The sequence below is a fragment of the Callospermophilus lateralis genome, chromosome 3, assembly GCF_048772815.1.
Source record: "Callospermophilus lateralis isolate mCalLat2 chromosome 3, mCalLat2.hap1, whole genome shotgun sequence".
In the NCBI taxonomy this organism is placed as follows: domain Eukaryota; kingdom Metazoa; phylum Chordata; class Mammalia; order Rodentia; family Sciuridae; genus Callospermophilus; species Callospermophilus lateralis.
Window position 1 is genome coordinate 157,025,746 of NC_135307.1, and position 72,089 is coordinate 157,097,834.

General features: G+C 39.4%; 1 protein-coding gene, 1 long non-coding RNA gene and 1 pseudogene across 5 annotated transcripts; 1 reads left to right on the forward strand and 2 right to left on the reverse strand.

Moving 5' to 3' along the window:
- Positions 1–2,968: 2,968 nt before the first annotated feature.
- Positions 2,969–27,689, reverse strand: Znf133 (zinc finger protein 133). 3 transcript variants are annotated; one of them, XM_076848928.2, is made up of 5 exons: positions 27,618–27,689; positions 26,338–26,519; positions 14,821–14,947; positions 12,947–13,042; positions 2,969–4,837 (listed from the first exon to the last, which is right to left on the reverse strand). In XM_076848928.2, the coding sequence occupies exons 3-5, from the start codon at positions 14,939–14,941 to the stop codon at positions 3,099–3,101; spliced, it is 1,956 nt and encodes a 651-aa protein (XP_076705043.1). In that variant the 5' UTR covers positions 14,942–14,947; positions 26,338–26,519; positions 27,618–27,689; the 3' UTR covers positions 2,969–3,098. The 3 variants fall into 3 exon arrangements, with proteins under 3 accessions (XP_076705043.1, XP_076705044.1, XP_076705041.1); XM_076848929.2 differs by having other exon boundaries at positions 26,338–26,516; positions 27,618–27,672; XM_076848926.2 differs by lacking the exons at positions 26,338–26,519; positions 27,618–27,689 and adding an exon at positions 19,767–19,829.
- Positions 27,690–27,991: 302 nt separating this feature from the next.
- On the forward strand, positions 27,992–47,247 carry LOC143394315 (uncharacterized). 2 transcript variants are annotated; one of them, XR_013090686.2, is made up of 3 exons: positions 27,992–28,151; positions 35,310–35,369; positions 46,778–47,247. It is a non-coding gene; the product is annotated as an uncharacterized LOC143394315 (long non-coding RNA). The 2 variants fall into 2 exon arrangements; XR_013090685.2 differs by lacking the exon at positions 46,778–47,247 and adding an exon at positions 41,065–41,218.
- Positions 47,248–65,580: 18,333 nt separating this feature from the next.
- On the reverse strand, positions 65,581–66,923 carry LOC143394852 (tubulin alpha-1B chain-like; annotated as a pseudogene).
- Between the last annotated feature and the right edge of the window lie 5,166 nt (positions 66,924–72,089).

Sequence of the window (72,089 nt, forward strand, 5' to 3'; positions counted from 1 at the left end):
ATGGAAAAGAGGAATGTTGACATTAGGCTACAGTGATGAAGGAAAGGAAAGGAAGGAAGGAGGTTGGTTATCATCACTCTGATAAGTCTTTTCTTAGAAAACTATTCTAGTGAGATACCAAAGATGGCACTGGATATTGGATAGAAAACAGTGTTTAAGGGGCTGGGGTTGTGGCTCAGTGGTAGAGCACTTGCCTCTCACATGCAAGGCCCTGGGTTCGATCCTTAGCACCACATAAAAATAAATAAATAAGTAAAATAAAATAAAGTTAAAAGAAAACAGTGTTTAAAGACTGAGATCCTTTATGCCATTTGTAACTAATACATTTTACTTTACTCCCTGTGGTTGGTTTCCAAAACAGCCACATGTTCCTTCTTAACCCTTAAAGTCTCCTGTGCTTGAGTATCGTGCAATCAGCCATCTTATGTGGGAATATTCCTAGAGGTCCCTGCCTTCCAAGTTCCATGTGAATACCAGGAGCACAAGCACTCCAGCATGAAATGGATTTCTCTTGGGGAAGTGAGCATCCTCTGTGATCTAGTAACAGTGGTGGCCCTAACTGGTGGCCAGGCCTCAGCATCAGGAGTCCTGGCTCTGGTGCCTTGAAGGTTAGTCTCTTTCTTGCTGGGGTGTATTCCACATAATTTTTCACTTGTCAACCACTTTCTTTTACAGAAAGTTCCATCAACTCACCTCAGTTGCTCTTTTCCCTTGTGTGTTCTTAAGTGCCTCTGATTCAGGTTTCTGCTTGTCCCTGGCCTACTATAAAGTTGAAAAGTCTCTTGGTTTCTCCTTAGCACCCCAGTCCCTCCAAAACATTCATAATAATTTCTCAAAGGTTTCTTTCACATGGGAAACATGGACAAAAATGACCTTTTCTTTGCTCATTCCTCCTGTGTCATTTGATCCTAAGATGATACACAAAAGCCTACAGATACTTTCAGGCTTTATGTGTACAAAGAATGAGTGATCTTCTACCTTCCCAGTGAAGAATCCAGCTCCAGAAACTGCAGGTTGTTTGTGTACATGTGTGTGTGTGTGTGTGTGTGTGTGTGTGTGTGTATCCCCATTTCTTAGCATGGGTGATTATCCACAGCTTTTACGTCTGTACTCTTTGAGTTATTCTTCCTTTTCCATGCAAGATAGACTATGTTTGCCTATCTCCCTGCCCATAGGAAGGTAGGGGCTTTTCTGTCCTTTTCAGACAAAGCTGGTGTCTCTATTGCAAATGTCTTGGGTTCTATGTTTCTTATTGAATTTCATTCTATTAGACAAAACCACATCCACAAAGATCTTCAAGAAAAGCCTCTCTCTGGTTTAGTTGAGTGTCAGGGTGCTCTGGGATAGTACCCTTAACGCTCACAGAAACCATTTTTGTAGAGTCTCAGAGCCATACAGTTAAATCTTTCTGAAATCTTAAAACCACACACACAAAAAGATGGTCTTACAGCTTCACCCTTGAGATGATCTTTACTTTAAAGACCATTTTGAGGGTTGGGGATGTGGCTCAGGCGGTGGCGCGCTCTCCTGGCATGCATGTGGCCCGGGTTCGATCCTCAGCACCACATACAAACAAAGATGTTGTGTCCGCCGATAACTGAAAAATAAATATTAAAAATTCTCTCTCACCTCTCTCTTTAAAAAAGAAAAAAAAAAGACCATTTTGAGCAAAACCACTTTGGTCTGTGACACAGTTGAGAAGGTGTGATTAACATTCTTTAAATGTAGTTAAATTTCTTTAGCCCAGCAATTGGAGAACTACCAAAGGTATTGTGGACAAGGGGCCTTAGGCCAATTAACTTGGTGGTTGGCACAGGCTCTAGGTCCTGGGATGGAATGCTGAGGAGCATGATTAAAAGTCCTATACTCTGGTATTACAGGATGATAACCCTTATTATTGGAAGCTGAGAAAGACACATGATTAAAGTATTGGAGTGCCAATGAGGTAGTACAACTGAGGTGCTTGGGCACTATCCATGTTCTTGGTGGTCTCATATAGGTGTATCTAAGACCCAAAGCTCTAAGACTACAGAACTAGCCCTGGGAATGGAGTGCTAAGGACAGTGTATTAGTAAGAAGGTCCTAAAGGACCAGGGACCAAACCTGAGGAAAGCAACAAAGGAACTTAGTAGATGATTCAGAAAAGGCAAAACATAGATGTTCAAGAGATAAGGCAAAAAGCAAGAAAGGGGCTGGGCATGGTGACACACACCTGTAATTCCAGCCACTCAGGAGGCTAAGGCAGGAGGTCCACAAATTTGAGGCCAGCCTTAGCAACTTAGCAAGACCCTAAAAAAAAAAAAAAAAAAAAAAAAAAAAAAACCTGGGAGGCCAGGTAACTCATGGTAAAGCATCCCTGGGTTCAATCCCTAATATAAATAATAAATAAAAGGAGCTGTCAAAAGCCAGGGGAAGAGGGTAGCTGCAGATAAAACTGGGAGATTCCCTCTTCTCACCTAAATTCCCTACGTACACTTCTTTTTATTTAAATTTATTTTTAGTTATACACAGACACAATATCTTTATTTTTTTAATGTGGTACTGAAGATCGAACCCAGTGCCTCACATGTGTAAGGCAAGCACTCTGACACTGATCCACAATCCCAGCCCCTATATACACTTCTTAAGATTCTCCTCACACAAAGTCACTGAGTGACTCAGTCCTTATGTCTGCTAAGGGGTTGAATTCTTACATAATTGTGGATTTAAGACTTCAAGGTATCTGTATCATCCTATATTTTTTAAAAAATATTTTTTAGTTGTAAATGGATTTTTTATTTTACTTCTTTATTTATATGCGGTATGAGGATCAAACCCGGGGCCTCATATATGCCAGGCAAATGCTCTACTATTGAGCCACACCTCCAGCCCTTCATTCCTTATTTCTTATAAGATGTGAGAATGAGGCACACAGCTAAAGTTCCAGATTTATAAAGAAGCAAAGTTTATTAGAACAAAAGGCCACAAAACATGGAGATTTACCGGGGAGAAAGTACACTAAATTAATGTCCTCTGGTCACTTATGGAATGCATTTTCCGACTCCATTACATGGAAGGGTAAAGATTTTGACCATTAGTCCTCTCCACCATCTTCACTTTCAAAGGGAATACAAGGGATCAGATTGCCCCAAGCAGGGCTCCGAGGTGGGCTGGAGTGTCGGTTTGTGGTGGATGCACTTCCTGTGTCTCTTGAGATGAGATTTCTGCCTAAAGCCTTGCCCGCAGGCCTTGCACATATAAGGTTTCTCCCCCTTGTGTGCCATCTGATGTGAGATGAGGTGTGACTTCAGGATAAAGCCTTGGCCGCACTCTCGGCACACAGAAGCCTTCTCTTCTGAGTGTACCTGCTTATGTGTGATTAAGGCCGACTTACTGCTGAAGCCTAGTCCACACTGCCTGCACATGTAAGGCTTCTCCCTCGAGTGCTTCCTCCTGTGCCTAATGAGCCCTGCCTGGTGACTGAAGCCTCGCCCGCACTCCCGGCACACATACGGCCTTTCCCCTGAGTGTGTCCTTTGGTGTGCAACAAGATTTGACTTCTGGCTGAAGCCTCGCCCACACTCCTCACATACCATGGGCTTTTCCCCTGAGTGTGTCCTCTGGTGTCTGATGAGATTTGATTGCTGGCTGAAACCTCGACCACAATCCTTGCACACGATTGGCTTCTCCCCTGAGTGAATGTTCTGGTGTCTGTTGAGGTGTGACTTCAGACTGAAGCCTCGCCCACACACCCCACACACATACGGCTTCTCCCCCGTGTGTGTCCTCCTGTGGGAGATGAGGGTTGAGTTCTGGCTAAAGCTGTGCCCACATACTCCACACACATAAGGCTTCTCCTTTGAGTGTGTCCTCTGGTGGTTGACAAGGGTGGTCCTCTGCCTGAAGCATCGCCCACACTCCTTACAGGCATAAGGCTTCTCCCCCGAGTGTGTCCGCTGGTGGGAGATGAGGTTTGACCTATCACTGAAGCCAAGGCCACAGTCACTGCACACGATAGTCTTCTCCTCTAAGTGTGTCCTCTGATGTCTCACGACAGCTGACTTTTGGCTAAAGCCTTTGCCACACTCCCGGCACACATAAGGCTTCTCCCCCGAGTGTGTCCTCTGGTGTATGATGAGGTTTGACTTCTGACTAAAGCCTCGCCCACACTCACTGCACATATATGGCTTCTCACCCGAGTGTGTCCTCTCATGAATGATGAGGGTTGACTTCCGGTTGAAACCGCGTCCACACTCCCTGCACACGATGGGTTTCTCTCCAGAGTGTGCCTTCTGGTGTCTGGCAAGGCTTTTCTTTAGACTGAAGCCTTTCTCACACACGCCACACACATAAGGCTTCTCCCCTGAGTGTATCCTCTGGTGACTAAGGAGGTTTGTCATCTTGCTGAAGCCCAGTCCGCACTCTCCACAGTTGATGGTTCCAAATCCGAGGACTTCTATCCTCTTCAGCAATTTGTCTGTTTCCTCAGGGTTCCCTGTCTGAGCTGGGCTGGCCTCCATTTCTACCCCTCTGATGCCATTCTGAGAGCTGACTGGCTGCCTTTGGGGTGGCTTGGAAAAAGCTCCCAAAGACCTTTTTTTTATCCTACCAAACAAAGGCTTGGTCCCCTCTCTCTCTTGGCCTTCTGCTTGATCACTCCAGGAGCTTCCATCAGAGGCTTGCTGCTGCTGCGTCTGGTCCTCCAGGCATGGATCCCCAGGCTCGACATGACTTTCTGCACACAAGCACGTGAAGATCCAGGGGGGATGATTACACAGCACCTGCTGCACAGGGAATTTCTGACTGGAGAAATCCAGAGGGCACAACGGACCAGGCTGGAGTTCTGGCTTTGCTTCTGCTGCAGAGAAAAAAACTGAGTCAGAATGGGGTCCTCAGAAGGACAGCCCAAACAATCTGCCTCATCTGATGGTGAGTCTTGATCCCATTCTTTAAAATGCTTAAACTGAAGTGCTACCCGACCAAGACTTCTTTAATACGACCTACTTTCCAGACCATACACCACACATCTTCTACTATAATCCAAAACCCACTACAGAAGGGAAGCTATAAAAGCATCACAGGCAGTTCGGGTATGTAAATAGAGCCAACAAGCCACAGTCTCCATATAATTACCTTTGAGCTCATAATCACACACTGATAGGAACCCTGTCTGTAAGTTTTTTTGTTTTTTGTTGTTTTTGACTGACAGCTATAACTGTAAGACCCAGGTCAAATGTCTTTCCCAATTTCCCTGGGATGACAAATGGACAAAAAGAACAGTCATTCAGACTGGCCAGAGGACCCTAGACTAGAAAGTAACATACATGAGTGGTTAAAGAGACAGTGTATGAAACACTCTGAGGCTCACCATCCAGGCAAATATGTATGAGAAGAGTACTTTGTATCAAAATTTCTACAAGGCAGTAGGCCTCAGCATTGGACAACACAATCCTAGTCAGACAACACAAACTAACTTAAAAGATGCTCCCTCCTGGTGCCCCTGACCAATCCCTAAGAACTGTTAATTTCCATAATTAATGTAAAATTCTCCCAGTAACCAGTGTAAAAGAAAATTTTTCAGGCTGGGGACATAGTTCATGGAAGAACACTCATCACCTAGTATAGCAAGAGGCCTTGGGTTCAACTCCCAGCACAAAGAAAAAAAAGAAAGAAAAAAATTCCTACATAGTACTTCTTGTGTAGGAAATGTTAACATTAAACATGTTGTTTCATTGCTATTGGTCCTAGTCAGCTAAAACAATCAATAACCAAGCAATCTGAGAGGTATAGATCTTAAGTCTACCTAAATATTCTTTTGTGAGCAATAATAAAACTTATTAGAAATGTGTACCCATCTAGATTCCAGAATGATTCTCTTATACAGAATGTTATTTTGACTCTGATTATTATAATTAGCATAATAATTAATTAATTATAATTAGTATAATTACCCTTTCCTAACACTTAAAAGTTTTGTCTCTTTCCACTCAGAAAAGCATGAAATGAATACCTTCCTATTGTGTTTCAGTGCCTGGCAAGTAAATAGCTCACCTTCTTTCCTTTCAGTAGCTCCAATGACCTTTACTTCACACTTGGATGACAGGATGAGAAACCACTGATCTAGCCTGATGCCCATCTCTCCCCAGTCCCACTGCTGCATGCACAGTAGCTAGAATTGGTTGTCCAGTGGTCCCTCAAGACTGTTCTCAGCAGTGACTGAACCTGACTGCTTTCATTGAGCTCTCACTGTTTATTTTACTTAATCTAGCTTGTCTGAAGTTCCACAGCTCATAACTGGTTTCATTATTTCTATTTCTGGCCAGTAACTCCTCAAGAGTAGGGTAACTCTGTTTGATTTGTTGGCTTTTTCCTCTTGAATATGACAGAAGGAAAGCCTGTTGCTGATATCTCCTTGGTCAATATTCATACACATTAGATCACAGGGACATGGTAAGCAGATCTTTCGGCAGTAGAAGGTACTCCTGTGTCTATTCTGGATAAGTTGGGTGACTGTGATTTTGATACAGGAAATACCCCTACTCATCCTTATGGGGACCAAAGTCTCTGATATGTATACTAACTTCTGTGGCTACACATAAAATGGCAGGCTTTTTATTATTATTATTTATTTTTTTGGGGGGGGGGAATTGAACTCAGGGGTACTTGACCACTGAGCCACATCCCTAGCCCTATTTTTTTTTTTTTAAAGAGAGAGTGAGAGAGACAGAGAGGGAGAGAGAGAGAGAATTTTAATATTTATTTATTTTTTTAGTTCTCGGCGGACACAACATCTTTGTTTGTATGTGGTGCTGAGGATCGAACCCGGGCCGCACGCATGCCAGGCGAGCACGCTACCGCTTGAGCCACATCCCCAGCACCCCCCTAGCCCTATTTTGTATTTTATTTACAGACAGGGTCTCACTGAGTTGCTTAGTGCTTCACAATTACTGAGGCTGGCTTTGAATTCACGATTCTCCTGTCTCAGCCTTCCAAGCCGCTGGGATTATAGGTGTGTGCCATTATGCCCAGCAAATGGCAGGCTTTTATTTCCACAAAACACAAGTTGGAATTATAGTGGGCTCTTAAGAAAAATTTTAACTTTTAACATGGCTTTAACATCTATATGGAATAACAGAAGGAGCACGAAAAATGAAACTTCAATTCTCCATTGGTCAACCTTTTCAGTTGGTTGTAAAATTGGCCATTATGTGTACACTTTAGGAATATTTAGTCTGAGAAAGACTGAACATAAATACTTTCAAATCAACTAATCCATTTATAAAATATTGTAAATCTAGAGGTGTTCCTGTACTGATAGGTTTATAGAGACTAGTGAGTACTGATACAATTGTAAATTTTTAAAACTCAGGAATATCCATATTAAAATAAAAAAGGAGGGCTGGGAATGTAGCTCAGTGTTAGAGGACATGCTTAGAATGCACAAGGTCCTGGGTTCAATCCACATTGCCAAAATAAATAAATGAACTCCTAATGATTTTGATGGTCTGGTTTCTGAAGGAAATTTTCTTGATGCAGCTGGACAGCTAGCTCTAAAGAAAAAAGTTGCTGGGCTCATTGGCACACACCTGTAATCCCAGCTGAGGCTGAGGCAAGACCCCAAGTTTGAGGCTGGCCTTGGCAATTTAGTAAGAATGCTGTCTCAAAATAAAAATAAATAAAATGTCTGCACATGTAGCTCAGTGGTAGAATGTCACTGGGTTTAATCCCCAGTACCTCAAAACAAAAAAATGAAAAAGAAAAATGTTTAATTTTAGTTAAGTTAGGAATCATGATTATCAGGATACACTGAAAAAATGAGAGACACTCAGGGCTTAAAAAGAACTTTAATAGCTGGCATATAACTATAAAAGGGGAATAATATTTCAAAAGTTCAGTAAAGTCTTGAAATTAGACAGGTGAAATGCCTATTTCCTGACTTCATTACAGTGTAAATACAGCATTAATATAACATTTTAGTGATTAAAAAAACTTGCTTCAATTTCTTAAAATTAGTTTAATTAAATTTCCAAGACTCTACTAATTGGAGAAATCATAAGCTAAAATTACACTCAGAAATGTTTAATGTTAGGAGAATGTAGACATACGGGTCCAAACAATGTAATTTGCAAGCAGTGCCAGAATTATTGGAAATTTATGGTTCCTCTACTCAATAAAAAATAAAATTTTTTCCAGGCAATTTTAACATCAACACTGATCGTGTTCCTTTTCAATTTTTAAAATCTTGTTAGATAATGAAAATTAATATTTTTGTTTAAAAACTAATAAAAATGAATATATTTATTATGGACATTTTTTAAAATGTGAATACATTGTAAAATGGATAACTCAAACTAATTAATATGTATTACCTCCTGTAACTATCATTTTGTGATAAGGACATCTCATATCTATTCAATACATTGTTAGTAACTATGATCACCATGTATACAATATATCCCTTGAATTTATTCCTATCTGAAATGTTTTAGCCTTTGACCAACATCTCCCAACTATTTCTCACTCACCCCCAACCCCTAATAACCACCATTCTACTCTGCTTCTGTAAATCTGACATTATTAGATCCACATATAAGTGTGATAGTATGGCATCTGTCTTTCTGTGTGTGGCCTAGTTACTTAACATAATATCCTCCAGTTCATCCAAGTTTTTGCAAATAAACCTGTTATGCTTATTTAACATTCTGATCAATGAAGTGGAGATGACTCTGCTTTCTGTGTACCTACCCACCTTGTTTTAAGAACTCTGATATTGCCTTTCCTCAAACCAAGTACTAAATATGTAATAATAAAACTGTTACAATGTATTTTACACCTAAAATAAGACAGTCTTTTCATCCATACACCTATATTTTGGGTTTCTAAGATAACTGCCTGGGCAATCACAAAGATTTGTTTCTTGGATTTGTACACCATTCTTATGACTTTAATCAGCTCAACACTATTGTAAGAGTTGCTATTTTTCTTTAAAAGATCTTTTAAAAAGATATCCGAAAGATAAGTTAAACTTTAAGCTAATTATAGGCAAAGTGCTAATTATTAATATAATTAATTATATGCTTTCAGGTTGAGAAAAAAAACGTATAAATGTACAAAGGTCAGGGTATATGGCATTCACTCATTCTAGAATGCACACTCAGAATAGATAAAGCCCCTACCTTCTCTTGCTTTCTGTCCCACATTCCTTCCATGTCCTTGGCTTTTTAGACCTACTACTTCTTCCCTCAAGCAGATTGACAATTTTTTTCAAGCATTAGAGTTGAGTCAATGTCCTTGTTTCAATGCGACTTCCACATCCTTGCCTACCATGCATCTTTTAGGACCATCCATACGCCTCTAGATTTCACACCTTTCCCTGCAGACTTGGTAACCTTCTCACATCTTCACATTCTAACTCCCAAAGTGACTGTATTTGGAGACTAGGCCTTGAAAGAAGTAATTAATGTTAAATGGGTTATAAAGGTGGATCCTAAACCAAAGGATTGGTGTGCTTATAGAAAAACAAAGAGACAACAAGAGTATATGAGCATAGAGAAGACACAGCAAGAAAATGGCCATCTGTAAGGCCTCCAAGTAACCAAACCAACTGACACTTTGATCTTACATTTCCAGCCTCCCAAACTATGAGAAAATTAATTTCTGGGCTAAACATAAATACCCTGATTTCCTCCTTTCCTCTCCATGTAGTAAAACACCTATTCATCTGCCTCACAGCCCCTAAGTGTCATGAAACTTACCCAGTTGTTGTAAGTATGAAAGGATTAAAGTCCCTATTAAAAGACAACACCACTTGGTTTGACATAAAATGCAATACTAGTGACATGCAGATGCTTACAAGCAAAACACCCAGATCACATTATTGTCATATAAAAATAAAAGGCTGAATAAAGAAATACCATACCAAAAATATACATAAGAAAGTAAGGTGCTAAGACAATAAGAAATAAAAAGGAAGTTATGAAATAAAGAAAACATTAATTTTACATACTTCATTAAAAAATGAGAGAAAATTGTCATGAGCCTTTACACATCTAATAAATATAAAGAAGTGAAATAAAGAGCAAAAACTGAGAAATAAGTGGAGAATTTGATATTAATTGCAATAACCATGATGAGCTTTATGACACCCACAAGCAGTTGAAAATCATAAACAAAACTTGAAAAATAGCAATAGTTTCTATTAAATATGTTATATTTCCTTGATTTTAAGACAGAATTAATTGTAAGGCTCTATATTAAATTTAATAAAACTGAGAGGAAAAAATTTCTTGCCCAAAAAAATATACCTTAAAAAAAAAATACACCTTTTGTTCCTTCCTCATTTTCTCCCCTTGTTATGTGTACTTATTTTATGAATGGGAAGCACAATATTATCAAAGGAATTTAAAAAAAAATAAAACACTTATACACACAATAAAGTTACCTATACCTTTATAATTTGAAATAATGCAAATAAGAAAAAAATTCTCAGCAACTTCTTGTCATACCCTCTAGGATTCTATCTCCAAACAGGCAACTACTAGTATGGTAAATAACAATAGATTTCTATGCTCACAAAAACATACACTTTTTCACAAACTTCATTTTTACTAACAAAAGACTGAAATGAATAAAATACCATTATGCAAATTTTTCATTTAATAATATATTCATTCAGTATCAACCATTTTTCAAAAGAGATAAAGAAAAACTTGCTTATAATTAATGAATAGAAAATGAAAAATCTCATCACAAAAATAGAAAATTATAAAACTAAATGAAAATTACAGAACTGAAAAACGTCTTAAAAATATTACTGATGAGAGTCAGTAGAGATGGCAGATGAGAGAGTAAACTTGGAGAGAGAGCAACAGAAATTATCCAATCTGCAGAAAGAACAAGAGTAAAAAAAAGTTCTAAAAATTTGTAATTTTTGATCCAAAAGGGAAGATAAGAATATGGCAGAGAAAAACATGTGAAGAAATAATATCCTAAAGGTAATCACATCATAGTCAAACTGTTGAATGTCAGAAATATAAAGAGAAATATGAAGAACACATTGAAAGTAGTCACAGGACACAAAGAAATTATATTCAGGGTAAATAATGATACAAATGACAGCAGACTTTTATCCTCATTATAATGGTGGGCATTATACTATTTGTATCTTTTGTACTTTTTTATTTATTTATTTTTTAGATGTTGGTGGACCTTAATTTTATTCATTTCTTTATATGTAGTGCTGAGAATTGAACCCAGTGCCTCACACATGCTAGGCGAGTGTTCTACCACTAAGCCACAAAGCCAGCCCTCAAATAGTATCTTTTAAGTGCTAAAAAATAACTAAATAACTGTTATGGTTTGGATGTGAGGTGTCTCCTAAAAGCTCATGTGTGAGATAATGCAAGAGAGTTTAGAGGAAAAATGATTGGGTTATGAGAGTCTTAACCCAATCAGTGAATTGATCCCCCAATGGCATTAATTGAGTGGAAACTGAAGGCAGGTACGATGTGGGTGGAGGAGATGGGTCATTGGAGGTGTGCCTTTGGAGGATATGTTTTGTATCTGGTGAATGGAGTCTCTTTCTTTCTCTCTGCTTTCTGATCATCAATATGAGCCACTTTCCTCAGCCACACTTTTCTGTCATGATATTCTGCCTCACCTCGAGCCCCAAGGAATGGAGCCAGTCTTCTATACATCAGACCTCTAAAACTGTGAGCCCCTAAATAAACTTTTCCTCCCCTAAAATTGTTGTCAGGTCTTTTAGTCACAGCAGTGAAAAAGCTGACTAAAACAATAACCAATCTAGAATTCTATATCCAGTAAAAACATCCTTCAATAGTGAAGATGAAATAAAGACACTTTTGGCAAAATCAAATATGAGAAAATATAATGCCACCTACATCATAAGAAATGCTAATGGACTGTTTAAGGCTGAAGAACAATATTAGGGGAAACTCAAATCTTAAAAAAAAAATAAAAATAAAAACAGAAGAGAACAGAAAATGTTAAGTTATACTGAATAAGTATAAAAGATGTTTTTCTCTTAGTTAAAAAATAAGTATATAAGTGCTTAAAATAAATATTTTAACATTATAATAGGGAGTATGTATTATGAATGGTAAGTTGGGAGGAGGGGTAACTATATCTGTGAATTGCATTGCTCTTAAATTTTATATGAAGTGTTAATTCAGATTAAGTAGAATATAAAAAGTTAAGATTATATATTACACTCCCTTAGAGCAGGAATCAGCCAGCTTTTTCTTAAAGAAAGTAAATAATAGGGCTGGGAATATGGCTCAATAGTAGAACACTTGCCTAGCATGCATGAGGCCCTGGGTTCAATCCCCAGTGTACCCCCCAAAATAAGAAACTAAGTAATAGTTTAGTTGGGCGTGTAGGCACATGCCTGTACCAGCACCTCAGAAGGCTAAGGCAGAATGGCAAATTCAAAGCCAGTCACAGTGACTTAACAAGACCCCATCTCAAAATAAAAAGGGCTAGTGATGTAGCTCAGTGTTAAAGTGCTTCTGGGTTAAATCCCAAATATGAAAATTAAAAAATATATATATTTTTAAACCATTCTTAGCTTTTTTTTTTTTTTTTTTTTTTTTTAAGAATTCCATTTCAATTTCTCAACTGGCTTTTTAGCTTTCCTTTCTTCTATTGGGCTTTGCCTTCTTTCCCTAGGTCTGTTTTTGCTACATTCTGGAGTTAGCCTGGGTCGAGAAGACAAACTCAGTGAAAGGACAAAAGGGTCCCAGGGAAAGAGTGAGAAAAGAGACACCAGAAAAGTCCCAATTAGAATGAAAATGGAGGTCTGAAGGGAGGCTGTATCTGGCAATCTGAAAGGCAGTCCAAGAAGTCAAGAGAACAAATTCCCTTCCCAACACTTTATCAATGCCTCCTCTCTCCCAACCCTGCCCTCTGACAGTTCTGTGTCCCATTTGCCCAGTGTTCTCCCACTTACCTGGACAGGTAGACAATAGACATTTTCTTTCTTCTCTCCATGTTTCTTTCCCTTGCTCAAGCTGGGTGATGAGTTTTGGTTTAGAAAATGGAATTCCTGCTCTCAGGAAAAGAAAAAACATGGCTGTTGGATGGAGTCAAGGGTCCACTCAAGAATTGAGTCAAATAGCAGTCATCAAGAATACAAACAATAATAAATGCTGGAAAGGATGCAGAGAAAAAGAAACACTTTTACACTATTTGTAGGACTGTAAATTAATAAACCACGATGGAAATTAGTATGAAGGTCCCTCAAAACACTAGGCATGGAATCACCATGACCCAGCTATACTACTCCTCAGTATTTATTCTAAAGAATTAAAGCATACTAAAATGATATATGCATGCTATATGGATGAATTGGATAAAGAAAATGTGGTATATGTGTGATGGATGACAAAAAGAGGGAGGCCTGGATGTAAAATAAATTATAAGAACACTAGCAATGGCTGTGTGGTGCATACCTATAATCCTAGGATCATGAGTTCAAAGCCAGCCTCAGCAACTTAAAGAGGCCCTAAGCAACTCACTCCCTGTCTCTAAATAAAATATTAAAATGGGCTGGGGATCTGGCTCAGTGGTAAAGGGACCTTGGGTTCAATCTGTGGTACAAAGAACAACACACACACACACACACACACACACACACACTCTCTAACAATAAACTAGTTCCTAGGAAAGGAAGAATTACCCTCCCCTTTTAGTCAGCTCTTCAGGAAACCTGAACCTAATTAACACCGTAGACCCCTACCTTTTAGATTATAAATAACCACCTCTAGGAATCTAAGTGTACCTCTGGAGATGTAAGAAAGGAAGACTCTGCTTCTGTAAACAAGATCCCCTGCTAGAAATCCAGCCCACTCTGTCTTCTATTGTATAGACTAGAAATTATTTTATGGCAACAGATAACCTATAAATGTTGTGAGAAATTGGAGATGGGGGCTCAGAATTTGGAGTCTGATCTCCTCTGGGCCCACTGGTGTAAAACAAAGTTTGAGTTCTCCCACCTTCCAAGTGCCATTGCAGCTTCTTGACTGGTCTGATTCCCACAACATATATACATAATGGAGTTTTATTCAGCCATAAAGAAAACTAAAATTATGTCATTTGCCTGAAAATAGAGACCATTATTTTAAGCGAAATAAGTCAAGTTCAGAAGGTCAGGGATCAAATGTTTTCTCTCATATGTGGAAGCTAGAAAGGAAAAAGGAAAAAAAAAAAAAAAGTGGGGCGGGGTGGGGGGATTTCATGAAAATCAAAGGGAGATCAGTAGAATCAGTAAAACGGACCAGGGGGGTAGGAGAAAAGAAGTTCTGGGGAGTGATCTTGGCCAAATTATATTGTTATATTGCTTGTATAATAAAAAATTCTACCATTATATACAACTATGCACCAACATAAAATGTGGGGGGGAAAAAAAAGAATTCATAGTCAAACTGGGTGAGGACCTTCAAAGTGTAGTACAAAAACCTGAAAATGGTGGGGAAGATTAACTCAGATGAGAGCACACTGATTCTATTCAATGCCAGATGGATAAATGCCTATTAAAAAAAATTTAGTTAACTTAAAAAAGAGAGCCCAGCCTAGAGGAAAAGGTCTAGAAATGCAGAGTATTACAACACACACACACACACACACACACACACACACACACACACACACTATTCATTTCCAATTCTACAAAATGAGACCTTTTCCTGAGGAAACAGGGAATAAAAGGCCTTTGCTTTCTAAGTCCTACCTCAGAGGCCAAGTCAGAAAGCAAGATGTCTACTTCAAGCTTAGCCCAAACTTCCCAGCAGTAAACATGTAAGTTCTAAGAGATACCACACTTACCCAGAGAGACCAAGTTGCTATAGTTCTCCAGCATCACCTCCTTGTACAGAGTCCTCTGAGCAGGGCTCAGCAGGCTCCACTCCTCCTGGGAGAAATCCACAGCCACATCCCTGAATGCCATGTGTGCCTGTAACACAAAATAGAGCCTGCTCTCCTGCTTGCTCATGGCTCAGGGAGACAGCTAGGGAAAAGGCTACTCTGGGGAGGCAATGAAATATACAGATCCTGCTTTTGACTGTTGCCATGTGTTCCAAGACATTTAAATCCCATGTCTATTCAGCCAGCAGCATTTGTGAGCCTACATACTCAAGGTCCTCAGTGGACTATCTGGGGTATACATGTGAAAATAAGAGTCCCTAAGTTTGGGAAACTTTAGATCTAGTCAAAAGAACAAATGACATATTAAATAACAATAAAGCACAACAGACTTTTCTTTTTTTTAGAGAGAGAGAGAGAGAGAGAGAGAGAGAGAGAGAGAGAATTTTTTAAATATTCATTTTAGCTTTTGGCGGACACAACATCTTTGTTGGTATGTGGTGCTGAGGATCGAACCCGGGCCGCACGCACGGGCCACATCCCCAGGCCCACAACAGACTTTTTGAGTTTTAAGAATTTAAAAGAGGGGCTGGGGATGTGGCTCAAGCAGTAAAGCGCTCCCCCTGGCGCGCTGGGTTCGATCCTCAGTTCCACATAAAATAAAAATAAAAGATGTTGTGTCCACTGAAAACTGAAAAATAAAATTAAAAAAAAAAAAAAAAGAATTTAAAAGATCAGGGCCTAGCTCAGTGGTAGAGTGCTCACCTAACATGAGCAAAGCCCTGGGTTTGATCTCCAGTACCACAAAAGAAAAGGAAAAAAAAAAAAGAATTTAGAAGATCAAATAGGTATCATAATAGCATTAAAATAGCTGAGTGATTAAAGTTCATACAGTTCCACATTGGCAAAGACTAATCTAAAATTCAGTTTTTTCCCCAAATCCCACAGATCTCAGCTTTTCTAGCCTGAAGCACAAGTGGGGAATGAAGTATTTGAACCATAGTGTTTGGGTTTGAGGCCCACCTCTGCCACTAATGTCTCAGATTTCTCAACTGTGAAACAAAAATAACAATACATTAAACTTCTCAGGCTGAGGATGTAGCTCAGTGACAGAGTACTTACCTAGCATGCGTGAGGTCCTGGATTCAATCCCCCCCACCACCAAAAAAAAAAAAAAAGAAAAGAAAAGAAAAAAAAGTTTCCTCCTCACACTAGATACTAACAGTGGAACTTCTTGACCATTCAACTAAAAAACTAATCTCCCCATCCTGTTCTAATCCCCCTGCTTAGTTTTATTCTTTTTATCTCCTTAGCACTATTTCAAAATGGAAGACACATTGGGATGAAGTTTCCTAATACTGGGCCTGGAACTGGTCTTTAAATGGATTCACAATATTGCATGACCATCATTGCTATCCATCTAGAGAACATTTTCAGCGCTTCCATAACTCAAACTCTTTAATCAATGAACAATAACTTCCCATTCTCTCCTCCCCTCAGATCCTGGTAGTGACCATTTTATTTTCTGTCTCTACATATTTGGTTATTCTCTGGACCTAAGATAAGGGGATCACACAAAGTTATGTCTTTTGGTGGAAGGTAGCCCAAAGCCTTCTGCTTTCTGAGATTTCTAAAAAAATTTCTGATAATCTCATCGAGGATCTCTTGTATGTAAGGCAGCTTTTTTTCCGCTGTTTTCAAAATTCTTTTGATGATTTTGGCTTTTGATGTTTTGATTATAACATGTCTTGATATAGGTCTCTTTGAATTTATCCAGGTACTGGGGATTGAACCCTGGGGCATTTTACCATTGAGCCATATCCTCAGCCATTTTAAATTTTTTATTTTGAGACAGGATCTCACTAAATTGCTTAGGGCCTCACTAAGTTGCTGAGGCTGGTCTCAAACTTGGTCCTCCTGCCTTAGCTTCCCAAGTTGCTGGGACTACAGGCCTGTATCACAATACCCAACAATGTTATATTTTCTTGTGTTTGGCGTATTTTACGTAGCATTCATCTTCAAGATTCATTTACATAGAAGCATGCACTCAGAATTTCATTCCTTCTTCACTGCATATACATACTATATTTTATTTATTTTATCAATGGGCATAGTTTCCAGCTACTGTGAATAATTCAGTCATACACACTGGTATATAAATATTTGTCTGAGTTATTACTCTCAATTGTTTTGTGTATACATCCAGAAGTAGAATTACTGAATCAAATGGTAAGTTTACAGTGAACATCTAAACCATGGCAGCCAGTACGCATATGCAAGGATACCATCACTAATCATTACAGAAATGCAAATGAAGACCACAAGGACATACCACTTTACACCTATAATAATGGCTAGTACCAAGAAAATAAAGTACAGAGAAATAAAAATTAGCAGATGTACCATTTTCCACAGCAGGTATACCATTTTATATTTTCACTAGCAATGTAGGAGGACTATATTTTATTCCATTGGTCTCTAAATCTATATTTATGCTAATATCCTCTCTGCATACAGAGGTTTTTAATTGTTTTTTTTTAAACCTTTATTTTATTTATTTATTTTTATGTGGTGCTGAGAATCGAACCTAGTGCCTCTCACGTGCTAGGCGAGCCCTCTACCACTAAGCCACAACCCCAGCCCAGGTTTTTAATTCTCAAAGAACCAATTTCAAGTGTCATTAATTTTCTCTATTATTTTTCTTTCCTTTTCTTAGATGTTACTTTACAAATTTTTATTTTTTATCTGTTCTAGTTAGTTATACATGACAGAATGCATTTTGACACATCATACATAAATGGAGGTCCTTCTCATTGTTCTGATTGTTTTTCTCTATTATTTTTCTGTTCTTTATATTAATTGACTCTGTTCCAATGTTTATTATTTTTCTTTGTACTAGTTTTAGATTTAATTTGCTCTTCCTTTTCTAATCCTCTATGTTTTAAAAAAGATTGCTGCCTGAAAATTTTACTTTTTAAGGCTAAACAAAACTTCACTATAATACACACATGTACATATATACATTTTTTCTATTCTTCTTTGAGCACTTTAAAAATATCAGCCCAATGCCTTCTGCTTTTTGAGATTTCTAAAAAATTTTTCTGATAATCTAATCAAGGATCTCTTGTATGTAAGGCAGCTTTTTTTCTGCTGTTTTCAAAATTCTCTTGATGTTTTTGGTTTTTGATGTTTTGATTATAACATGTCTTGATGTAGGTCTCTTTGAATTTATCCTACTTATACTTTGTTGAATTTCTTGAATGTTCATATTCATGTTGTTCATCAAATTTGGAAAGTTTCTTGTCATTATTTCTTCAAATAATTTCTCTCCTTTTTTTCTTTCTCCTTTCCTTTTGGTAATCTCACAATGTATATGTCAGTCCACTTCCACTTGATCATTTTCCACTTGCTCCATAGACTTTGTTGACTCTTCTTCTGAGTTCCTGACTTAATTTTTTTTTTTTTTTTTTTGGTACCAGGAATTGAACCCAGGGGCACTTAACCATTGAGTCATAGCCTCAGTCATTTTTATTTTTTATTTTTTATTTTGAGATAGGGTCTGCTAGGTTACTTACAGTCTTGCTAAGTTGCTGAGGCTGGCTTTGAATTCATGATCCTCCTGTCTCAGTCTCCCGAGTTCCTAGGATTACAGGTGGGTGCCACTATGTGGACATGATTTAATTTTAATTGTCCTATCTTCAGGTTTGCTTTCTTTTGTCTGCTCAAATCTGCTTCAAAATCCCTCTAATGAATTTTTCATTTCATTTATTACACTTTTCAGCTCCAAAATTTCTTTTTGGCTTAAAGTTTTACTTTATATTTCATTATTTACATTTATATCTTGTTCTTACATTATTTTCTTAACTTTGTCCACATCCTTTAGGTCTTTATGAATTTTTTCAAGCTATTTTAAAGTCATCTTCTGGTAAGTCTATATTTTCTATTGACCTATTTTTTTCCCCCTTGAATGGGCTATATCTTTTTAAACATCTTGTGGTTTTTCTTGAAAATGGAACATTTGAATCTTAAAATATGGCAACTATGAAAGACAGATTCTCCCCCTTATTCAAAGTTTGCTAGGTTTTTGTTGTTTTTAAATTGATATAGGATATCTCCATCCTAGGATTAGCATGAGGTATAATGTTATACCTTCCCATAGGTGTACATAGTGACTTTCTAAATTACCCTATAGATGCAGTTGCTTTTTGTCTTAGTCCTGAAATGCCTGACATTTAAAAAAGGAAAAGTAAAGGGTGAGGACAGGTGGTGACTCCTTAAATCTCCAGGAAGTCACTTTAGTTGGTGAGGGTTGGAACAACAGCAGACCATCTCTGTGATCAGGAAAGGCAATCAGAACACAGATCCTTGATACCTGGAATATAAAATCCTTATATTCCACCCTGATGCAAGCTGCTCTGGTTAACATGTGCATGGCTGCTGCCACAGGATCAAGAGGATGAGGACAGACGGTACTACTACACTAGAGCTGATATTAACTGTGATATACTATTCATGCCTTTCCCTGGAAGCTGAAAATTTCAGCTACACTCTTCCAAAACAGGTACATCTGAAAGATTCCACCAGCACAATTGTGATGTAGATGGGGAGACAGATTACGAGTTCTTCCTATTCTGTTATTGTGATGTCACTCTAAACCAATAGAAGTTGTGAAGCTGAATAAAGGAATGTGTATACTGTACTCTGTCTTATATTACAGATTGTGTGTTGCTCAGTGCTAATACTAGGTTAATCACCAAGTCATGGATTGAGCAGAGAGGAATGCTGAATAAGGATTTCAGTTAAGATGATTCATAGCCTGAAGTGGAGATGAGTATCAATAAGGCAGTCAGGACAGGAGAAGCGAATGTATCCATCCTTTGATAGCCAGTATGGAGACAGGAAACACTCACCATTCCCCTGGCTCTCCGGGACCCTGTGGCCACTTTTCCTGGACTCCCTAAAGAAGGATGATATTCAGAAGGTAGATCTGGGTAAGGAAAACAGAAATGAGAGGGTGTCAGGTAGAAACACTCTTTCCATGAGTGTGGCAGAGCCTGCTCTTTAACCCTATAAGTGGTAGAGCAGTGGCCAAAGGGAAGTGTGAAAAAGCAAGGAAAAGGTAGTCCTTGGATACAGCAAGTTAAAGGAAAAAACAAGCAAGGACGAAAATGTGAAGTCTTGCAAAACAAAATATTAAATAAAAAAAAAAAATCAAAGGACACACAAGCTTTCCTTCCCTTGTAACCAAGCAGAAAGTACTACTTTGTTATACTAATAAGAATTTTCCTGAACTAGAAAAATATCTCAAAAACACTACACTGCCAATCTGTTTTCAGAAATGCATACATGAAATCATCATCTATAAAGAGAAAGAAAATGCGAATCCAAACAATTCAGTTAAAGAAAATTTCACACATACAAAAAAATTATACTGAGACAGAAAAATCCATAATAAAACCACGACTTCAAGCTGAATAAAATAGTCTCAAACATTTCAGGATATAAAACAGCATTTTGAATCAAAAATCCAAAAATCAAGAAACTAAAATGCAGGCAAAAAGTGAAATCAAAATAAGATAAGACTGAACTTTAAAATAAACCCTACTTGTAGGATTACTACATGCAAACTGAAGTCTAAATTTCAAGATGTCCAAGGAAGAACAGATTTAAATAAAAACATGATGGGCACTTAAGAATAACCAGAAAAGAAGAATTAAAAAATGAAATAAAGAAGTAAAAAGGATCAGAGAGAAACAAGGTAGAATGAAAAACAAAGGAATAACAGTAATACATTCCTAAAAACAAAATAAACAAAAAACAATGGAACAAAACAATATTTAAAAGTATAATTAAAGAAACATTTCAAGAATAGATAACCTGATACAATGGAAAAGCTGACTTGTAACTCTAAGACACAGACTAGAAAAACTATCAGATTTTAAACAATAACAACAAAACCCCAAAAAGATTCTAAGCAAAAAATACCAACTACCATCACATTTTTCAAACTCATAATTCAACTATTGTACATTATAGGTGGAAATGTACACCTGCCTACAGGTTACAATGGGTACAGCCACAAAACAGTATGATCGTTCTTCAAAAAATTTAAAATAGAATTATTAAGTAACCTCCATGCCACTTCTAGTTATACACTAAAAATGAAAAGAGTAACTTGAATGAATTATTTGTATATTCATGTTTATAGCAGCATTATTCACACTGCCAAAAGACAGAAACAACCCAAGTAACAGTAAACAGATGAATAAACAAAAAATGGTATCTGCAGACAATGGAATTCATCATTCAGCCTGAAAAGAAAGGAAATTCTGAAACATGCTACATGGATGAACCATTAAGATATGCTAGGTGAAATAAACCCAAAATGTAAATATTCAAAGTAAGAAATGATAAGGGAAATAAATATTGAGCCACTAAAAAACTTTAGTTTTTAATGGTGCTGGGGATCAAACCAGAGGCTAACACTTGCTGAGCAAGTGTTCCACCATTGAGGTATATCCTTAGTCCACAAAAAAAAAAGAATTTTAAAGTCATATTAGATCATTTTACAGAGCTCTATACAAATAAGTCTGTATACACCGATGTAGTGAACAACTTATCAAAATTGACCCTAGATAGTCAAACTAAACCTTCAAACCAGATGGTCTCTATGCTCTAAAAACTGTCCCAGATAATTGAAAAATAAGAAAAATTTTCTCATTATTTCTATAAAGTAAGGAAAACACTGGGGCTGAAACTTGACAATAGTTCAAAAAAAGAAAATTATGGACTAATTATCACTTACAAATATTGAAAAAAAAAATCTAAGTAAAATATTAGGGCTGGGTGCAGTGGCATACACCTGTAATCCCAGGAGGCTGAGGCAGGAGGATCATGCATTCAAAGCCAGCCTCAGCAAAAAATTAAACTTTGCCACTTTTTCCAATAATGTTTACCAACTCAGTGAAACCCCTTCTCTAAATAAAATACAAAATCTGGCTGGGGATGTTGCTCAGTGGTCGAGTGGCTCTGCCTTCAATCCCCAGTACCACCCCCACAAAAAAAATATTAGAAAGGAGACTCCAAATCACAATAAGAAAATATTTCACCATGACAAAGTGAAATTTACCCAGATTGGTTCAATATTAGGAAATTTATTATTATAATACACCATATTTGCAGACCTATGGAGAAGTCATGATTATCTCCTTCTTGCCCAGATAGTCGAACAAAACTCAATACCCTAGGGAATAGGAAAGGGTAAGGGAAGGGAGGGTGGACATGATCAAAGCTTGATATAGGTATGTATGGAATGCCACAGTGAAGTCCATTAATTTGTACAATTAATGTGTTAATAATTATATTAAAAAACTAAATAACTACTAGTCACTTAAAAAAATCCCTCAAGAATATAAGATTGATGAACTTTTAAAACTCTTTATTTAGAACTAATTTTAGACTTACAGAGAAAATGAAAAAATATCAATTTCCATACACTCTTTACCCAGCTTTCTCTAATGTTAACATCTTAGAAAACCATAATACAATGATCAAAATGAGGCAATTAACATTGACACAATACTATTGACTTAATTAAACTTTGCCACTTTTTCCAATAATGTTCTTTTTCTGGTCTAGAATCCAACAGAGTTTCTCACATTTCATTTAGTTTCCATGTATTTAATTTCCTCTCATCAGCAACAGATCTGTGATGTTTTTGAAGAATACCCTCCATTTTGGTTTGTCTGGTGTTTTTTCATGATTAGAATGAGATTATTTCCCTTTAGGTTACAATACCTCAGAGGCTATGATGCTGTGTCCTTTTCACTGAATCACATCAATGAGTTCATACTGGTATGTTTCACAACTGATGATGTTGAACTTGATCTTGGCCACTTGGTTAGGGTTGTATCTACTGGTTTCTCCACTATAAAGTCTCTAAATTTCCATTTATAATGAATAAAGATACTTTGAGATTATGCAAATATCCCATTTCTCTTCAAACTTCCACCCACTGATTTTGGCATACTTCTATGAAACCTGTCTGTAACAGTTATTACTATATTTACCAAATGACAATGTTTTATTTTCCTCTTTCATTCTAAACTCATTAATTACAATTCCGTAAGCAAGAATCTCCCCCAATTATTTTTATTCAATTATTTATTTATATCAGTATGGGTTCATATTTTATCCTAGGGTTTACAATATTGTTATTATTTTGCTGTTCAAATTATTCCAGCTTTAAACACTGGGTGGATCCCTTCAGGTTGGCCTCATATCTGCCCTAGCCAGTAAATGTGACACAGGTGACAGTATGCCACTTGCAGGTTTCAGTCCTAGGGATTAAACCCAGGAACTCTTTGCCCCTAAGCTATATCCCCAGTCCTTTTTATTTCTTACTTTGAAACAAAGTCCTGCTAAGTTGCTAAGGTTGGCCTCAAACTTATAATCCTCCTTCCTTAGGCTCTATAAGTAGATGGTATTACAGATGTGTGCCACCATACCTGGCTTTACAGGTTTAAGTCATAAGAATGCTAGAAAGCTTTCACTCATGGGAGCCCTAAGAAGTTCAACTACCCTGTAGAAACATGCAGAGAGGCGGAGACTCAAGGACTACATGGAGGATAAGGCCCAGTACCCAGCTGATCCCAGCCTTCCAGCCAACCCACTAAGACACCAAATGTGTGAGGAAATAAATATTGAGTCCCCAAATGACTGCAGTCTAAGTGAGATCTGTAACTCAGAGCACAGGAACCACTTAGCTAATGCAGGTAACGCAAAGAATTGGGTGAGTTTAACATGGTTGCTCTTCTAAACCACCAGGTTTTAGGTTAGTTGTGCAGTAATCAGTAGTCAATAATCAGAACCCTTTCAAACATATAGTACCTTCTCTCTTCAGAGTTCTTAATGACAAAAGCACACTCCCCATCATCCATGTGCTTACCTGCCACATCAAACCAGTTACCAAGGTTGACTGATTCTTCCTCTGCCAACTCTCCCCTCACTCTTACCAGCTGAGACACTAGGACAATGGCAAAAGCCTCCTGACACTGTCTCTAAAGACCACTGCCCAATGTCCTACTCTGTTTCATCTATTACTCCCCAAATGAGCTCTATATACACAAGGTTGAGTCATTCTTTTGTTCAGTTATTATTTATTGAGCCTCTAAGATGTGATAGGCACTGTAGCAAATACTGGGCCTATGGAAGTGAACACAGACAAAAATTCCTTCCTCAATGAAATTAAAGTCTAAAGGGAAAAGATGGGCACATGAAATAAATCAATAAAACACAGTTTATCAGTAAGTGATGAGTGACTTGAAGAGAAGTAGAGCATAGAAGAAAAGCAGTAACAGATATAGGACCAAACGAATTAAAACAATTAAAAAAAATTTGTAAAACGTGGGGCCACTTTCAAATTTTGGAATTTTAAATAGGGTGATTAGGGAAGGAGTTTCTGAAATGACTGAGTAAATATCTGAAGAATGTAAGAGAGTAAACATATTAAACAAGTAAAAAGACCCTGATGAAAGAGCCAGGCTGGCAAGCGAAGGAACAGATAGATGGTTCACTATATTTGATGTGGTATGACTGAGATGGAGTGGTGGAGATGAAGTACAAAGTCCAAACTTGTAGGATACTTGTTTTTAACTTTGGTTGGAATAAAAAGCTACTGCAGAGTTTTGAGCAAATGCATGTCATGATTTGATTTATATTTGAAAGTTCCTTGTGGCTGCTGTACTAAAATCTTTGGGGGGTTGGTAGGGGGTAGTCAAGAGACCACTTGAAGGCAACGATCCAAGTGCACCCTTACAATGACTATGGTGGAAGCAGCAGGGGCTGGAGATTGTTAGAGCTCAGACTTGCTTATTATAGAGTTTGTAAGAGCAAGAAATACATTGAGGATGACTGCAAGGTTTTGAGCCTGAGCAATCTGCCAGATCTCAGACAATCTGTCAAGTTACCATGCAATCTACAAGGAGTTTCCAGGTCTCTGCTTCTTTTTAAAGAATTATCTGTACCTCACTAGGGTACAGCATGTTTGGGGTGGTGATTGGAATTTATTATTGGATACATTAAATTTGGGTTGTCCATGAGACATCCAAGTGCAATGTGAGGTAGACAATAGAAGACTAAGATGTGGTGTTGAAGGTAGAGATGTAGGCTGAACCTCAGAGAGATGACATCGAAAGCCTTGAGATTTGACAGTACCAGCAATAAGAGAACACAGTTGGAGAAGACAAGAACTGAACACAATAGAGGCTTAAAAGTAGAGAAGGAATCAGCAAAAGGGACAAAGGAAGAGTACTCTCTGGAAACCAAGAGCAACTGTGTGAAAGGATATTTTAGAGGAAGTAAGCAACTATGTAAAGTGTTGCTCAGAACTGACCATGGTATTTAGTCACAGGGAGAATAATGAAAACATTAACAAAGTTATTTTTGATAAGTAGGACCGAAAAAGCTTTATTGTAATGTTTGAGAGATGACAGAAGGATAGAAATGGAGACAGCAAAATAGAGATAATTTTTTTCAAGGAGTTCAACTTTAATGGAAGCAAATGCACAGGGCAAGAAAGTGGAGAATAGACAGAAGAATAAGGTGGTGTAGTATGGTGACATAGAAAAGGAAAAGGAATCAAGGAGTATGCATGGGTGGAACCAAAGGATGCAATTGCCATCAAATCAAAAGTAAGTTTGGAAAGAACAGGAAAACTGAGAGGCTCAGATTGTGTCATGAAGTAGAAATTATTGTAAGCGTAGAGACAGGAGAGTCAGGGTAAACCATCAAGAATTCCAGATGTTTCTCTCTCTCCTGCTTCTTACCAGGGATGTTTTAACTGGGGGAAAAAGACAACTGGGGAAAATTAAATATGGACTGGGTATTAAATATTAATAATCATTAATTTTATAAGGGTAACAATGAAATTATACATCTTAAAATTATAAACATCAAAATAAAATTATACATATGTATATACATCCTTATGTGTTAGAAATGTCTTCTCAAGTTATTTGCAGGTGAAATGATAAAACTGGAATTTGCTGTAAACTACTCTAGCATGGAAAAGAATAAGTAAGGGCACTGGAAGACACAAGAACTAAACGCTGACAATTCCTTTTTTTTTTTTTTTTTTTTGGTGGTGGTGGTGCTGAGGATTGAACGAACCCAGGGCCTTGTGCATGCAAGGCAAACACTCTACCAACTGAGCTATATCCCCAGCCCCAGAAACGCTGACAATTTCACAGCATCAGAGAAGCCGTGGAAATGAGAAGCCTGAAAAATGCTGAGAGGAGAAACGTAAGGAGTTATGAATGAGGACACTAGATTGGACTATCTGTGAAAACTGTCACCCTTACAACAGGCCTGTTTTCCTATAGGAACCAGCTGGGTCTCTGATCCTAGATGACAATAGATGTCAAAGTTGAACAAAAGAAACCTACTCACACACTGAGATGCAAAAGGTTAAGTGGCACTGACCTGAAGCTGAGCAGTCAGGAGCCCAGGAGTCCTTCCTTTCCCCACCAGGCAGTCTTCTCTAGGCAGTCAGGGGTCACATGAGGCAGAACAAGAATAAAAAGCATTCAGGAAATTTGGTGGAAATCCTTAAGCTGCAACAGGGTAGCACCACCTCTTCCTTAAAAGTATCAAGAATGAACCTGCTACAGAAGGAAAGAAGAATTATGAGCAGCTTCCCAAGAACTGAGCTGAGATGTTAGTCTAACAACCTACCCTGACAAAATGTTGACACCAAGCATGAACTGTTCCTTTCTACTACTATTAATGAAAGGTAAAACTTACAGAGCACTTAGTGTATACCAGAGTCTATTCCAGGTATTATATGAGTTTTATCTCATTCTATCCTCACAACATCCCAATGAAGTAGATGGTATTAACATTTTACAGATGAAAAAAAACTGAAGCCCAGTGAGATCAGTCTCTTGCCCAAGGTAACAAAAAAATAAAGTGACAGCCTGTAGAAATCAGACTGTGGAGACCAGGTTGTAAGAACTCTCAGTGTGTTCAACTTTGAGATGAATTACCTTTGGTCATGTAGAAGTTAAGTGCTAAATCTGGATGACAAGTCTGTGGAGTTCTGTTTCTGGCTATTCAAAATTTCTCCATAATAAATCTTTAAAATGCTGTGATTTTTATTGTCAGTGAAAAACTTGCCAAATGGGCCCCAGCTCAACCTCCTCCTCCAAGGCGAATTGGAAGCCTATGATCACGCCACTGTGGCCACTCCACAATCGGTCAAACCTGGACGTGTTTGGCAAAGCCGAGGGGTGGTTGGATCCGAAGGCCACCAGCCCCCAAACGACCCAAAGCCTGAGAACGCTGGGCCCTAGAGACAATTCCTACCCACCACTTAGGAAGTATCAGACCCTGAAAAGCCTACTTACTCAATCCCACCGAAACGATTATGGCATCAGCAATCTCTTCTTCCAATACCGGAATCCCATCCAAGGCCACCACCCACAAGAATCCCAGGACAGAAGGTCGGAGCCCTGCACCCAGCTACTACCCGGTTCGCGATTGAGGTTCACCTCACTCATTCGGAGATGCGCACCCACACCCCCAAAATAAGACATCCGGGAGAGGATGGCCTGAGCCACGCCAGCGCGTCCCCATCTCTCCCCGCTTCCCTGCGCCATCCGCACGGTCCCCAGGCTCATCCCATAGACTAGCCTTTCAGGACCTTCTTTTCCGGGCAGAAAAGAGCACCGCCACTGCAAGAGTCCCTCGGAAATCTCACTCACCAGCGCCACCAAAGAACAAGGGGTCTCTCCAGCCACCGGCTGGGGCTCTTCTTCATCAGGGCGTCGGGACTACACCATCCAGAATCCTCGGCGTGGCGGGGGCGGGGGGGGGGGAAAACACACCTCCCAGGATGCTCAGCGCAACCAGAAGCGCGCTGACGGCCGGCAACTCCCATCCCAGTGGCCTCCAACTGGTCCGTCTCCAAGCAACGTGCGGCGGTCTTCTGGAGGAAGACCACTGTCTCACCCCACGATTTTCTTAAAGGAATGATCACAGGTCATGCAAAAGCTCCTAAACGAGGCTTCTCCCCGTGCCGTAGCTCTCCGTGAACGCCTCTGCCTCAAAGACTACACTTCCCACTGACCCCTGCAGTGACTTCCGCGTCAGGCGTCAGCGGCCCTGCGACGAGCGGTAGTGACGTATCAGAGGAGCTCGATTTTTGCTTGTGGTCCTGGCTGACGGTTTCTGTACCAAACTTCTTTTTGGTTTATCCTTGCTGCAGCTGTGGGGTTGGAAACCTGCGCCCGTATTCCGTGAGTGCCAGGCAGGCGTAGTTTTATCTAATACATATACCTTTAGACGTCATTTAAGGCCGGGAAGAGGGGGAGCGGTCTCCCCAAGGTCTCACATCCAGAACGGGATGGATCTGAATTTGGAGCCCAGGCCCTCAAACCAAACATAGTCTCCGCAGGTGCCCTAATGCCTTTTTCATATTAATGGGATCCGCGAATTTACAAACTCTTCTGGAGGACAGGAGCCCCACTCTTAGGCCATACCTTAGGGCAGAGCGCGCTGCTGGCCTTATTCTCTGATCTTTTCAGAATCTTGGTTGAGAACAGGCCTATGCCCCAATTTGGGAGCAAAAGAGGAATCCTCGTCATTCATGAGAGGGCTTTAACGCCTGGGCATCCACTCACTTCTTGTCTTCTTAAAATATGCTTTTTGACACTTCGTCCTTCTCTAGGAAATGACCATGTGGTCCTAGAGCCAAGGAAAGGTGAGAATTTCTTCAAATTTCTTCTTACCTCTTGGAGAATGAATTTATTCCCATTTCTTTTTCTGAGGCTGCATTGTTTGTTGTGAATCCGTTCCATCTTAGCTCACAAGTGCCCGGTCTTACTGGGCCCATTCTTGGACATCCTCTGTCCCACCCATGACTCTTCATTCCCAACAAATTAGCTGGGGGTTCAAAGTAATATGCAAGAACACCTTTCTTTAAGTATCCAGTGATGCTTGCTGTACAGGAAAAGTATGAACGACTGAGATCTTATGGGCCTGGAGATGAGAGACTCGGGGAGACTTCCAGATGGCGACTGTCTGAGCTGCCTGGAAGAAGAGGTAGGCAAGAAGAGTTGAAGCATAATACATTAGTGAGAACAGTAGGCTATGATCTAATCTCATGGTCTGAGCTACCAACAAGACTGTAACCACAGTGAAAAAGGTTTTCATTCACAAATGATCTTGCATTAGGCTGATTTTCCATGCTTATGGGCAAGGATATTGTCTAGATATCCATTTGTAACATATAGGTGTTTTGCCATAATAATCAGGGTTTTCCATCCTGAAATCTGGATTCCCTCCTGTATAAAACACTCCTTTTTCTCATAATACATCCACTCCACTCTACCCCCCATCTCATCTACCTTACATGCTTTTTCTCCTCTAAATTCTGTCCATCCTTCAAGATGAAATCCTTTTCTTTTCATGAAGCTTTTCCAGATCACTCTATCTTGAAGGGACTTACTGAGCTTATTCTGACCCTGGCTGTACCTGGGAGCTTTCATTTATTTATTTTTGCAGTACTGGGGATTAAATCCAGGACCTTATGCATTATGGGCAAGCACTTTACCCCTGGATGTACCTCCAGCCCTTTTTATTTTATTTTATTTTTCTTAGAGAGAGAATTTTTTAATATTTATTTTTTAGTTTTCGGTGGACATAACATCTTTATTTGTATGTGGTGCTGAGGATTGAACCCAGCACCGCACGCATGCCAGGCAAGCATGCTATCGCTTGAGCCACATCCCCAGCCCCCTTTTATTTTATTTTGAGACAGGGTCTTGCTAAATTGCCCAGGGTGGCCTCAAACTTGCGATCCTTCTCCCTCATCCTCCCTAGTAACTGGGATGAGGTGTGTGCTGTTGTACCCAGCTATGCTTGGGGGCTTTTATAAAAGCAGTGCCTTGCCAAGTGTGGTAGTACACACCTGTATACCCAGCGACTTGGGAGGCTGAGACCGGAGGATCACGGGTTCAAACCCAGCCTCAGAAACTTAGTGAGGCCCTAAGCAACTCAGGGAGTCTCTGTCTCTAATAAAATACAAAAAAGGGCTGGCGATGTGGCTCAGTGGTTAAGTGCCCCTGGGTTCAATCACTGGAGATATATATGTGTGTGTGTGTGTGTGTGTATATTTATTCTCACATACACACACATATGTATATATGAATATATGAATGCATGCATTGCCTGAACATCACCCCCAAGTAATTATGAATTTGGAGCAGAGCCCTGACATCCATTATTCATAATAAAGTTGTTTTTATTCTTATCATGCAGTAATGAGGAAAGATCCCGTTTTAGAAATCTGAAGTTTAACTATTGGTTAGTTGTTGCTATAGCTGAACAGTTTATCTGAGTAGGTAATTTAATCTGGAGCTTCTCAAACATGCATATATATCAACTGGAATCTTGTAAAATACAAACTTATAAATCAACATGTCTGGCCAGGCACAGTGGCACACACCTGTAATACCAGTGGCCTGGGAGACTGAGGCAGGAGGAACTCGAGTTCAAGGCCAGCCTCTGCAATGGAGAGATGCTAAGCAACTCAGTGAGACCCTGTAAATAAAATACAAAATGGGACTGGGAGTGTGGCTCATTGGCCAAGTACTCCTGAGTTCAAACTCCTGTACCCTCCTCTTACAAAAAACAAATCAGCGTGTCTGAGTAGAGCCTAGGCATCATCATTTATGGAATGCTTCCTTGCTTGTCCTCAGACCAAAATAGGTAGCAAAAATTTAATTCAACCAGGGCTTCAGATCCTTTAATATAAATAGCTAGATTAATGAATCTTCAAATTCCTAAAATTCAGACTAGGATTTTGTATGTTTTATATTCATGTATCTTTTTCTTAAAATGCCTCAAGTTTAAGAATTCTGTATTTACCTGTAATCTAGATACTGGCCAGACTTGGATCTAGATGGTAGAAAAATGACAGGAGTTGGATAGAGACCAGAGCTAATGGTCTTGAAATATAAACACGAGGGTTAGAATCAAAAGAAAGATCCAAACTTTTTACTTAACATTCCCCAAGGCACCACTCTTAAACTGCCTCATTTTGAACCATGGGCAAGAGTGCAGCAGAGTGAATAGAGCTGTGTTCAGCATAACAGGTTTTCATTGTGTTGAGGGATGTGGCTATGGATCTCATGTGGGAAAAGTGGAGCCTGTAGAATCCTTAAAAGGACCTGAACATGCCAGGCGCTGTGGTGTACATCTGTAATCCCAGCAGCTTGGGAAGCTAAGGCAGGAGGATCTCGAGTTCAAAGCCAACCTCAGTAAAAGCAAGGTTCTAAGCAACTCAGTGAGACCTGTCTCTAAATAAAATACAAAATAGGGCTGGGGATGTGGCTCAGTGGTCAAGTGCCTCTGAGTTCAATCCCCAGTACCAAAAAAAAAAAGAAAAAAAAAAAAAAAAACCCAAACCTGTACAGGGAAGTGATGGAGAACCATAGCCACTGATCTTCCTGGGTGATGATGATGGCTTCTGTTAAAACTTAAAATCTGATCCACTGAACAACTTAAACCCCTTGTGCTGAAAAGGTAGCGCATAAAGCAGCTGCCAGACATAACTGACTTAGGATTCAACTTGAAAACAAAGACATGCTTTTCCACATTCTCCCAGGGAAGGTCTGGAATTTGTGTGTGTGTGTGTGTGTGTGTACAGTTGACAATAGGTACATAGATGCGTGTGTGTGTATGCATGCCTGCATATACTATTTTTCAGGCCTTTTCCCCCAGCTGGGTTTTCTTAGGTAACCTTGATTCAAGTGGAAAATTTTTGTTCACCCAGTAAGGAGTAGATTCAGTGTGTTCTCTTGCTAATCTGAGGCTCCCTTCCCTTTCCACTGCCAGAGCTCACCCTTCTGAGGTCTTTCTTGCTGCACTCTGGACACCTCTACCCTGAAATGGTACCATAAGTACATAACCTACCGTTGCCTCATTGTATTTCTCTATGAACAGAAATTTCACTTGTCCGAACCCAAACTTCTCACCCAGCTGGAGCTGTCCAGAAGTCACCTTAGGCCCCTATCTAGGTGAAGGGGAGCTCAATCCAGTTACACAACAGTCAGCAGGTAACACATTGAGGTATGGAGGAGAAAGCTGTTCTCTTGGCATCCTCTTGGCTATTCTCTTGGCTGCTATTTACACTGCTCAACCCTATAACTTGGTCTGCCATAACAAAATACCATAGATTGGGTGGCTTAAGTGATAGAAATTTATCTTCTCACAGCTCTGGAGGCTGGAAGTCTGAAATAAGGGTTTAAGTATGGTTGGGTTCTGGTGAGGGCCCTCTTCCTGGCATGCAGTTGGCCATCTTCTTGCTATACCCTCTTATGGTACAGAGAGAGGTTCTTCACTCTCTGGTGTCTTTTATAAGGGCACTAGTCCATCCCATCATGAAGGCCCATTCTCATGACCTAATCAAAATCTAATTATCTTCATAGGCTCCATTTTCAAAATTTTGTAGCATAGGAAGTTAAGCTTCTAAGTAGGACTTTTGGGTGATCATAATTCAATCCATAGCATCTTGCTTCCTTTCCAAGCTTTCATCTTTAACCAAGAGAAGGTTTTGTGGTCTACTGTGTCCCCTTCCTCCAATGGGAAACTGCCCTTTCTGTTACTACTTGACCTCTCTAGCTTGTACTCTATTTATATACTTCAGTCTCCCTGATCTTAAAGGTTCACAAACTTTGTGTGCCAAAGATTGCCCAAGAAATTGTATTGAGTATCTATCCCACCTGTGTTCTGATCCAAAAGTTTGGACTTGGGATATCTGGTCCCAATTATTTGTGATTATAGGTAAGTTATTAGCCTGCTCAAAGTTGGTCAAGATCATGGTTTTCAGTTATAAAAATAAAAGTGAAACTTTACTACTTATGACTTATGAAGAATTAATAATTTCTGGTTTCTTGAAATTCTTGGATCTTTAAATAATTTTATATTTAAAAAATTTTATTTTTCAGTATCAGGAATTGAATCCAGGGCACTTAACCACTGAGCCACATCCCCAGCCCTTTTATATTTTATTTTGAGGCAGGGTCTCACTAAGTTGCTTAGGGCCTCACTAAGTTGCTGAGGCTGGCTTTGAACTTGTGAAACTCTTGCCTATGCTTTCTGAGCAGATGGGATTACATGGGTGTGCCATCACACCTAGCAACAGCATTAGCTTTTAAGAGTCAGCTATACTACAAGGAAATTAAGAGAAGAAAAATAAATATTTTGCCTTTACCATTTCTAGGGCTTTTTGTTCCTTTCTGTCGATCTGCACTTCCATCTGGCATTAATTTCCTGTTGCTATAAGAACATATTTTTGCCTTTTTTTTTTTTTTTTTTTGGTGGTTTGTAATGTGGGTTTGATGGCAATAAATTCTACATTGATTTGTCTGGGAATCTTTATTTTGCCTTCATTTATGAAGATTATTTTTGTTGGATATTGAGTTTAAATGACAGATGTTCCTTTAGCGCTTTAAAAGATGTGTTCCCTTTTAATTTTAGCCTCCATTATTTCTCACTGGAAGTTAGCTGTATACTGCTTCCCTGTATATAATGATTCTTTGTCTCTGGCTGCTCTTCAAGTTTTTCTTTGTCTTCCAGCAATTTGATGTTGATATGTCTAAATTATTTATTGTTGTTAATATTTATCCAGTTTGAGGTTATTGAAATTCTCCAATCTGTAAACCAATGTTTTTCATTATATTTGGGAACTTTGGCTCTCATACCTATAAATAATTTTTCAGTCTCTTTCTCAATTTCTTCTTCTTTTGGATCTCCATTTATTGCATATGTTGGACCATCTGGTATTATCCCATAGTTCATGGGTCTCTGTCTAACTATCTTCAGGTTTTTAAATTTCTTCAGGAAGTTTAATTTCTGGATGATTATTTTGCATTTGTGTAGGCTTTATGTTTATTAGGGTGGATTTTGAAAGCTGCAGGTGTTTACCAACTCCTCTACTTTGGCAGGACTCAACTCCAAGTTCTTAGACCCATGCAGATATTTTTGACTCTAATAGAGTGTATCTAGACAAGACCTTACTCTAAGATATAGTCCATATTCCTATGGCCTCTCTGGTTTCTCAGCTGAATGATCAAGGTGTTAATGATGTCTGCGAGTTTGAAGTGAGCTAGAATTTCTACAGTTGCCATCACTGCCCAACCTCCAGTATTTCCATTCTTCATTTAACCCCATAACAGCTGTTTTCTGATAATCATTGCATAGTTTTCCCTATACAAGTAAAGCCCTCCATTAGTCAAGAAGGAGCTCTGGCCCCTCTGTACAATTGCTTCCTTTCTGAGATTTATCTTATAAATTCCATCTGTTTTACTGTTCCCAAAGTTGTCTGAGGATAAATTCCATCTGTTTTACTGTTCCCAAAGTTGTCTGTCTCCTCATAGCAGCAGGACCAAAATATTCTGGCCTCACCATTCTATATCATAACCAGTAAATTGATCCTAAGCAGTTAGCCAGCGAAAATATAAGACACACCTTGTGAGTTTCCTATCTCCTGAGGATCACAGTTTTGTGCCACCTGTGGTCCAAAGTACAAAAATAGTTGCTTTATGGTTTCTCTTGGATTATGGTTATTTACAATGGAAATAATAGTCTGGTACCAGTTACTCTATCTCAGCCAGTAGAACCAATTCATTTCGTAACTACTTTAAATCACAAAAATATATTTTTCTGACCATTCTAATTCTAGAGCTAATCCTTATTTAGGTAACTGCCATCATTTGTATTTGAAATGTCCCTCAAAGACTTATGTGTTGAAAGCTTAGTCCTGGATGTAGCAATGTTTAGATTTGGGGCTTTGGGGAGTGATTGGATCATAAGGACTCTTACTTCATCAGTGAACTAATCCACTGATGGGTTTATAATTGAAGGAACTATTGGGAGTTGCCAGAAACTGTAGGAGGCAGGGCCTACTTTAAGGAAATAGGTCCTTGGAGGCAAGCCCTGGAAGGGTATATCTTGTTCCCGATCCCTTGCTTTCTCTCCTTGCTTTCTAACTGTTATGAAGTGAGTAACTCTGCTCCACCATGTGCTCCCCACCATGATGTTCTGCCCCACAAAAGGCCCAAAGAGATGGGGTCAAGTGACCTTGTACTGAAACTTCTGAAACCATGAACCAAATAAATCTTTTTTTTTCAAGAAAGGGATGGAAATGCAGAATTAATTTTTTTTTTTTTTAAAGAGAGAGAGAGAATTTTAATATTTATTTTTTAGTTTTCGGCAGACACAACATCTTTGTTTGTATGTGGTGCTGAGGATCGAACCCGGGCCGCACACATGCCAGGCGAGCGCGCTACCGCTTGAGCCACATCCCCAGCCCCCCCAAATAAATCTTTTATTCTTCTTTTTTTTTTTTTTTGAGAGAGAATTTTTTTTAATATTTATTTTTTAATTTTCAGCGGACACCTCTTTGTTTGTATGTGGTGTTGAGAATCGAACCTGGGCCGCACGCATACCAGGTGAGTGCGCTACTGCTTGAGCCACATCCCCAGCCCAATCTTTTCTTCTTTAAATGATTTTCTCAGGTATTTTGTCACAGTGACAAAAATATGATTAACAACTAATTTGTTAGCATCAACAAGGCCACGGGTGCACAAGTAACTTTGAGTTGTTGAATTTGTATTCTTTGTCTAGAATACCAGCAAGGTAACTTTTATTAAAACATCCTACAAAAAAAAAAAAAAAAAAAAATAGGTACCATTATGACAAGGTTCATCCATAAAAAAAGAAAGATATATTTCTGTTTGATTTACAAAATATACCTCACTCACAATTGAATAGTCAGTATTCAATTTTGAGGTAAAGTAAAATTAGTTTAATAGGTTTAAAATTTTAAAAGTGTATGATATTAATGTTCTTGGAAATACAGATGCTATAGGGCTTGGCACACATAATTGTGCTGATGTTAAATTGTAGATGTAACTACACACTTTACATTCAACTAGTTATTCAGTGCCCTCATGCTGGTTAAATTAATTACACCTTTACACCACAATTATAGGCATATTTTCTTATTTTTGGCTCCCTGACATCTGTTTGTATCCCTCCCAGCTTAATGATTATTCATGCCAAGATATGAGTACTACACAGAGTCAGTCTTGGAGAAAGAAGGGAATCTGCCCCTGAGGAATGGATTTATGTCATTATTTGGTTTAATATGTGTACACCATTTAGTGAGTTTGCAGATGACTTAACCCTCTCTCAGCAGTGTGCCTGTTGAAGTGCAGAGTTGGAGACATTGGTTTCCATTGTTTTATGCCCTTAGTTTTGAGTGCATGAATTTAATGGGATACATTTCTTTTTCTAGTTTGTCTTTTGGTGCTGTAGGGATTGAACTCAGGTCCTTGTGCATGCTAAACACATATTCTATCAGTGAACTACCCACCATTCCAGGCCCAGTAGGCTGTTTGAAAGCTATCCCCTACCATGTCAAGCATGGCTCATATATTTTTGTGTCTACTATACAAACCCAACAAAACTTTAAATCATGTGCTGCAAAAGATGCTAGACAAAAGAATTGTTTTGGAATATTTATTGACCCATCACTTATTTGCTGGCTATCACTTCTGGTTGTATTTGAGTAAATGCTTCCGATTTTCTTTTACATGACTTAGTTCAGCCAAATGAGAAGCTGATCGAAGAATTCTATACAAATGTTAGTTATGTTATTTTTGTCCTTGCCCCTAATTGTTATTGCTGACAAATATGTCATTATAACAGGGTATTAATACTTTGGCAAAGATGCCAACCCATTAGTAGAAACCGCAGAGGATTCTGTAGCAAAAGGAAATTGAGGTGACTCTAATAAATTCCAATAAATTCTAGAGACTGATATTGAAAACAGTCTGGTGGTGGAGAACTAAGAACTGAGAATTTGGTTGTTACTTGTAGAAATATTTGTTTTCATTTTAGGAAAAGACCAAAAGATGAGACAATAAAAGGAAAATACTTCCTCTACAGCATCACTTGCTTAGAGGATAATAAAACAATGCTATCTCCCTTCATCTGTATCTGTTAAGAACCATGAGCTTTGGATAACACTAATAGGCAAAACTTTTGGGGTTCTAGCTGAAGAATTTTCCTGGCCTCTGATAAATGGAACATCTTACTCTTGTAGAAACAATTCTATGGATTCATTTGATCTACCCAGTGGGCTAGCTTTCAATCATTAATGAACACATAGCCATAATGAAATGTTCCACTTCTAGCATTTTAAAATACCCCAATGAACAGTTCAAGAAACCTTTTTGGTAATGTGTGTAATAAATTTAATCTATTCTATATAAACTGGAATTTGAATCAACAAATCCATTGTAATAAATGATTTTTATTATTGATAGAAAGAATTTTAAATGTAAAAATATGCAAAGTCATCAACCCAGGTTAGAAAAATAAAAAAATACAAAAGCATAAATGAACATACTAGAAAACGGTAAAATTATAATAATACTTGTGAAGCAGTTAGAGTACCTGACACAAGTGAGAACTCAGTACCTGTTAGGTAGGCTTCATTACTGTCACTTCTATCTTTTCCAACCACATTTCAGTCTCATCTTTCCAGTTAGTTTCTCACAAAGTATTGCACTTTTGTTACTGATAGTATGATTTACTTCTGCTTAAAGAAACAGGCCATGGAATAGGTTATTGCTACACTGATTTTCTTTTCATTTTTATTTCTATGCATAGTTTTTAAATGTATATTTTCATAAACTTTAGGCCTTTTATTTGGAAATAATTTCAAACTCAATGGAAAGTTGCAAAAATAGAACACAGAACACCAGAACTCACCTTCCTCATTTCACCTGTTGTTAAACTTTTTGCCCCAAGATTTTTTATTTGCCCAAGTAGGGAAACTTTCTTGCTCCTTCACTTTTGCTCTGTTACACACACACATATATATATATATTGTCATTTGAAAGTAAGTTGCATGCATCATGGGCCTTTTTTTATATGCCAAATATGTGTTTCTTCAGAATAAATATACTTGGTAGAGTACTTGCTTGGCAAGCATGAAGCCCTGGGTCCAATGCCAGCACCACAAACAAATGAAAAAAAAAAGACTTTCTCTTACTGAGCACAGTAGGGTAATCAGGTTCAATTAGTTGAACGTTGGTACACTGACATAATATTTTTACATACCTTATCATCCACATTCCAGTTTGACAATTGATCTGATCATGTGTTTTATAACATTTCCTCCTTTCTTACAGGTTCCAGCCTAGGATTAGGTCTAGTTTTCATGTTTCTGGTCTTGTAGAATTTTTCCGTTTTGTTTTGATTTTATCTTTTATGTCATGTTTGAGAAAAGGGTCCTTTTTGGTAGTTGAACATTTCTTTGGGGGGATTTATGTAAAGTTTCCACATGATTAGGTTCAGATTTTGCCTTGCTAGTCCTATTTACATAAATGACGTTTTATTCTTCTTAAGATGTCATATTGAGTCGTGCCCAGTATCTGCCTCATATAGTTACTGGTTTTCCTATGGTACCATTCTGGAGCGATGCTTTAAGTCATGCCTCAATTAGTGATTCCTGCCTAAACCAGTTTACTCCACTGGTCACAAAGCTGAGTTCCCATATCAGTATTCCCTTCATATTTTCCAGTTGGCAATAGGCATTTAAATAGGATTGTTTTTCTTTTTCTCTTTTTGAAATAGGATCTTGCTATAATGTCCTCCCTCATTTTCCTATATAGCTGGGACTTCATGCATGTACCACCATGCCCCAGCTCAGGAAGTTTTTTGGTTTTTGTTTTTAGTACCAGGGATTGAACACAGGGAAGCTTAACCACTGAGCCACATCCCCAGCCCTTTTTACATATCTTATTTAGAGACAGGGTATTGCTAAGTTGTTTAAAGTCTTGCTAAATTGTTGAGGCTGGCTTTGAATTTGTGATCCTCCTTCCTCAGCCTCCTGATCCACTGGGATTACAGGCATGCACTACTGTGCCTGGCTATTATTTAATGAATCTTGACAAATGTGGACACCCATGAACCCAAACCCTTCTCTAGATATAGAACATCCCTCTAGATGGTTTCCTCATGTCCCTTCCCAGTCAGTCCTCATCTTCACTGATTTAAAGGTGGATCATTAGTGATTATTGTTATACAACTTCACATAAATGGAATTTGATCCTTTTTTTGTGTGTGTGGCAGTGGGTGGGCTATGAACTTAGCAAAGAATTGCACATATTCATCATATCAGTACCAGATTTATATCCACGAGCTAGTCAGCTTTTCCTGTGACCAAAACACCTAACATGAACAATATAAAGGAAGAAAGATTTATTTGGGCTCACAGTTGGCCAGAAACAGAGCAAGAGGAAGGGACTGGGGAGAACAAACCCTTCCAGGACATGTCCCCAGTGGCCTGCTTCTTCCACTAGGCCCCACCTACCAGTAGTCCGTTCATCTGTCAATGGATTAATCCCCCAAATGGATTGTTCCACTAATGAAGTCAGACCTCCATTATCCAATCATTGTCTAAAAGCCCCATCTCTGAACCTAGCTGTAACTATATATAGTTGCACAAACAAACTGTAAGAATTATACCAAATGTTTGTTTTGGTTGAGTAACAAGAAGATTGGAGAGAATGCCCTTCATACCAAGGTCACATTCAGCACACTAGACTCAGGAGCATCTGGACTCCTTGCAAGAGCAGAGTGATCCCTCCCAGCTTGGCAGATTAATTGCTTATTGCCATCAGCCCAGCCTAGGGCTCTTAGTCCCCCAGGTGTCCCCAGAGTTATCTGGGAAATCTTATTAATTTTAGTTTTTCTCCAATTGGAAAGATACATTCATCTTATACAAGGATGTGCAGACTGACAAAAATACTCCCCCCACACACACCCAGCCCCAGTTTGGGCTATAATTATTTATTTACAATAGCTAACATTTTCAGCATCTTTATAATGTATCAATAAAATGTTTTAGATCCTCCACCCCAGTTCTGGGGATTGAACCCAGGGGCTTTCTATAACTGAGCAACATCCCCAGCCATTTTTAGTGTTTGAAACAGGTTCTCTTTAAGTTACCCAGGCTGGCCTTAAATTTGAGATGCTCCTTCCTCAGCCTCCCAAATTGCTGGGATTACAGGAGTGTACCACCCTGATCAATTTAAGTGTTTTAGATTTTTAATTTTACTTCAATGATTAGCAGCAGCATGACATCTCATAATGGTAGATGTGTCTATACTTTTTAAAATAAGGAGATGCATTTTTTACTCTGAAGTGTGTGAGCTTTGTTTGGTAGGTTCAGAATCTTCAAAGGGCTGGGAGGTGTAGCTTAGTGCATTAGACCCTGGATTTGATTCACAGCATTCAAAACAAAACAAAAAACACACACACTTAAATATGAGGAAAATAATGAAGGAATGGCTAGGCCAAACAGAAGTAGTGTTTTAGTTCTTAAGAAAATCCATGCCTGGGAAGACTTTGAGATCAAAAAATGATTTTAAAAAAATATATTGGATATATGACTGATTCACATTATAAGAAGCTGAAGATATAAATAATAAGAAATGAGCACATAGATTTATGATTGATCAATGTTAATTTTCACAAAGAAGAAACTGGAGCTGTGAATTGCTTCCCCTTGTTAATGGGAGGCACAGGTCAGGCAATCCAGCTTCTTTCAGGATTAAACTGGCTTTGTGACCATGTGAACAAGGCATTTGACCTGGTTGGGTCTCAGTTTCCCTATAAGTTTGAACTTGACTTCTCTAGGGTCCTTTCCAGTAACAAAAGTCTGTGATTCTCCAATCTTCCAAGGGAAAACCTTAACTGGGCTCTCCACGTGGCTTTTCTACCCTTTGAACAGAAGGGGGCGCCCTGAACACAGTGATCCCTTCCTTTCCCTGCCTGCCCTTCTGCAATCCTGGTAAAGAACCTCAGGAGGCCAACTGCTCAGCCATAAAGAATCAGCTTTCCAGAGGCCATCCTTTTCCCTGGACATTATGGGTAGATAAGGACTCAGAGGAATCTGTTGGCTTTGTATTTTTCCAAATATTTGTGAGATTGAAATTATGGATATCATCGAAGAAGACAAAAGAAAACACAGTTATTATCATTTCATTGTAATTCACTGCACTGAGATAAAAATCAGATATATATACACACACACACATACACACACTTTTTTTTCTTTTTTCTTTGCAGAAATAAGGTCACAATGGGCTGGGGATGTGGCTCAAGGTAGCGCACTGGCCTGGTGTGCGTGCGGCCCGGGATCGATCCTCAGCACCACATACAAACAAAGATGTTGTGTCCGCCGAGAAATAAAAAAATAAATATTAAAAAATTCTCTCTCTCTCTTCCACTCTCTCTTTAAAAAAAAAAAAAAAGAAAGAAAGAAGGTCACAAATTATCCTAGGATTTCCATGATGTGGATTAATCAGTATTTTTTGAGGGTGTACTGTATGCCAACTACTCTTTGTTTATTGTATTAACAAAATAAAGCCTTTGCCCTCACTGAACCTTATATCATTAGAACACTTTCAGAATGGTGCCCTGAAATAGTCTTAGGCTTTATAATGCAAAAATAGAGCCATACTTAGACTGACCAAGAATGTGGGCCACATAGTATGGAAAGAAAACTGCTCAGGGGAAGGACATCTGCTTATCTGTCAGGAATTTTTCTGCAAGCAAAATGGAGTAATTTCGAAAATGATTGGTGGATGAGTTATATGTATGGACACATCATTTTTGAAAGAAGGACAAGAAAGCTACCTTAGTCTATCTGTTTCAGGTAAGTGTAAGGATAGTAATGATCAACCTAATGATGCAATTGAAGAACCTATATGGTGGGGAACAACACAGATTCTACAAATAGGCTCCCCACATTTGAATGAGCTTCATCTGGGAAAATCTCTTAACCTATGTAAGGTTCCATGGGTCCATAAGTTTAAACTATCAGAATACCTAGTAATCACTCAATAAATAGTACCTAAGCTCATCAATATAATTATCATAGTCTTCAATTGGCCCCATTCCTTCCTGATTTTTTTAATTATTTATTTATTATTTTCATTTATTTAGCAGTACTGGGGATTGAAGCCAGGGCACACTATGAATGGACCAAATGCCAGGTCCTTTTTTTTTTTTTTTTTTTTTTTTTAAGACAGGATCTCATAGGCTGGGGTTGTGGATCAGTGGTAGAGTGCACGTGCAAGGCACTGGGTTCGATCCTCAGCACCACATGAAAATAAATAAGGTATTGTATCCAACTACAGCTAAAAAAAAATTATTATTATTATAAAATTAAAAAAAAAAAAAAAAAAGATAGGCTTTCACAAAGTTGCCCAAGCTGGTCTTGAATTTGCAATCCTCCTGCTTCAGTCTCCCAAGTTGCTGAGATTTTAATCTTAGGGTATTTTTTTTTTTTTTTTGCTTTGGTTTTTTTGGTACTGAGAATTGAATCCAGGGGCACTTTACCACTAAGCTACATCCCCAGTCCTTTTGATTTTTTGTTTTAATACAGGGTCTTGCTAAGTTGTTGAGGGTCTTTCTAAGTATATCTTAGTTTAAAAGGTTGGGGCTGGGGTTGTGGCTCAGTGGTAGAGCACTCACCTAGCATGCACAAGGCTTTGGGTTCGATCCTCAGCACCACATAAATGTAAAATGGAGATATTGTGACCACCTAAAACCAAAATATAAATATTAAAAAAAAAATAAAAGGTTGAAATTTTTGCTTAGTCAATCCAAAAAAAAGTATTTATTGAGCACCTACTATATGCTTTGCACTGTTCCAGGCAAGAATTTGCCAATAAATAAGACAGAGCTCCTACCTTCTCAGGAGCTTACAATTTCCAAGGAGATGCCAGGTAATAAATACACAAAAAAGTAAGCAAGTTTAGGTGTGATGAATGTAAGTAGCATTTCTTTCTTTGGAATTAATATTAGCGATGTTATAATATGATTTGTTCATGATGATACACATTCATGTAAGAGAACATCTTCCACTTAAGGAATTGACATATGAATTCTAGCAAAGAATTGGATAAGTGAAGGTATTGTCTGGCTTCCTTCTACACTTCCACAAGATATAAGCAGAAATTGAAGATGCTACACATTCTCTTTTGGTAAAGGAACATTGCATTTGACTACAATGGATTTTGAGCCTCCGTTATTTCTTGCATTGCATTTGTGCTGGCTAAAGACTGAATTCTAGGTTGCTGTTTAGAGTGTGGTTTCAGCAACTGGAGAATGGATTGTGTTTCCTTTCAGCCTTCTAATTTCTGAGTGGGATGAATATATGTTACTGGTCTTAGGTTTCATACCAGCCTACCATCTTTAGCCAGGAGGGAGAGCTTCTAGTAGTCCAGACAGCATCTTGGCCCAAATTAGAAAAAGTTGTCCCCTCCTTAAGGCATATGGCTGCTATCTGATAAGGTTTTTCATACTATTCTTTATTTCTATGAGGTCTAAAATGGGAATTGCTGCCCTTAATTATGTTCAGTGCAGACCCTGCCCAACCATATCACATTGCCCTCCTAATAGGTCTAACCAGGTACTTTGAGGACAGAAGCAGAAATACAACTTACTGCCCAGCACAGTGGCACATGCCTGTGATCCCAGCAACTTGGAAGGCTGAGGCAGGAGGATCATGAGTCTGAGGACAGCCTCAGAACTTCGTGAGAACCTAAGCAACTTAATGAGATCCTGTCTCAAAACAAAAAATTAAAAGGGCTGGGGATGTAGCTCAGTGGTAAAGTGCCTCTGGGTTTAATCCCCCAGGATAAAAAAAAAGTAAAAGAAGAAGTAGTATAACTTATTTCATAACTATTTCACAACTGCCTTCTTTTTGCTTTCCCCCCTTGTGATCCATGTGACAAAACACATTCTTCTCACCTACTGGCAGACATAAAGATGCATGCCAATGGGGAATAAGTTTATACCAGCTACCAGGGATTAAATACATACTTGGGAGGAGACAGCTAAGATTTAGATGACCTCAACAAATAAAATTTCAACACCCCTCCCCAACACCAAAAAAAAATCAGAAAACTCCTGGTCTAATCTGGCATCTGAACATCTTTTTCAGCTACCACATTAGCTTTCCTGCTGTAATTGCCTCTGTTGAATGAGTGTGTCCTCGCAGCGTTGGGATTACCTTGGCTTTGTAATCTCTTGAATCAAACCAAATCTGTCTTTCCGCCTGTGAGTGGGGATGCAAGGTCCATTCTATATCGATTTCCAGTGCTCCTGGTCCATTCTCCAACACCAGGCAGACATCTGCTTGAATGACTATCACACACCTAAGGGTGTTTCAAATACCCTTTCTGATCCTCTTTCTCATGTGGTCCCCTGGTCTCCATGGATTCCATGATCCTCAATCAGTTTCACAAATAATTGTCCTTTTTTCCTGCAGCTCTGTATCAGTTCCCAAGCACATATAGCTTGTTCTGCGTTCTTAAATATGCTTAAATCTCTGTACTCATTGCCTCGGCCTTGGATGTGACCAGGCACCCTTGTCCTTCCTCCCTGGGACTACAGCAACAGCGTCTTGGCTAGGGATTTAGACTTTCCTAAGTCTCCCCACCTCTTGAATTTTCTGCTTTTCTGTTATTTGAAGGAAACTGACTAATGAGTGAACTGCTTGTAAATCTCTAGCAGTTCCTTACCTGGACCCTGATCCTGTCTACCCCATATTGCCCCTATTCCTAACAAATATTCACTCTTCTCCTCTCTGCTCCCCCTCCCCCGCTCCCCCTCCCTTCCCTAAGGTTTTCCCTGTCTTCAAGCTTCTTGGAATTGTCCCAAAATGCTTTGCTCCCAGCCCCTCATCTTCCTGCATTCCAGGGATTGAATACCACCAGCTCCTTCTGGTGGACTCATTCATCCTTCAAAGTCTAGCTCAAGTGTTGCCTCTTCTCTGAAGTCTCCCCATCCCCACTCTCCTTCCTTTGACTTTCCTAATACTTTTTACAATTTTCTGCCTTAAAATTTTTTATCATAAGTTGCAGTGTGTTTCCCCTTGATTTTCCCTCCAAGGGAAGATGCCAGCTCTCACCTTTTCTCCTAAAACACTCTGTGATGACACTCAGGAAATACTCTGGTTGAAACCTTGAAATGGAAAGATAATGACACAGGCTTGTGATGCCGTGATCTGCTGAGCAATCTTGATTAGTTTCAAGGATGGATGGGAAGAGACTGCTGTTGCCTTGAGGGTCCACTTGTGGTTGAGACAGCTGGAAAACTCAGATTGTTAAATATCAGAATTTTCACCAGAATATTCTTCTCTTTTGTACATTTGATGCTCTGGGGTTCCATTGAATTGGGGCTTTATAAAATGAAACAAAAGGACCTATGCTATTAACTATAAGGAAAACATCTTTAAAAAGATAAACGTTAAGGAAAAAAACACCAATTCAATGATTCTATAATTTGGAACTAGAATGTCCCCTGAATGCCCATGTGTTGAAGGCCTGGTCCTCAGCTTGGTGCTTTTGGGAGGTAGTGGGACCTAGTGAAAGGAAATTAGGTCACTGGAGGCATGCCCTGGAAGCGGGTACTGGTAACTCAGCCCCCTTCTGTCTCTCTTTGCTTCCTGGATGCCATGAGCTGAACAGCTTCCTCCACAGCACACTCCCATATTGATGCTGCACTATAGGTTCAAAGGCAACAGGGCCAAGTAGCCATTGACTGAAAGCTCTGAAGCCATGAGGTAAAATAAACCTCTCTTCTATGTAGCTTGATTTATCTCAGGTGTTTTGTCACAGTGACAGAAAGTTGACTAATACAAGTGAGTTGAAATTTCAGAGTTTTAGAATTGATTTATGGGATTCAGCAAGGAGTCAGATATTAAATCATTATTTTAAAAAAAACCCTCCAATTTATTACTCAAAATTGTCTAAAAGTGAATTGGGTTGCTTAAGTATTTTGAGTTCCTTGGAGTTCACCACTACTGAAAATAAAGATGGAATGGGTCTCATTATCTTTCCTGCTTACATTTACTGATGGAAAAACCTTTTTTTTTTTTTTTTTTCTTTTTTGGCTGGGAAACAGATTGTTTTCAGAACTTTTTTTCCCTCATCTTTGATTGTGACTGTGTAAGTAGATTAATTTTAAAAACAAGACAAATTTCTCCCGCAAGTATATTCACTTACAGTGGTTTGGGTACATGCTCTAATGTATCATCAGCTACCAGCCATTTTGGGGTGCTCACTGTATTTGATCAGCTGGGCCCCTGACATGCAAAGGGAAAGGATCCTGCTTCTGTACCCAGGGTGCTCAGAGTCTCACTGGGGAGATGACAAAGTAAACATTCACAAGGCAATATAGGAAATGTAGAAAAATCTTCAACACTGTTGGCATGGGAAGCCAGCTGGATAATTTTCTTGATGACGGTGGGATATATATCACAGAGGGAAACAGACTGGGCCAAAGTGTGGCTGAAAAAGGTACACAGTGTCATTAAGCCAACTCAACTATAAGCTGGTGTAAGTTAAGGAAAGGATTCTGGAATTTTCTGGTTTAGCTTGATCCTTCATGATGAAGGTAGAGGTACTGTAGGGTTTTGTTTTGTTTTTTGGGATCACCTAGGCAGGTACACAGGGTGATTCCACAAAACAGATCTGGTATTCCATATTCCATCTCATCTCACAAGATGTCCCCAAGTCTTGAAGCATGTACTAGGAAAGCTTTACATCAGTTTGATCACATGAAAACCAAACTCTAAGGCATAATTTATTTTAAAAATTATTATAAATGCCAATTGATTTATAATAGTTTCTATTTGGACATCATTTTAATAATTATATTTATTTGTCATAAATATATTTATTTGCCCAATTGACTATGGTTGATGGTTTTAAGATACCAGAGGGAAATAAAAATGAAGATATTTACATAATAGACTACTTTCTTTTAGGTTCCTGATTTTGAAGGCTCCAACTGATTATATGGGATGAATAATGAAAAATTAAAGGAGCAAGCCTGTAATCCCAGCTTTTTGGGAGGCTGAAGCAAGAGGATTGCAAGTTCAAGGCCAGCCTGGGGGCAATTTAGCAAGACCCTATCTCAAAAATTATGAAGAACTGGGGATGCTGGATGCGGCGACACATTCCTGGAATCCCAACAACTCTGGAGGCTTAGGTAGAAGGATCTCAAGTTCAAAGCCAGCCTCAGCATTATAGCAAGACCTTAAGCAACTTAGTGAGATCCTGTCTCAAAATAAAAAAAAGGGTAGGGGATGTGGCTCAGTTTGAACACCCCTGGATTTAATCCCCAATACCAAAAGAGAAAAAGGAAAAGAATTGGGGATGTACCTCAGTGGTAAAGTGCTCTTGGGTTCAATTCCCAGTAACAGAAAATAATAACAATAATAAAGTCACTGCCTTAGAAATGCTTTCAGTATTTAATTTAATCTTAGTGTTAAGGATGAACCCAGCATCTCACACATGCTAAGTGAGTACTCTCACCATTCAGCTATACCTCAGATCCCCTTAGTTTTATTTTAAAATTGTTTCTGTTATAGTTGTAGTTAATTAACTTTTCTGACTTCAAAAATAAGTTTAGTGTTAACATCAGACTAAGATGTGCTCAGTTCAAGGCATTTGCAGGTAAATGGATGGAGTTGGAGAATAACATCTTCATCAACATTTATTGTTGTCTGTGTTCTTGGTAGCTGCCATTCTGACTGGTGTGAGATGAAATCTTAGAGTAGTTTTCTTTTTTAATATTTATTTTTTTTAGTTGTAGTTGGACATAATACCTTTATTCCATTCATTTATTTTTATGTGGTGCTGAGGATCAAACCCAGAGCTCCGCACATGCTAGGCGAGCGCTCTACTGCTGAGCCATAATCCCAGCCCTGAAATCTTAGAGTAGTTTTGATTTGCATTTCTCTAATTACTAGAGATATTGAATATTTTTCCCTATATTTGTTGCTGGAATGTATATCTTCTTCTGAGAAATGTCTGTTCAGCTCCTTAGCCTATTTATTGATTGGGTTGTTTGTTTGTTTTTTGGTGTTAAGTATTTTGAGTTCTTTATATATCCTGGAGATTATTGCTCTATCTGATGTGTATGTGGTAAAAATTTGCTCCCAAAATGTAGGCTCTCTGTTAACCTCATTGATAGTTTCTTTTGCTGAGAGGAAGCAAAATAAGTTTGAATCCATTGCATTTATTAATTCTTGATTTTATTTCTTGTGTTTTAGGATTCTTGTTAAGGAAGTCAGGGCCTAATCCGACTTGATGAAGATTTTGGCCTACTTTTTCCTCTATTAGGTGCAGGGACTCTGGTCTAATTCCTAGGTCTTTGATCCACTTTGAGTTGAGTTTTGTGCATAGTGAGAGATAGGGGTTTATTTTCATTTTGCTGCATATGGATTTCTAGTTCTCCCAGCACAATTTGTTGAAGAGGCTATCTTTTCTCCAATGTATGTTCTTGGTGCCTTTGTCTAGTATGAGATAACTGTATTTATGTGGTCGGTCTCTGTGTCTTCTATTCTGTATCATTGGTCTACATGTGTATTTTGGTGCATTCATATGCATTTTTCCAAATGTCTCAATAACCTTGCAGTCAGTGGTAACGGCTCTAATAGGTCCAGAACAAAAGTGACACTTGCGGGCTAAGTTCCCTATCTCATCTTTATGATCAGTTTTCCAGGTCCTCTTGAGACAGTCCTAACAGTCCTAACTGCAAGGTCACAATGGGAATGCTAATACCTCATCTGAGTATAGGTTCCTTGTACAGATAAATGAGGTTATATCTGCAAGTGAGTCTCAACCTCTTGGAAGAGAATGTTATTATGGAGCCATAACAATTATAGTCATCAGTAATTCTTTTTTAGTGATGTCTACTCTAGTGCACTTTGTTTTGGGATAACTGTCAGCTATCTAAAGGAAATCACTGTGTGGGGTGTTTTATAAGGACAGAGAATGATAATAGAATGAAGAATATCAGACAATAAATAGGATGGTATATAATGATGGACGCTCCTTACAATTATCCTTTAACCCTGTGCTCTCCAGCAGGCACTGGTGTGTTCCAGTATGATCATTCTTTTCCTCCCTCCCAGCTTTTTTTTTTTTTTTTTTTTTTTTTTTTTTAGCAGTCCTAAGGATTGAACCTGAGGCCTCGAGCATGCTAGGCAAGCACTCTACTACTGAGCTGCATTCACAGTCCCAGTAAAATCATCCTTGTACTCAGTAATCAAACCCTTACTTTTTTTTTTTTGGGGGGGGTACTGGGGATTGAACCCAGGAGTGCTTAGCTACTGAGCCCTTTTATTTTTATTAATTAATATATTTATTTAGGTGCCTTTGAGGCCAGCACCCTACCAACTGAGCTATATCCCCAGCCCTGACCTTTTATTTTTTGTTTTGAAACAGACTCACTAAGTTGCTTAAATTGCTGAGGCTGGCCTCAAGTTTTCAGTCCTTCTGTCTCAACCTCCCAGAGTTTCTGGGATTACAAATGTGGGCCAAACCCTCACTTTCTGAGGATACTTCATGACATTGCCCAGCACATGTGCTCTAAGTTGGTAATGCATCCATGTCTTAGACATGGAGGATAAGTGAATGTGGGCCAAAGAAGTCACCTGTTTGTCCACATCCACCCTAGGAGACATTGATTTTAACAACATGAACAATCCTGAGGCTCCCAGATGATTGGGGGGGTGTCAAATGCCCTCCAGGCACTCACACCTCTCACCACCTTTGGGGATTTTATGGAAGCTTTGTTATATAGGCACAGTTGATTAAATCACTGGTGGTCAACTGGATCATCCTTCTTGGGAGAGTGGCGAGGTTCAAAGTCCTAACCCTCCAATCATGTAGTTGATTCCCCTGCAACCAGCCCCCAACCAGCCCCCATCCTGGGGCTATCCAGGAACCCACCAAGAGTGATCTCACTAGAACAAAAGCTGCTCCTATAACCCAGGAAATTCCAAGGGATTAAGGAGCTCTGTGTCAGATGTTATCACTGGATAAATTACAAAGGTGTTAGGAGCTCTGTGATAGGAACCCAGGGGCAAAGACCACATATTAGAACAAAAGATTTTCCTAATCCTCTCGTGTAGGAGAGTAAGGGACTCTGTACCAGGAAGCAGGGGATGGAGAGGGGTAAGGGAGAGAGGGGGAGAGGACTGGCAGAGATTATTATATATATTTTTTATATCACAATATCACACTCTTCCTTAACAAAAATTGATACTTTTTCCTGTATTGGTGCCCAGGAAGAGCTCTCCTCAATAGAGCACATGGAGCATCTGCAATGAAGATGCTCATGAGAAAGCCTAGGACATAAGCTTCAAAATCCCAGTCTGTCCCACTTCTTCCACCTCTCCCCAGGAAACAGACCTTCCTGCTCATTAGCTTGGGAAATGTACACTGGCCTAGGAATTCTTCTCATGAATCGCTTAAGGAATGCACTGGGGCTGCAGTGTAAAAGTCACTCTTTAAATTTAATCTTATTTATTGGTACTGGGGATTGAAGCACTGAGCTACATCCCCAGTTCTTTTCATTTTTGATTTTGAGACAGTCACACCCTGAGAAATGGCCTAGAACTTGAAATTCTCCCACCTCGACCTCCAGCGTCACTGGGATTTAAAAGAGTAAATCACTGAGCCCAGTTTAAAAGTTGCTCTTCTAACTGTATCTTGCTGCTTCCCCAATAAAATGCTATGAATAGGATGAAATCTTAAATTTGAAGTTTGAAACTTAATAACCTGGTTATTTTATTTTAACCCCTCCTCCATTTTATCAAGATATAATCAACAAATAATAATTATTTATCTATATAACATATTTTGCTATACATATATTCCATGAAATGATTAAATCAAACTACTTATCATATCCACCACCTTACATACTTATTTTGTGTGTATGTGTGGTAGGAACATTTATGATCTCCTCTCTCAGCAATTTTCAAATATAAAATACATTATTGTTAACTATGGCCACCATTCTGTACAATAGGTCCCCAGAACTTATTCATCTTATCTAATTTAAACTGTGTGCCTGATTTCCCCTGGCAACCACCATTCTACTTTTTTCTTCTATAAATTTGACTTTTTAAACATTCCACATATAAGTGAGATCAGACAGTATTTGTCTTTCTGTGCTGCTTTTTTCTTTTAGCATCATGTGTTTTTTTGGGTATTTTATATCTTGCATTGTTATCTATCTTTTATCTTTTAGCATGCCCCCTTAGGAAGGTATTCTGCCCTAATAGTCATTATATAGAAAGAGAAACTAAGGGATAAGTAATATAATTACCTTAATGTTTTTAATTAAGCCTTTTTATAGGTATTCAAAAATACTAACATAGCACAATGAGATCACTTAACTCTAATTACACAGCAGGCTAAGGGCCAAACTTACATGGGGATTTAGGCTTTTCCGTACCTACATGCTAGTCATCTGTTTTGTCTACTTTCACATACTAGAAATAAGAAGTATGTGAATATCTGTGAAAATTAATAAGCATTTTGAAATTGCCTTGTATTTGCAATATGTTAAGTGGAAAAAGTCAATAGGCACATATTTTTATTTAAAAGTACAGTATAGGCAGCCAGGTGCAGTGGTGCACATCTGTAAATCCCAGCAACTTGGGCAGCTGAGTCAGAGCATGGCAAGTTCAAGGCCAGCCTGGGCAGCTTAGCAAGGGTGTCTTAAAATAAAAAAGGACTTGGATATAGATCAGTGGTAGAGCGCCCCTGGGTCATTCCCTCATACCACCACCACAACAAAGTACAGTATATGAATAAAGAAGAAGTATATATATATAGAAGACACCAGAAAATAACATTGAAGAGTAAGGATTAACACATTACAAGAAATGTTACAGAGTACCTATGCTAGAAATAAAGTAGTGTTTTTCTATTAGAAAGTGGGCTTTGATTAGTTTAAATGTAAACTTAAAGGTGGCCACTAAAAAAATTTACAAAGTTAGTATAACTGATATGGCAAGAGAGGAAAACGGAATCCTAAAAAATGTTAATTAAAACTACAGAAGTCCGGGGCTGGGGATGTGGCTCAAGCGGTAGCGCGCTGGCCTGGCATGTGTGCGGCCCAGGTTCGATCCTCAGCACCACATGCAAAAAAAGATGTTGTGTCCACTGAAAACTAAAAAATAAATATTAAAATTAAAAAACAAAAAAACTACAGAAGTCAGAAGCTGGGCAAGGTGTTGCATACCTATAATCCCAACTACTGGGGAGGCTGAGCCTAGTGGATCTCAAGTTCAAGGCCAGCCTGGGAAACTTACACCCTGTCTCAAAAATAAATATTAAAAAAGGGCTGGGGATGGGGCTGGGGTTGTGACTCTGCACTGCAGCACTCACCTAGCACAAATGGGTCACTGGGTTTGATCCACAGCACCACATAAAAGTAAAGGTATTGTGTCCAACTACAACTAAAAACAAAAACAAGGGCTGGGGATGTGGCTCATACGGTAGCGTGCTCACTTGGCATGTGTGCAGCCCGGGTTCGATCCTCAGCACCACATACAAACAAAGATGTTGTGTCCACCGGAAACTAAAAAATAAATAATAAAATTCTCTCTCTCTCTCTCTCTCTCTCTCTCTTAAAAAAAAAAAAAGGGCTGAGGATGTAGTCCAGTGATACAGCATCCCTGGGCCCAATCTCCAGTAACACACACACACACACACACACAAAAAGTAGAAGACGAAAGAGAAACAAAGAATAAGGGCAATGAATAGAAAACATCTGCAAATAGATAATAATCCAACTATATAAAAAATCATTCTAAGTATGACTGGTCTAAATACAAGAATTAAAGAAGAATGACAGAGTGGATAAAAATAAATGACCCAACTATGCATTGTCTACAAGAAATATACTCAAAAAACAAAGACATAGATTAAAAGTAATAGTAATCAAAAGAAAATGAAGCCGGATGTGGTGGTACACACCTGTAATCCCAGCAGCTCGGGAGGCTGAGACGCCAGTTCAAAGCTAGTCTCAGCAAAAGCGAGGTGCTAAACAAACTCGGTGAGATGCTGTCTCTAAATAAAATACAAAATAGGGCTGGGGATGTGGTTCAGTGGTCAAGTGTCCCTGAGTTCAATCCCCGACCAAAAAAAAAAGAAAATGAAGTAGCTATATTAATTTCAGAAAATACAGATTTTAGCCAGACACAATGGTGCACACCTGTAATCTCAGCTGTCAGGAGATTGAAGCAGGAGGATCAAGATTCAAAGCCAGCCTCAACAATTTAGCAAGGCCCTAAGCAACTCAGCAAGACCCTGTCTCTAAATAAATAAAATATAAAAAGGTCTGGGGATGTGCCTCAGTGGTTAAGCCCCCTAGGTTCAATCCCCAACCCCTAGTACCAGAAAAATAAAATACAGATTTTAGAGCAGGGAAAGTTATCAAGGCTAAAGAAGGAGGTTAATCCTCCAAGAAGTCCACAACAATACCTAACTGTTGCCTAGCAACAGAGTATTGAAATATATGAGGCAAGAACTGATAGAAAAATAGATCAGTCCACAATTACAGTTGGAGATTTTCATATCTTTCTAAGTAATTTTCAGATTCAGTAGGTAGAAAATCAGTAAAAATAGAGTTGAAGAGAATAGCACCATCAATCAGTTTGATATAACTGACGTTCATAGTCTACTTCATTCAGCAAGAAAAGAACATACATTATTCTCAAGCTCACATTAAATATGACAGGTCACATTCTACATCATAAAACACACCTTAACAAACTTAAAAGGATAAAAATCATACTGTAAGCCATAGTAACACAAACATATTGGCACCAAAACAGACAGAATAGAAGACACAGAGACAAACCCACATAAATACAGTTATCTTATACTAGAGAAAGGCACCAAAAACATACATTGGAGAAAAGATAGCCTCTTCAACAAATGGTACTGGGAAAACTGGAAATCCATTTGTAGCAAAATGAAATTAAACACCTATCTCTCACCTTGCACAAAACTCAGCTCAAAGTGGATCAAGGACTTAGGCACTAGAAGAGACCCTGCGCCTAGTATAAGAAAAAGTAGGCCCACATCTGCATCATATCAGCTTAGAAACTGACTTCCTAACAAGATCCCTAAAGCACAAGAAGTAAAACCAAGAATCAATAAATGGATGGAATCAAACTAAAAGCTTCCTCACAGCAAAAGAAGCAATGAATAACATGAAGAGAGAGCCTACATTATGGGAGAAAATCTTTACCATATAACCTCAGAGAGACATTAATCTCCAGGATATATAAAGAACTAAAAAACACTAAAAAAAAATAAAAAATAATCCAGTCAATAAATGGCATAAGGTTCTGAACAGACACTGCACAGAAGAAGAAATACAATTGATCAACAAATATATGAAAAAATGTTCAACATCTCTAAAAATTAGAGAAATGCAAATCAAAACTACACTGAGATTTCATCTCACTCTAGTCAGAATGGCAATTATCAAGAATACAGACAACAATAAATGACAGCAAGGATGTGGGGGAAAAAGATACACTCATACACTGCTGGTAGAGCTACAAATTGGAGCAAATACTATAGAAAGCAGTATGGAGATTCCTCAGAAAACTTGGAATGGAACCATCATTTGACCCAGCTATCCCACTCTTGGGTTTATACCCAAAGGACTTAAAATCAGCATACTATAGTGATGCAGCCACATCAATGTTTATAGCAGCTTAATTCACAATAGCTAAACTGTGGAACCAACCTAGATGCCCTTCAATAGATGATTGGATAAAGAAAATGTGGTACATATACACAATGAATATCCCTCAGTTTTTTTTTTTTTTTTTTTTTGGTTGTTTTTTTTTTTTTTAATATTTATTTTTTAGTTCTCGGCGGACACAAGATCTTTATTTGTATGTGGTGCTGAGGATTGAACCCAGGCGGCACGCATGCCAGGTGAGCGCGCTACCGCTTGAGTCACATCCCGAGCCCCAATCCCTCACTTTTAAAGAATAAAATTATGGCATTTGCAAGTAAATGGATGGAGCAGAAGACTATCATGCTAAGTGAAATAAGCCAATCCCAAAAAAACAAAGGCTGAATGTTTTCTCTGCTATGCAGATGCTCATTCACAATGGGGCAGATGGCTAGGGAAGAATAGCTGTACTTTGGATTATATAGCAGGAAGGGAAGGGAAGGGAAGGGTACAGGATGGGAAGGTCAACGAAATGAATCAGACATTATTACCCTATGTGCATATATGGTTACATGACTGGTTTAATTCTACATTGTGGTACAACCAGAAAAATGAGAAGTTACACTCCATTTGTGTATGATATATCAAAAAGCATTCTACAGTCATGTGTAACTAACTAGAACAAATTTTTTAAAAATCATACTGTGTATACTCTCAGACCATGATGGAGTTAAACTAGGAAACAAGAACAGGAAGAGCTGGGAAATCCAAAATATTTTCGTATTAAGAAACAATTCTAAGCTGGGTGTGGTGGCACATGACTGTAATCCCAGCAGCTCAGGAGGCTGAGACAGGAAGATTATGAGGTCAAAGCCAGCCTCAGCAATGGCACGTGCTAAGCAACTCAGTGAGACCCTAACTCTATTAAAATACAAAATTGGGCTGGGGATGTGGCTTAGTGGTTGAGTGCCCCTGAGTTAAATCCCTGGTTCCCCCACCCCCAAAAAAACACTTCTAGCAGGTATAGTAGCACATACTTGTAATGCCAAAGACTCCAGCGGCTGAGGCAGGAGGATTGCAAGTTCAAAGCCAGCCTCAAAAATAAAAAATATAAAAGGGCTAAGGATGTGGCCCAATGGTTAAGTGGCCCTGGGTTTAATTCCCAGTACCAAAACCAAAAAACATACAACACACTTGTAAAACACACACACACACACACACACACACACACACACACACTTCTAAGTATTACATGGGTTAAAAAAAAAAAAAAAGATATTTTAAAATATTTTTAACCAAGTAGAAATAAAAGTACAACTTTTCAAAATTGATGGAATACAGCAAAACCAGTGTTTGGCAGGAAATGTATATCATTGAATGTGTCTCTTAGAAAAGAAATTTAAAAATCAACACAGACCTTAGGGAAAAAGAGGAAAGCAAATTAAATCCAAATTAAACTGAAAAAAAGAAAGAACTTGAATAAATTGATACACAAATCAATGAAATTGAAAATAGGAAACCAACAGAGAGGCTAAAGAAACCCCAAAACTGATTCTATGAAAAGTCTATAAAATTAATAAAACTGATGAAGAAAAAAAAGGAGAGAGAAGACAAAATTACTAATATTGGGAATGAAAGTGATGCCATCACTACTGATCCCATGAACATTAAAAGGATGAACAGCTCTGAGCCCACAAATCTGACAAATTAGATAAAATGTACCAATTTCATGAAAAAAAAGTCTATCAAAATCCACTCAAGGTGAAGCAATTATTTTAATAGGCCTGGATCTATTAAGGAAACAGAACCAACAATTTGTTAATTTCCAAAACAGCACCAGGCCCAGATGTCTTCACTGGTGAATTATGACAAATGTTTAAAGAAAAACTGCACTATTTTTTTTTTTTTTTTTTTTTTTTTACAATTTCTTCCAGAAGATAGAAGCAGAGGGAAAACTTCCTAACTCATATTTTGAGACCAGCATTCCCTTAAAGCCAAAATCAGACAAAAATATTCCAAGAACAGAAAACTGAGGAATCTAATTAAAAGCCTATAAATGGAAAATTCCTAACAATTGGATCACCATCCTACTCCCCTGCAAAGAAACAATGCAGCAGCTGGCTTTCCCCAGGCAGAGGGGAAAAAGTTAAAAAAAAAAAAAAGCAGGAAACTCTTCTCTAACCAAAGTTAGAGCCAAAGAGAGCCAAGCTTTCTCCTGTATTGTGCCCTGAGGCAGAGATCTCTCAGTGGAGCACATGGCAACGCTCTTGAAGGGAAATCTGCTCAACAGGGAGAAACCCTGGATGTCTATTGCAAGCTTCCAGTTCACCTTTCTCCAGGAAACAGACCTTCATGCTCTGTAGTGTAGGAAATATACACCCAGGGCCCGGGATGCAGCTTGCTAGTAGAACCCTTGCCTATTATGTACAAAGCCCTGGGCTCAGTCCCCAGTGCTACACCAAAGGCAAGGGAAGGAAAGACTCCTCAGACATGTGAGGAAACCAGCAACATAAAGGAGTCAAAGAGAACAAACAGGAAAACAGACACTGGAAAAAATAGGAATAAATGAGGAATAAAGAGAATCGATTTTAAAGGAACAATTGAATTATGTACTTAGAGAAATTTGATAAAATGTTATGTGTAGAAAGCAGTGTTGGAATGTAACCAAAAAGGAGTCGTGACCTGAGAATAGGAAAAAGCTCTTGGATGTTGAAAATTCAAATATGGAAATTAAGTCATTCTATAGAAGTACTAGACAACACAGTAAAGGTAAAAACACATAAGAGTTTCCATTTAGGAAGTTCAAATCTGACCAGGAGTTCTCGGAAGGTAAGAATGGAGAAATGACTGAGGTGGGAGAATTGCAAGTTCGAGGCCAGTCTGGGCAACTTATCAAGACCCTATCTCAAAATAAAAAATAAAAAGAGCTGTAGGTGTACCTAGGTAGAGTACCCCTGGGTCAGAGCCCCAATAGAAAAATAGAAAAAATACAGTAGTGGTTTTTTTGTTGTTGTTGTTCTTGCTGATACATCCCCTTCCTTCTTCTTTTCTTGGTGATGTTTAGCCTGGCACACATGAATATTTGCCCTCAGCATGCCTTGGCAATTTTGCCATCCTCCTCTAAAAATATCGAGAATAGGTTTAAATAGAGTGTGTCACTCTAAAGTACCATTTCCAATCAGTTTGTTGGTAGCTAGTTTTCTGTGGCCAGGAGCTAAACTTACCCTGGGTATCACACATACTCAAATTGATAGACGATGTTATGTCCAGGCCAGCGAATCTGGGCACCTGGGCTGAGGCTTTTGGGGACAGTACCTCTGTTAGGTGCAGGACAGACTGAACTATGTTGTCTGCAGGGCAGGCTGAATGAATGTTAGCTGCAGGATAACTCACACACTCAAACCCTCCTCTGTCTGGTCCTTTATCACCTGTTTGGTCAAGTCTGAATCCTCAACCCCACTCAAGGCTGAACACTCGACCCCCACCCATCTGGTGTAACAGAAACCCATATCTGAACCCTGCCCCATCTGCCTGAAGGCAGAAGATGACACCTTAGCAACAACTGTATGATCCAATCACTGTTCACCAACAAGGCAGCTTGCAGACTCAAAGACCCCATTAGATTTGGGCTATAAAAACTCCCTCCTGCCGGGCCCCTCTCTCTTGCGCGCGCGCTCTCTCTCTCTCTCTCTCTCTCTCTTGCTCTTTCTTCTCTCTCTCTCTTTCTCTCTTTTTCTCCTCTTTTACACTGCTGCAATAAAGATCTCTTGGTCACTCCAAGTGTTGTGATCACTTTCCTTCAACCTCCAGAAACCTTCAAATAGGAAACAAATAGAGTCAGTGATACAGCTTTTATAATCCCTGAACTATTGCTAGGAAAAGAAGCCATCAGCCCACGACTGTTGAGAAGCAGAGCCAGGATTTAAACTCAGGTGTGCCAGATCCTGAGATCCAGCAGAGCAGGCTGGGCAGGAAAGTGGATGCAGGACAGGGGCCAACATGGAGGATCATGTACAGCATAGGGTACAGGCTGGCAGCCTCGGGACCTGCTGAGCCCAAAGACAGGACTTGGCCTGCATTGTACCTGCAATGCCTGTTTTTCCTCCTCCTCCTCTTTTTTTTTTTTTTTTTTGTAAAATTCACATTACATAGAATTTACCATCTTCATCATCTTTAAGTGTATAGTGATATTAAATACATTTATAATTTACATTGTTGTGCAACTACCACCATCTCTCTCCAGAACTTTTTCATTTCTTTCTTTTTTTTTGTACCAGGGATTGAATTTAGAGATGCTTAACCACTAAACCACATCTCCAGAATCTCCAGACCGTTTTTTATATTTTATTATTATTTTTTAAAACTCTTTTTCTAAAAATATTTATTTTTTAGGGATAGATGGACACAACACAATGCCTTTATTTTTATGTGTGCTGAGGGTCAAACCTGGGTCCTGCCAGTGCTAGGCGAGCACTCTACTGCTGAGCCACAATCCCAGCCCTTATATTGTATTTTGAGACAGGGTCTCGCTGAGTTGCTTAGGGACTCGCCAAATTACTGAGGCTGGCTTTGAATTCATGATCCTTCTGCCTCAGCCTCCTGAACCACTGGGATTAAAAGCCAGCGTCAACCCACGCAGCACCAGACTGAAACTCCTGACAGTAATTTCCTATTCGCCTTGTCCCTGCCAGCTCCCACCAGTGGCCCTGACAACCACATTCTACTTTCTGTCCCTATGAATTTGACTACTCTAGGTAACTCATATAAACAGAATCAGACAGTATTTATCCTCCTGTGACAAGCTTTTTCACTTAGGATAATGTCCTCACATTTCATGTGTCAGAACTTCCTTTCTGGGCTGGGGATGTGGCTCAAGCGGTAGTGCGCCCGTCTGGCATGTGCGCGGCCCGGGTTGGATCCTCAGCACCACATACAGGCAAAGATGTTGTGTCTGCCGAAAACTAAGAAATAAAATATTAAAATTCTCTCTCTCTCTCTCTCTCTCTCTCCTCACTCTCTCTTAAAAAAAAAAAAAAAGAACTTCCTTTCTTTCTCTTTCTTCTTCCTCCTCCTCCTCTTCCTCCTCCTCCTCCTTCTTGTGTGTGTGACAGTGGGCTGAACAATATTCCATTGTAAACACACACACACACACACACACACACACACACACACACCATATTTTGCTTATCCATTTGTCCCTTGATGGGCATTTGGGTTAATTTCACATCTTAGCTATTGTGAATGAATAGTGTTATTATAAACATGAATGAACAAAAATCTCAAGGCCCTGCCTTCAGGAGGGCACAGTGGTACACGCCTATAATCCTAGCAGCTAGGGAGGCTGAGGCAAGAGGATCACAAGCTCAAGGCCAGCCTGGATGATTTAGCAAGACCCTCAGCAATTTGGCTAAACCCTGTCTCAAGTTTTGAACAAAAAATACAAAAGACTAGGGATGTAGCTCAGTGGGAAAGTACCCCAGTACTAAAAAACCAAAATACAAAAACACCAACCTCAACTTTTTTTTTTTTTTTTTTTACCCAGAAGTGGAATTCCTGGACCATATGATAATACTAGTCTCAGTTTTTTTTAGGAACTGGGGTACCGTTTTCCAAAGCAGCTGTACCATTCTACGTTCCCACCAACAGGACACAAGGACTCCAATTTCTCTCCATCTTCACCAGCTCTTGTTATTTTCTAGTTTTGTTTTGTGTTGTGTTTGATAGTTGCTGTTCTATTGGGTTTGAGATGGTATCGCATGTGGTTTTGATTTGCATTTCCCCAGTGATTACTGGTGTGGAGCATCTTTTCATGAGCTTATACAATGTTTTGGGTGTTTTTAAATTAACTGCTGTCATTGAAAATCTGAAAATTTTACAACTCCAAATTCCCGGCTTCTCTTGAAAATTAGACAAAGCTGGGCCCCCAACCCCACCAGGCGGGGACAAGTTTTCTCCAGCTCATCACCAGTCTTCATTGGCCTAGGGGGACCTGGATTTGTGACTCCCTAGGGAGTGTTCAGCATTACCCTCGCTTTGTCTGTGTCCAGATCTTCAGGTCAATGACTCACCCCAGCCCAGCCCTACACACCTCCCGCCCAGGCCCTCGGGCCTTGTGAAATCTGCTTGGCGCAACTCTGGGGACCACATCTGACTTCTCCGCCACATACTTCTAGTAAGCGTCTGTGAACTTGGGCCAGAAAGTATTTGCGTAGCAAATAATAAAAAAAGAAACCTTTCCCTGCAAACCTTAATAAATCAGTCAAGAATCTAGGCGTTACCAGGGAGTGACATCTTGAGCCCAGTTGATTCCAGGAGGGACTGCCAGAGGCCTTTTGGAATCAAGAGCAGCCTGAGCGGGCGGAGCAGAAACGCAGCCCTTCTTTCTGGCTCTGTGCTTTTACCCGCAACTGTACTTGTGAGTAAGCGGCAGCGTGATTGAGTACATGATGAAGCTTTCTTGAGATGACAGAGTCAGGATAACGAAGAAGATGCCAGCGTATAACCACTTCATTGCTGCATTATATGAACAAATACACAGAGGACTTTTCTGGTGACTAATGAATGCCCTAGCCATGCCCTTGGGGAAGGAACCAGTGGGTGCTGCACTCTCCCACGGTTTGTAGCCAATACCCAGGAACCAGCACCTCGAGTGCCTGGGAAGATGGGCAGGACCTTCTCTGCCTCCTCCCAGCCTGAACTCAGAGAATCCCCCAGCATCTCACTGTGGGGAAGGCTGATGCACAAGTGTCCCAGGCGATCCAGGAAAGGGGACGAATTCCCGGGGTCCTGGAATCTCTCATTCTCACCCTAAGCAAGGACTTATCAGTATCAACAAAACAGCTGAAAGCACCTTTCTACCACCTTGAGGGTTTGTATCTATTTCACAGGGCAGGAAGATGGAAGTGTCACAGTGCCACATGACCCTGGGCGTGAAGGGGGTAACAACACTGAACTACTAAAAGTCTCTTTGGCCATTTTAAAATTTTATGTTCCCAGCTAAGGGATTAGGTACTCTTTGAATCGATTATAATTTTAGCAAAGAGGTATTACAGCTCTGGGAGGTAGGAAATCTCTTCATTTTGTAAATGTAGTCCTTGCCCCAGAAATATTTAAAGGGGCCGGGGTAAATTGCCAACTGTGTTATGATTGTCATAACAATAAGTTGATCCAACACCTACAGTAAGCTCTTCTGACAGGTCAAGCGCTCTTCTAAAACTTTCCCACATATTAACATTTTTAGTCATCCTGACAAAGGCTTTGAGGTTGTATTAAATTCAGGGATGAAAAGGCCTCTGAGAAGACAGCTCTCACATCACAGGTCTTCCTGTATATATATATATATATATATCTCCCTGCCCTAGTGTAGATCCCTGATGGTCTCCACACAGTGGATGAATAAGCGCATCCATGACTTCTTCTAGTTTGCCAACCTCAAATTATTGACAACTTTACCTTTGCCCCCATGCAGCAAAATCTTCTTCTTCTTTTTTTTTTTTTTTTTAAGAGAGAGTGGGAGGGAGAGAGAGAGAGAGAGAGAGAGAGAGAGAGAATTTTTAAATATTTATTTTCCAGTTATCGCCGGACACAACATCTTTGTTTGTACGTGGTGCTGAGGATCGAACCCGGGGCGCACGCATGCCAGGCGAGCGCGCTACCGCTTGAGCCACATCCCCAGCCCTTTTTTTTTTTTTTTTAAGAGAGAGAGAGAGGTAGAGAGAGAGAGAGAATTTCAATATTTACTTTTTAGTTATCGGCAGGTGTTGAGAGCCACAGCCGAAGGGGCTCCAGCAAACTTTCAGACTGCCAGCTGATGATTGGCTCACAGCGGCCCCAGCAACACCTAGCTGATTGGCTCCTCTGCGGTGATGCTCATTGGGCTGTTTCCCTGCCCTTTCAGACCACGGAGCTGCTCATTGGGGGACTTTTTTGTCTCCGCCCATGCGACCCAGCCAATCGGCCTCAAGAGCAGGAGGATTGTGGGAGGAAGAGGTTGTTGGGGTGTGTGGCTTGTGGGAAGCCGGTGGTGGCAGTTGGGCTCTGAGGGTTTTTTCCTGAGGAGCTGTTTTGTTTATCTTGTGTGGTTCTAAAAATAAAGTTAGTTTCTTTTGACAAGTGGCTCCTGAATTGTGCCCAGCCAGACTGCGGCAGGCAGGCACAACATCTTTGTGTGTGGTGCTGAGGATCGAACCCGGGCCGCACACATGCCAGGCGAGTGCACTACCGCTTGAGCCACATCCCCAGCCCGCAAAATCTTCTTAAATAATATTTTGGGTTTATATTTTTGTAAAACACATTGCTATTTTATAATAGTACTATCTGCACTATTTTTCTGATTTTTTTTTTTGTGTGTGTGTGTATTTGTACTGGGAATTAAACCCAGGGGTGCTCTACCACTAAGTCACATTCCCCAATTCATTTTGTTTTTTTATTTTGAGACATGGTCTCATTAAGTTGCTGAGAGTGGCCTTGAACTTGAGATCCTCCTGTCTCAGCCTCCAGAGCCACTAGGATTATCAGCGTGTGCCATTGTGCCCAGCTCTTTCTTTATTTTTTTCTTTTATTTTTTCATACATTTCCCTAAGGCACTTTTTAATAATGGCTTTAAAAATGTTTTTGTAATGATAAAAATATAAAACATGAAAAATGTAATGAATATGAAAGACTGACACATAGTGGGAGAAGAAGCTAAACACAGTAGGAGAATTATCATACAGCCACCTCACCACACACATTGGACTATCAGGGGGAAGAAAGCTTTGGGGCTAAGGAGGTGAGGGCAGGTAGAGACCCCCAAAGCCAGTTTTTACCCAGAGAACTGCGGTACACTTTTGTAATCCCACCAATTTGGAGGATGAGACAGAGGGATCACAAGTTCAAGGCCAGCTTTAGCAACTTAGAGAGATCCTAAGCAACTAAGCAAGATCCTGTCTCAAAATAAAAACATAAAAAGGACTAGTGATGTGGCTCAGTGGTAAAGCACTCCTGAGTTCAGTCCCCACTACCAAGAAAAAAAAATATCATTTCTTTCTTGGACCGCACCAACCTCTAAATAATTCTTACTACACATAATACAACTCATACAAAAATCTTTAGTTTCATTGGCTGGAGGTGGTGGCTCATGCCAGAAGGATCATAAGTTTGAGGTTAGCCTTAGTAATTTAGCAAGACCCTCAACAACTTAGTGAGACCCTATCTCAAAATAAAAAAATAATAAAAAGACTGGAGATGTAGCACAGTGGTAAGTCACCCTCAGGTTCAATCCCATACAAAAACAAAAGTCTCTAGTCACATTCATTTGCTTAACTCCACAAACAGAGCATTTGTGTGCGTATTAATATTAATTCATCGAATCCTCCTAACAACCCTTCAAGGTTGGTACTACCAGCAATTCCAATTTAGCATTAGGTGAGGTGTCTGAAACTCAGACAGTTTAGAGGTCTCCTCGCTGGTAAGTGGCAGAGAAGTCAGGGCAGCAATGAGGGAGGAAGGTGAGTCTGACTGATGGACCAGCGTCAGGGGCTCCTTGAGGGGGAGGATAGTCTGCAGCAGGCAATTTAGTTCGCACTAGAGAGGTGCAAGATGACAGTCATTCCTTGAGTTAGTCATCATTGGGGTTCCACAAGAAACAGGAGTCAGCCTTTAGGATGTCTCATTCCCAGGTGGAGATTCTACTGCAGGGCAAAGACTTGGAGGCAGGTCTTAGATCTCAACTTGCTGGGAATGGAGGAAGCCTTGTCCCACATCTCTGCCTTCAGCCTACTCCTGCCCTTGGGCTGTGGATTCGTCAGCCGGTCAAATTTTAGACCCATCATCCTCTTTCCCTGCTCCTGCCAACTGTCCTACTAAATGGCAGTCCCCCAAGGCAGAAGACTACCAAGACTCCTCCTCTTCCAAGGCAAAATACTGTTGCTCCACCCCCTGGCAGGTGACTTCCAAACAGTGGAACATCATCTCAGGCTGGCTGGGCTTGAAGTGCTGAATCCCAGACACAGAGACTCATTATGTCTTAGTTGGCTCAACCACCTTATCTCATTCAGATTCAGTTACTGCCCTGTGCCCCACAGCTTGGTGTGTTGGCATGATGGATGTGCCCATCTGAAAACCAGGTTCCTTCCCCCTACTCTTCTCTTATGTGGCCTGTTCTCCACTCAGCAACCAGGATGATCCCGTGCTCTCCCCGCTGAACCCACCATACTTATACTGGGGATGGAACCAGGGCCTCACACATGCCAGGCAAGTACACTGCCACTGAGCAACATCCTCAGTTATTTTCATTTTTTAAGGCAGGATCTCACTAAGTTGCCGTGGCTGGACTTGAACTTGTGATCCTCCTGCCTCATCCTCTGAAGTATCTGGGATTGTGGGCATGCACCACCATGCACCTGAATGGGATGGTGTCTTAATTCTACATCCTGTCCCATCCTATGGCTCCATACAAGTACTTTTCTGTTAAGTTTTAAGCTTATGGTAAATAAGCCCTTAGGATCCAAAATGCAGAGATGGCATAACCCAGCTATAGACACAGACTCCTAGAAGAACAAAATCTTTCATGACTCTGCAATGAAATCTTGTAGTAAAGAACCATGCAATTAACTTTCAAGACAAAGTAAAATTATCTTCACTTGTGGGTAATGTGAGTGTATATTTAGGAAACTCAGAACAACTAAAAACTAAATGGCAATAGAAAATTCATCAATAAGACCAGTAAAAATTTAATATACAAAAAGCAATTTTTTATTATTATTTTTTTTCTGGGGATTGAACCCAGGGGGGCTTAATCACTGTGCAACATCCCCATTCGTTTTTATTTTTTATTTTGAGACAGGGTCTTGCTAAGTTGCTTAGGGCCTTGCTAAGCTGCTGAGGCTGGCCTTAAACTTGCAATCCTCCTGCCTCAGTCTCCCCAGCCTCTGGGATTATAGGTGTGCATCACCACGCCTGACATCAATTGATTTTTTTTTTTCTTTAAAGCCTTTACTTTGAGACATAATGGAAAGATCTTACAGGTACACTTGGAAAAAGACAGACATGATCATGATTGTGTGAAGATAATCTAATCAGTAAATTTCAATGCCTGTTAGCTCCCACTGAAGCTGGAGTTCTGGGAGTATGACATGCTGCAGGGCTGAGAGGAGCAGCTAATTCAAATTCCTCTCCTTCTTCCTCCCCCTCTCCTTCAACAGAATCCACACCATCCTCCTCATAATCTTTCTCTGGGGCAGCCATGTCCTTATAGGCCTCAGAAAACTCTCCTTCCTCCATCCCCTCACCCATGTACCAGTGAACAAAGCCTCAGCCGTGGCTTTAAGGTTACTCAACATGCACACAGCACAACGTACCTTGGCCAGGTCTCCACCAAGCACCACAGTGGAAAGCTGGTAATTAACACTAACTTTGAAGCCAGTGGGACACCAATCCACAAATTGGAGGCTGCGTTTGGTCTTGACGGTGGCAATGGCAGCATTGATGTCTTTGGGGACCATGTCACCATGGTACAACAGGCAACAAGCCATGTATTTACTATGGTGGGGGGCACATTTTACCATCTGGTTGTCTGGTGATCTCTGCTGTAGAAAGCTGTTCATGGTAGGCTTTCCCAGCTGAGATGACAGGGGAATATATGGCCAGAGGGAAGTGGATGCAGGGATAGGGAACCAGGTTGGTCTGGCATTCTGTCAGGTCAACATTCAGGGTTCCATTGAATCTGAAGGAAGCAGTGATGGAAGACAAGATCTGCCTATAAGGCAGTTAAGGTTAGTGTAGGTCTGGTGCTCAACGTCAAGGTTTCTGAGACACACGTCATAGATGGCCTCATTGTCATCATTAAGGCACAATCAGAGTGCTCCAGGGTAGTGTGGGTGGTGAGGATGGAGTTGTAGGGCTCAACTTCAGCTGGGTAAATGGAGAATTCCAGCTTGGACTTCTTGCTGTAATCAACAGAGAGATGTTCCATCTGCAGGGAGGTGAACCCAGAAGCAGTTTCCCCACCAAAGCTGAAGAAAACCAAGAAGCCCTGAAGACCTGTGCACTGGTTGGCCAGTTTATGAATTCGGCCCAAGACAAGGTCAGTGATCTTCTTGCCAATGGTGTAGTGGCCTCTGATGGTTACTGGCAGCAGCTTCCTTGCCTATGATGAGCTGCTCAGGGTGGAGGAGCTGATGGTAGGTCCCAGTGAAAACTTCACCAATGACTGTGGGTTCTAGGTCTACAAACACTGCCCTGGGCACAGGCTTGCCAGAGCCTGTCTCGCTGAAGAAGGTGTAGAAGGAGTCACCTCCTCCCATAGTGGTCTTATCACTTGGCATCTGGCCATCAGGCTGGATGCCATGTTCCAGGCAACAGAGCTCCCAGCAGGTGTTTCCAATCTGAACACCAGCCTGGCCTACGTGTATGGAGATGCACTCCTGCATGGTGGCTGTGGGTTAGGAAGCAAAGGCAAAGGAGCAGACACTGGGTCCTGGTTATTTAGAGTTGATTTTTTTTGTTCCAATTAGTTATCATGTACATCAGAATGCACTTTGACTCATTGTACACAAATGGAGCACAACTTTTCATTTCTCTGGTTGTACATGATACAGAGTCACACCATTCTTGCAATCATACATGTACATAGGGAAATAATGTCCATCTCATTCCACCGTCTTTCCCACCCCCACCCCCTCACCCCTCTCTTCACTCTCCTCTGCCCAATCCAAAGTTCCTCTATTCTTCCCTTGCCCCCCCCCTCCCATTATGGAACAGCATCCTCATATCAGAGAAAACATTGGCCTTTGGTTCTTTGGGATTGGCTTATTTCACTTAGCATGATATTCTCCAACTCCTTCCATTTACCTGCAAATGCCATAATTTCATTCTTCTTTAAGGCGGAGTAATATTCCACTTTGTATATATACCACAGTTTCTTTATCTATTCATATGTGGAAGGGTATCTAGGTTGGTTCCATAGTTTAGCAATTGTGAATTGAGCTGCTATAAACATTGATGTGGCTGCATCACTGTAGTATGCTGATTTTAAGTCCTTTGGGTATAAACCAAGGAGTAGGATAACTGGATCAAGTTTTCTAAGGAATCTCCATACTGCTTTCCACAGTGACTGCAGTCCCACCAGCAATGTATGAGCATAGCAATTGATTTTTCATGTGCAAAGAACCTGTTAAAAAATAAAGTAGAAGGAACTTTTCAGTTATAACACCCACAAAATACCTAAGAATAAACTCAATTAAAATTATTTTATATGGACCCAAACTTTAGAGTTATAGCTAGCAATAAATCTTTTTTTAAAACATGAATAACAAAATACACCCTGTTTCTGAATAGAAAGAACTAATATATTTTTTCTCTTTGAATTTATCTAAAAATTTAATGTAATCTCAATGAAATTCCAACTTCTTATTAGACAAGCTGATTCTAAAGTTCATATGAAAAATAAAACATGCAAAAATAGTCAAGATCGCCAAGTATGGTGGCTAACATCTATAATCCCAGCAGCTCAGAAGTCTGAGGCAGGAGGATCACAAGTTCAAAGCCAGCCTCAGCAACTTAGTGAGACCCTAAGCAATTGAATGAGACCCTGTCTCAAAATAAAAAAATAAAAAAGGCTGGGGATGTGGCTCAGTAGGTTCAATCCATAGTATTAAAAAAAAAAAAAAAATCCAAGAAGCCAAGATAATTCTATAAGAAACCTGTTAAAGTGAGACCATTTCTTCCAAATAATAAAGGCTTTTCGGGGCTGGGGATGTGGCTCAAGTGGTAGCGCGCTCACCTGGCATGCGTGCGGCCCGGGTTCGATTCTCAGCACCACATACAAACAAAGATGTTGTGTCCGCCGATAACTAAAAAAAAAATAAATATCAAAAAATTCTCTCTCTCTCTCTCTCTCTCTCTCTCTCTCTCTCCTCTCTCACTCTCTATTTAAAAAAAAAAATAAATAAAGGCTTTTCAAAACTATATAGAATTAAGAAATCTTGAAATAGCATTTGAATATATAGCTAGATCAATGGAACAAATTATATCCAAATATACATATGGAAAGGTGGCATTTCAGAGTAGTGAAAAAAAGATGGATTATTCAGAATGTGGCTTTGGGACAGCTGACTACCAGCTGGAACCATCCCTTACTCCTTACACCAAAGTCAATTCCAGATGGTAAAGTACTTTTAAAAACATAAAAGAACCAGAAGAAAACATGAGAGTTTTAAAAAATTGTCTCCAAATAGGGAAGATCTTCCTATGTAAGACATAAGATCCAGAAGCCAGAAAAGAAAAGATTGCCATGTTCTAGTACATATATAGTTAATGTGAGAAAAATACTTATTTTAAAAGTTTTTTTTTAAAAGTGAAAAACTTAGGACATTCACCTCTCACATGACAAAGGCCCAATTTGCCTTAATCTATAAAGAATTGTTAATAAAAACAAGAGCTAATAAATAGCAATGATAATCCATCCAAGAGCAAAAGAAAGAAATTTTGTAGATGAAAAGACATTCAACCTAACTTTTAATTAAAGAAATGAAAATTCTAACAATGAGACAATAAAACATTTAAAAGATCAATAATTCACATTTTAAACATGGAGAGAAAGAAGAACCACTGATTACAGATAAATGACTGTACTTTCTTTCCAGGGCCTTAACTGTCTCAAATAAAAGTGCATCTGCCTCTTACTATTGTAATTCATTCCCTCTTAGGGATTCACCCTACAGATACATCTGAAGACGAATTCAATGCATGTATATTCATCTATATTGATCGTAAGGAAAAATCTCAATTCATACATTTTAAAAAGCAAGGGATAGGACAGGATACAAAACCAACATGCAAAATTAGTTGTTTCCAAAAGGCCAATAAATATATGAAAAAATGTTCAACATCTCCAGCAATCAGGGTAATGCAAATAAAAATACACTAAGATTCCATCTCACACCAGTCAGAATAGCAATGATGGAGAATACAAATAAATGCTGGTGAGGTTTTGGGGAGAAAGGTACACTTGTGCATTGTTGGTGGGACTAGAACAACCACTCTGGAAAGCAGTTTGGAGATTCCTCAAAAACTAGGGATGGAACCATCATATGACCCTGCTATCCCACTCCTGGCTATTTTCCCCGAAGTTCTAAAATCTGCATACTCCAGTGAACACAGCCATCTCAGTGTTTATAGCAGCACAGTTCACAATAGCTATATTATGGAATCAACACAGATAGCTGTCAATAGATGAATAGATTAAGAAATTGTAAGATACACACACACACACATACACACACACACATACACATACACAATGGAATTCTACTCAACCATAAAAAAGAATGAAATTATGGCATTTATGATAAATGGATGGAAATGGAGAATATCATGCTCAGTGAAATTAGCCAAACCGAAATTTATTTCCATGGATGTCTGAGCTTGTCAGGATGAACCCAATTGCTACAAGTAACCACAAGGCTCTAGTAATAATAATAATAATAATAATAATAATAATAATAATAATTAGTGGTGTTTCTATACACTAACAATGAACTATCTGAAAAGGAATTTTAGAAAGAAATTCCATTTATAGTAGCATCAAAGAGAATAAATGCTTCGGAAGTAACTACAACACATTGCTGAGGAAATTGAAGATGACATAAATAAATGGGAACACAACCTGGGGTCATGGACTGGAAGGCTTAATATTAACAAGGTGTCACTATGGCTTCGATTTGGAATGTCCCCCAAAAGTCCATGTGATAAAGGCTTGGTACCCAGTCCCTGGTGCTACTGGGAAGAGCCTTTAAGAGGCGGGGTCTGGTGGGAGGCCTTAGGTCACTGGGGAGATGTTCCTAAGGGGACGGTGGGACCCTGGTCTCTATCTCTTTTTTTTATTCATGTTCTGGCCATGAGATGAATGGTTTGTTCCACTATGTGCTTCCAGTCACAATGTGCTGCCTCAACCAGGTCCAAGGCAATGGGTCCAATTAATCATGGACCCAAACCTCCCAAAATGTGAGACACAGTGGCGCATGCCTGTAATCCCAGCGCTGAGACAGGAGAATCGCAAGTTCAAAGTCAGCCTGAGAAAGAGCAAGGCGTTGAACAACCCAGTGAGACCCTGTTTCTAAATAAAATACAAAATAGGGCTGGGCATGTGGCTCAGTGGTTGAGTGCCCCTGAGTTTAATCCCCAGTACCCCAAAAAAACCCCAAACAAACCTTTTCCATTTATAAGGTGATTATCTCAGGTAATTTCTTACAGTAACAAGATGTGGATACTCTCAAAGAGATTTATAGATTTAATACACCTTGTCTCAAAATCCCAATGATATATATATTTTTTTAGAGATAGAAAAATCCATACTTACCTTCATATGGAATCCCAAGAGACATCAAATAGTAAAACAATCTTGAAAAAGACTGAAGGATTCACTAGGCATGGTGGACTATGCCTACAATCCCAGGGACTCAGTAGACCAAGTCAGGAGGATCCCAAGTTCAAAGCCATCCTCAGCAATTAGCAATAGCCTGTCTCAAATTTTTAAAAAGCCAGGCATGGTGGTGCATGTCTGTAATCCCAGCTATTCCAGAGGCTGAGGCAGGAGGATGGTGAGTTCAAAGCCAGTCTCTGCAGATTAGTGAAGCACTTACCAACTCAGTGAGACCCTATCTCTAAAATAAAGTATAAAAAAGGGCTGGGGATGTGGCTCAATGGTAACATGACCCTGGGTTCAATCCCAGTACCAAAAACAAAGCCAGCCCCAGCAATTTAGCAAGGACCTAAGTAACTCAGTGAGAACTTCTCTAAATAAAATACAAAAAAGGTCTGGAGATATGGTTCAGTGGCTAGATGCCCTGAGTTCAATCCCCAGGACCAATAAATAAATAAACGGACTGGGGAGGTAGCTCAGTGGTAAAGCACACCTGGGTTCCAATCTCCCACCTCATTCCCCCCAAAAAAAGATCGGAAGAGTTATACTTCGCTATTTCAAAACTCACTACAGAGCAACAATAATACAAATTGTACAGTACTGACATAAACACAGGCACAAAGACCAATGGAATGGAGAGACCAGAAATAAACCCTCACACACAAGGTCAAGTGATTTTTGACAAGAGATCTAAGATAATTCAATGGAGAAAATACAATCCTTTCAATAAATGCTAGAAAAAAAAATGGATATCCACATGCATACAAATGAAGTTGGATCTTTTCATTGAGGATGGAGGACCTGTATGTAAGTGTGAAAACTATAAAACTCTTAGAGGAAAACACAGGGGGAAAGCTTCTTTTTTTTTTTTTTTTTTTTTTTTTAAGAAAGAGTGAGAGAGAGTGAGAAAGAGGGAGAGAGAATTTTAATATTTATTTTTTAGTTTTTGGCAGACACAACATCTTTGTTTGTATGTGGTGCTGAGGACCGAACCCGGGCCGCACGCATGCCAGGCGAGCGCGCTACCGCTTGAGCCACATCCCCAGCCCCGGGGGAAAGCTTCTTGATATTGAATTTGTTAACATTTCTTGGATGTGACATCAGAAGCACAGATGAACAAGAAAAATGGACAAACTGGACTTCACTGAAATTAAAAACATTTGTGCATCCAAGT

Bases quoted from the DNA above. Each gene is read 5' to 3' on its own strand.
- Znf133 (XM_076848926.2), bottom strand. The intron at 13,043-14,820 runs GTAAGTGTGGTA...TCCTGAGAGCAG, and splicing joins TAGCAACTTGGTCTCTCTGG to GAATTCCATTTTCTAAACCA. The intron at 4,838-12,946 runs GTAAGTGGGAGA...TTTTCTCTGCAG, and splicing joins TCTATTGTCTACCTGTCCAG to CAGAAGCAAAGCCAGAACTC.